The following is a 70,510-nucleotide window of genomic DNA, read 5'->3' as shown; positions in this document are numbered from 1 at the left end:
TTGAGGCTCATGTCCAGGACTCCCTCGCCCTAAGGGCAGAGGCTCTGTCTCCAGAAGAGACACTAGAGAGACAATGAGGTGCTGGAGCGTGTCCAGAGAAGGGCAACAAAGCTGGTGACAGATCTGGAGCACAAGTCTTATGAGGAGCAGCTGAGGGAACTGGAGGTTTTTAGCATGGAGAAGAGGAGGCTGAGGGGAGACCTCATTGCCCTCTGCAGCTGCCAGAAAGGAGGTTGTGGTGAGGTGGGTGTTGGTCTGTTCTTCCAAGTAAGAAGCGATAGAACAAGAGGAAATGGCCTCAAGTTGCACCAGGGGAGATTTAGACTGGATATTAGGAAAACTTTTTTCACCAGAAGGGCTGTCTAGCATTGGAAGAGGCTGTCCAGGGAAGTGTTGGAGTCCCCATTCCTGGATGTGTTTAAAAGATGGATAAAAAAAGTGGTTAGTGATCTGGCTTAGTAGTGGACAGGTAAGGTTGGACTCTATGATCTCAAAAGTCTTTCCCAACCAAACAATTTTGATTCTATGATTCTAAGATGTCAAGAATGTGACAACATTCTTGAATGGAAGTGACTCTGCCTTTCCCACCACGACGTTTACTACAGAAAGGCTCAGACGTGCCACTGACATTGGAGATGTCAACAAGGCAACACTATGTATTTTTCCTTCTTGCTTGTGTGATCCAGCTGTGGCAAAGAGCACTCTAGTCCTTCACTGGATGGTCAGAATGATTTCTCCATATCTACAAGGTCATACAGGTGAAATTCATATCCTTTCCTCAAAGTTCTGGTGCATTTCCAGGCTTGTAAGAAACTAATTTCTTTTTTCTGAGATGGGATGCACACTTATCATGCATTTTTCATAAAACCTGTCTATATTCATTAATGGGTTGATATGTCCTGGTTGCTGAAAAGAGCTTGAGGGATTTGGCAAGGACTCTGAAGTCTTTGGTTCCTCCCTTAGCTTAGCAATGACTGGGAGAGGAGAGCCTGAAATGCTCTGTCTGTTGTTACCTGTACATCGGATCCTTCCTCTGTGAGATAAGAGTCCAGAAAGTCCAAAAGAGGCCAACCCTTACCTCTTATGAAAGAAGAGCCCCCTGACATAGCGGGGTTGATAACTATAATAGAATTATAGAACCATATGGGTCAAAGGGTACCTCAAAGCCCATCCAGTTCCACCTCCTGCCATGGGCAGGGACACCTCCCACTGCATCAGGGGCTCCAAGCCCCATCCAACCTGGCCTTGAACACCTCCAGGGATGGGGCAGCCACCACTGCTCTGGGCAACCTGGGCCAGGGCCTCCCCACCCTCACAGAAAAACATTTCTGCCTAAGATCTCATCTCAATCTCCCGCTTTTCAGCTGAAAAACATTTCCCCTCATCCTATCTCTGCACTCCCTGATCAAGAGCCCTTTCATGGAGCCCCTTTCAAGACTGGAGGCTGCACTATAGTCTCAGAAGACAGAGCCAGTTCATCCCAGCAAACATCTCCAGCAGAGCCTGAGCGAGTCCTCTTTCTGCTCCTGGCATTTCCATCCGTGGCTGACACGAATATCAGTGAAGGCAGGGGCTGGAATAAAAGGCTTCTGGCACAGACTGAGGAGAGCTAAGTTATTCATAAACAAAGCCCAGAGCCTCAGTCCTGCTGACTTGAATGGGAATTTTGCCTACGGCATGACTGTGGGGGTTGGATCCCAGCCTGGGAGGCAGGTACACCTTGCGACACGGTGTGGGATCATATTGGCACTTCAGTACCAGTATTTATTAATAAAAGGCAGAGTTTACAGGCTGCTTCTTGGAACGTTATTCATTCACACATGCTCAGAGATGCTCCTTGGAGATGGCAGAGGTATTAACACGCTCATTGTAGGGAGGCATGGGGGGCATTCATTTTCTTCCCATCCTTTGGCTGTTGCTGTGGCACTTGGACCAGTCTCCAGAATAAGATGCAGCAGATGGTGAGGGATGCCCATGTGACACCCACCCTCCTGTCCTCTCTGGTGACCACGGAGAAGAGGATGCTCGTCCTCCTCAGCAGCAGCACAGGGATGGGCGGCGCCTGTCCTCGTCTGCTACCGGGGAGCTGTTTGTCTCATGCTTTTGCAAGCATGAAATCCAAGGTGACAGCTTGACATGCAGCAGCAGGAGGGAATAACCTCCCTCCCTCCACTTGTCCTGTCTTCCAGGAGGCCTGAAGAGCCCTCGCAGCTGCGCCTCTGGTGCTTCTGTTCATAGAATCCTAGAATGGTTTGGGTTGGAAGGGACCTCAAAGCCCATCCAGTTCCACCCCTGCTATGGGCAGAGACACCTCCCACTGGATCAGGGGCTCCAAGCCCCATCCAACCTGGCCTTGAACACCTCCAGGGATGGGGCAGCCACCCTTGCTCTGGGCAACCTGGGCCAGGGCTTCCCCACCCTCACACCAAAACCATTTCTCCCCAAGATCTCATTTCAATCTCCCTTCTTGCAGCTGAAAACCATTTCCTGTCACTTCATGCCTTCTTTTCTCCAGGCTGAACAACCCCAACCCTCTCAGCCTGTCCTCATACAGGAGATGCTCCAGCCCTAACATCATCTCTGTAGCCTCCTCTGGCCTCACTCCAACAGCTCCATGTCCTCCCTGGTCTGAGGACTCCAGAACTGGACACAGGGCTCCAGGTTTGGTCTCACCAGAGCAGAGCAGAGGGCAGAATCCCCTCCCTTGCCCTGCTAGTCACACTTCTGATGCAGTCCAAGACTTCTCCTGGCCCTAATCAAGATACTAGCTTTCAGGATGCCTGCACCTCTCACTGTAGTCCTTGCCATGGGATGTCAAAGGGCTCACCTGGGTCCTGTCCAAAGAGATCTGTACATTCATGGCTGAAGCTCTTGCAAAACACAATCAATGCTTGTTTTTCCAATATGTTGTCTCAAAGCCTCACATCATCTTATTTTTATTTGGCAATAACTGCTTGTTCTGTCCAGAAATCAATTTTTCCAAGAAATGTCACTGAAATTCACACATCTCTGGCACAGGGCATAACAGCAATACCATGGCCAGAAGTGACCCAGCGAGTGCAGGAGGAGGACAAGGGGGAACAGTTTTCAGCTGAAAGAGGGGAGATTGAGATGAGATCTTAGGGAGAAACATTTTGCTGTGAGGGTGGGGAGGCCCTGGCCCAGGTTGCCCAGAGCAGGGGTGGCTGCCCCATCCCTGGAGGGGTTCAAGGCCAGGTTGGATGGGGCTTGGAGCCCCTGATCCAGTGGGAGGTGTCCCTGCCCATGGCAGGGGTTGGAACTAGATGGTTTTAAGGTCCATTCCAACCCAAACCATTCTACAATTCCATGATTCTTTGACACTGCATAGGAACCAATTGTGCTGTAGGTATGATGTGTGGCAGAAGAGGTCCTAGATGAGCTTTCTGAGGGCCTCTGGAGTGAGGTGATGTTGCCCACCCGGGCTGCTACTCGGACCAGACTTATAGGAGAAAGCATAAGTTTGACCAGGACAAGCAGACAGAGGACTCTGGATGGTTTTATCCAGACTGTGCACAATGCCTCTACCTCTGGCATCAGTTCCCATCCACGCTGGGTAGGAGGGAGTGGAGAAGGGCGATGGTGCTATTTATATCTTCAGGAGTGGCTGCGTTAAATGGACAAAAGAAATGTGTTGTGAAAGCTTCTCTCTTCTTCATACACTATTTAGGAAGCTCAGATTGCAAAGCATCAGCCATTTGTTCTTTATTCCCTGGTTGCTGGTGGCTTTGTTCCTGGGGAGCAGGAAGTCCAAGGTGAGCATGAGAGCTTTTATCCTCACACAGGCCTTGGTTTTTGTTCACCAGAAAGCAGGGTTTTCTATAAGTCAAACACATCTGAGTACCTGAAGTTGCATCCTTGAAAATGCAGCTCTGGAAATCCCTGGCCCATCTGGGAATCCTGACCCCATACTTTGCCCTGCTCAGGTCTTTGGGCCAGACCCTGCTCCCATCTCCACCAACACCAACCCTGTATTTCCCATGGTGAAGCCTGGCTTGAGGGTGGAGTGAGAGAGTTTGTCTGAATCTTGTGTCTCATGGATCCTGTTGTGTTAGAATCACAGAATTGTTAAAGTGGGAAAAGACCTCTCAGCTCATCCAGTCCAACCATCAGCCCAACCCCACTGTGCCTGCTAAACCCTGTCCCCAGGTGCCATGACCACAAGGTTTCTGAACCTCACCAGGGATGGAGACTCCTCCACTGCCCTGGGCAGCCTCTGCCAGGCCTTCACCATTCCATCAGTGAAGAAATTTTCCCTGATATCCAATCTAAACCTCCTCTGGCACAACCTGAGGCCATTTCCTCTCCTATCCCTTGTTGCTGCTACGTGAGAAAACGTTCTGCTTCTGTTTGCATGTATGAACCAGGAGATGAGCTGCACTGCTCTTCTCTTTTCCTGTTTTTCCCTGCTGCTCCCTAGCTAAGGTTGGAAGCCGTCTCCTTTGATGACAGGTATCCTCTTTATTTGAGGCTGCAATCTTTATTCAAGCAAGTGTTTGCTCAAAGCCATCTACACCTCAGTTTCCTTTTGCCCATGGGTTGCGGTCAGTATTGAAAAGGCCAGAAAGAAGAGACCTTCCATCTCCCTGTGCTCCATGCTGCGACTGCTCAGCGGGGCATTGATTAGCATGAATCCTCAAGTTCAAACCCATAATATCAACATCATTTCCGGAGAGCTGCCTTTTCTGGAGGTTTTGGTTTCAAAGGAATTCCTCTGCGGTCAGAAGAAATACTATAAAAACATGAGACGCTTCTGGTTTGTGATGCTTGAGTCTTGTTTGCCAGCAAACTCCTTCATTGTGAGGGCTCTAGGGAGCTGCTGGAAACATGAAAAGAAAGCAGCAGGCTCCTCTGACAGACACGGCCCCAACAACGGTGTTGGTTTTTCAGCATTTTTTTTTGTTTTTAATGCTTCTTATCAGTTTTCTAAGCACTGCACCGGGCTTCCAGCTCTGTAGTATTTTGTGCTGCAGTGCTGAGCTGGGCATTGCCTGGGATTTTCTTGCTCGCTCGCGTGCAGTAGGAGTTAAATCCTGCCTGAAATGCTGAGCTGAAAGAGTCCCAGGGGAGCACACAAGCCTTACCTCTGGCTGCTATGTGATAAGAGGGAGCTCTTTTGCTCCCAGAAGTCTTGTGTGCTCCATCACGTCCCTCTCAGAAATGCTGTCACCAGGGCTGTGAGCTGGGGCTGCTGCCGGAGCACCTTGGGGTGCCAACAAGGGGCAGATCAGATGGTGTTTAGAATCATAGAATCAGTAAGGTTGGAAAAGCCCACTCAGTTCATCCAGTCCAACCGTCAGCCCAACCCCGCCGTGCCAAATAAACCATGTCCCCAAGTGAAAACGTGTAGACATTTAGTGTCCCAGCCCAATAAAAGCTACTGTGCTCATGCAGGAAATTCTTGCATCGTTCCCTCATTCCCTTTTGCCCTGCTCTTTGCAGATACTGTTCAAATTGAGAGGGGAGGAGAGGAGGTGATGTTTCTGACCCCTGATTGTACTGCTGCCTGCAAGAAAGGCATGACTGGGACAGGCAGGTGAAGGCTGCATGCTCAGTGTGGGCTTCTGATGCTGCTTGCTTGATGCTTTCCTGAGCTGAACGGCTTCAGTCACTCCAGCCCATAGCCCCATAGCCTTTTCCATAGGGAAAATAGCCTGATCTCTCTCCTCAGCCAGGTCCATTTACTCCCTGTGTTCCTATTCATCATCTCAAAAATAAGACTCTTGCATCATCTCATACCTCCCCAGCGGGCAGTGTCTTGTGCAGGTCCTTCCACTGTCCTCATTGCTACAGACCTGAGCGGTTCCCAACACACTTTAAGGAGATCAATAATATTTACAGTGAATGATTTCCCACGTGTGGTTCGTGAAGATTAATGACACTGATGTTAACATGCTCTGTGTGAGCATTGTTGAAGGGCACCTACAGGCTGAGTTACAGAATCATGGAATCATTAAGGCTGGAAAAGACCTCTCAGCTCATCCAGTCCAACTGTCACCCAACACCACTGTGCCTGCTAAACCCTAAGTGCTACGGCCAAATGCTTTCTGAACCCCTCCAGGGATGAAGACTCCCCCACTGCCCTGGGCAGCCTCTGCCAGGGTTCACCACTCTGTAAAGAAATTTTCTCTGCTATCCAATCTAACCCTCCCCTGGTGCAACTTGAGGCCATTTCCTCTCGTTCTATCACTTCTCACTTGGGAGAGGAGCCCAGCACCCACCTCACTCCAACCTCCTTTCTTGGAGCTGCAGAGAGCGATGAGGTCTCCCCTCAGCCTCCTCTTCTGGCTAAAGAGCCCCAGGTCCCTCAGCTGCTCCTTGTAAGACTTGTGCTTCAGACCCTTCCCCAGCCTCACATCCCTTCTCTGGACACGATAAGGATAGTTTAATGGTATGAACTGCATGAAATTTCCAGCTGGCAGAACATCCCCTTGCCTGGCAGTGCACTGTGCCTTTCCCACTTTATGGTTTTGCCCAAGAGCTCTTGGTGGTGAGAACCTTGGTTGTTTCAGCCCAAACACGTGCTCCACTGCCCTGGCTGCTGTTACACTTTGGACTGTCCTATTTCTGCCCCATGCCCCTGGACCCCCAGAGCAGAGACCTCTCCTCTCCAGATATCCCCCCTGACCTGTTAGCAATCAGTGGGAGTCTGTTGTTGCATCTGCAGAGATGGTCCACATTGGTCCTCCTGAAGCTCAAGTTTTGAACCCAACTTGATCTGCTTTTTCTCTGTTTGGGTCACTCCTGCAGGAAAAACTCCTCCCTTCTCTTACAAAACCTCATCAGTGTCTTTTTCCTGTCTGCCCAAAGCTTTCGCTGCGGGGCCTCTCTTTTGTTCCTGCTTCCACCATCTGCTCTGTCCTTTTGCCATTGCATCTTCTCACCAGCAAGCCGAAAGCAGACCCAGGGCTTTTGGCTCCCAACTATCTCCCTGGCACACTCAGGGTTTCTCTTATCACAGTGCTGGTCCCACTGCTTGGGATGCAGCCCAGGACACAGGTGGTTTCTGGGCTGTGAGCACACGCTGCCAGCACATATTGAGCTTTTCTTTCCCCAGCACCCCAAGTCCTTCTCCTCAGGGCTGCTCCCAATCCCATCATCCCCCAGCCTGTGGGGGATGGCTTGTGTCTAATGTTTTCCACCAGGGGAACTTCAAACACTTTCCAGACACTCCTGATTTCACCTTGGACTTTGCTCCTGTTTTACAACCTGGACCACCAGCCATGACTCTGCAAGTCATTTTGGTGCAAAGAAGCTGGGCATGGTGAGGAGCTTCCTGGGGGAGCAGGTCTGATGCTGGACGAGCTCCGGATGAGCTTCTCCAGCAGCGCTGCCTGGGAATGGCAAACACCCCTGTCCTTCTGCCAGCTCACCTAGAACATCTTCTGACTTTCCTGAAGGATCTGGTGTCTCCTTTGCTCCTCGGGTGGATTTTCTGAGTTTCCCAGGTACCTTTATGCCAGCAGCACTGTGAGACATCCAGAGCAAAGCAGAAGGAAAATGCAGCCAAGCAGAGGCAGCAGTAGAATTCTCCCCCGGGCAGGCAGATCCTGATGCTCTCATGGAGAGGGAACAATCATAAGGAGCAAGACTGGGAGGAAAAGGAACTACACTGAGGGCTGGTGGGAAAAAAGTAGTCTTGGAGCTGCCAGCCCCCACCTCAGTTTTAATCCTCAGCAGCTGCAAAGATGAAGTTACAGGCAGAAAAGCTGGGGTCTGCGTCCAGACTGTCACAGCCAGCAGGGACGGGGGATGCATCAATGCAAAGCCAAGGCTGGCAGCACCGCAGGAACTCTCCAAGCATCCCAGAGGAAGATTTATGGCTAAATTTTACTGCATAATTCTCACACGTCAATGAAGGTTTCTATAAAATCCAGGCACAATCCTGCTGGCAGGTATTACGGGTGCAGAGTTCAAGGCACATAAAAAGCAGATGTGCGTAGCTGGGGCTGTGATGGAGAAGGGCTCTCAGCAATACTTGGTAGTTTTCCTCTGGTGACAAGAGTTCTCCCAATACATTGAAATGTCTTTATGGTGGGTTCCTGCCCAACGTGCAAGGTTGTAAAAGGAAATCACTTTAAGCTGAGAAAACCACAGACAAGCTGAGAAGTCAAGACCAATTTTGTTCGGGACCAGTGCAAAACAGATGGAAAATGAAATGCTGTTGTAGGGCTGGGCGTTTGCTTGAATGCCCATGTCCCTCTCTGGAAAGCAGGTCTCTTCCAGATGCCTCCTCAAAGGGAGGGAAGATGACCCCACCACAAGTGTTATGGTGAGGTGACTGTCTTTCAGGGACACCATTCTCAACCATGCCACAATAGTACCTTTCCATCACATGTGGTTTCATAAACAACCACACACTGCAGGACTTAGGGGAGCAGAATCCCCTTTCGGCTTAGGGGTCTGTCTGTAGTATGCCAATAAAATGGTCTTCCCTCCTCAGCAGGGCAGAGGAACAGGGACCTGCTAAGGTAGCTCTGCGCAACTTAGAGACACACTCTCCCAATGCTGTTCTCATCCAGTCTCTGCCTGGGGCTATGCTCCCCTCTTATGGTCACTATCTGCCCCTGACTTTGGTCCATTGACTTGCACGAAGGTTCTCGGAAGAAGAAAGTTAAGTGAAAACCAACCACATCCTGGGCTGCATCCCAAGCAGTGGGACCAGCAGGGTGAGGGAGGGAATTCTGCCCTCTGCTCCGCTCTGGTGAGACCAAACCTGGAGCCCTGTGTCCAGTTCTGGAGTCCTCAGCACAGGAAGGACATGGAGCTGTTGGAGCGTGTTGAGAGGAGGCCACGGAGATGATCCGAGGGCTGGAGCACCTCCCATATGAGGACAGGCTGGGAGAGTTGGGGTTGTTCAGCCTGGAGAAGAGAAGGCTGAGGGGAGAGATCAGAGCAGCTTCCAGTCCTGAAAGGGGCTCCAGAAAAGCTGGGGAGGGGCTCTGGATCAGGGATTGCAGGAACAGGATAAGGGAGAACAGTTTTGAGCTGCAAGAGGGAAGATTGAGATGAGATTCTAGAGAGAAATGTTTTGTTGTGAGGGTGGGGAGGCCCTGGCCCAGGTTGCCCAGAGCAGTGGTGGCTGCCCCATCCCTGGAGGGGTTCAAGGCCAGGTTGGATGGGGCTTGGAGCCCCTGATCCAGTGGGAGGTGTCTGTGCCTATGGCAGGGGCTGGAGCTGGATGGGCTTTGAGGTCCTGTCCAACCCAACCCATTTTATGACACAGGCAGAATTTGCTGGATTAAAAGACTGTAAGAGGTGTGCCCATCAGCTCAAAAAATGCAGCTCGTTTCCTTTTGATTACACAGACTCTTTTATTTCAATAAGATGAAGACACTTCACTCCAGGAGGAGCGAAGCTTGACAAAACCTGCAAACCAGCTGGGTTAGGTATTACCGTATCTTTGTGTTAATGTTGCATGAAGCCACGTGTATGTTGACGCCTGAGCAATAAATATGAAACTTCATGGTTCACTGCAACATAAAACTTCAAGTAAAGTGAGTGGAACAATAAGGTCCAAACAAAATGATTTGATGTTATGTGTTGGAAGCCACGTTTAACAGATCCAGAGTGGGAATGTCAGAAGACTGGCTTGGATTCTCACCCCTCTCAGTGGATTTCTGCAAGATGTTTTAATTTTCTGTGCCTTCCTTCCTCTCCAGTGGAAAACTCTTTTGCTGAAAAGCTCTTGGCAAGTTTTTCTGAGGACCAAGGAGCTGCTCAATAAATGCTTTCTCATCCACTGAGCCAATTGTATTTAATTACACAGCAGCTGCAGTGTGTGGCTGTTCCTGCATGTTAAACAGTGAGTGCGTCCCACTGCACCTTCTCATCGTAATTTGATTTTTTTCTTTTTTTTTTTCCTCTGGATAATATATAAATTCTGTGAAATTACAAAGCATTAATGAGTAAAATAATGAGACTTAACTAGGAGCCAGGATCTTCGTTGGTCCTCTGTAATGTGTCTGCAAGAGGTCTGGAGCCACCTGCAGAGGTAGGAAGGGGTATCCTGAGGACCTGGCACAAGCGATGTCCTCAGAGGAAGCTTTGGGATGATGCTTCGAGGCTGAGCACCAGCAGTGCCTCCGTGATGCACGAGTGCATCACCCTCTAGTGATGCTTGTTTGGTGGGGAAATGGTTAGATCAGAGAACAGCAAGAAAAAGAGATGAGAACAAAACAATAGAATCATAGAATGCTTTGAGATGGAAGGACACCCAGTCCAACCTCCTACAGGAGCAAGGACATCTTAAACCAGATGAGATTGCTCAGAGTCCCATCCCACCTGACCTTGAATATTTCTAGGGATGGGACCTCCTCTGGCTCCCTGAGCAACCCAGGGTGCCTCACCACCCTCATTATCAAAAATATCTTCCTTCTATCCTCTCTAAATCTCCCTTCTCTTAGTTTAAACTCATTCCCCCTTGTCCTGTCACAACAGGCCTTGCCAAAATCTCTGTCCCCAGCTGTCCAGTGGCAAAACTCTCCATAGAAATAGATAAAAGTGTTGGCCTTGGTCTTGTGAGGTGAGTCCTGGGAGATTGAAGCTGTTTATCTCTAATAAGAGAGCTTGGAAAAATGCGTTAAAATCACGGCTTAATTTCCCTGCAGACTCTGCACTGCTTGTAACTAATGATGGTTAGTTATAGGCTATAATAAGTTTTCCTTACGTAGGCAAAGTCCCATTGGGTTTCCAGGATGTTAATATAATAGAAACTAAATGATTTAGTCTCTTCCAAGCAGAAGATGATATCTCTTTTCCCCCTCTACTTATGAGACCCATCCATCCTTCCTGAAGGCTGCTGCCTGCAGTGCTGTGGGTCCCATTCCTGCTGGTGCTTCCCCCTCCTGCATGCAAGGAGCCCACAGCTGGCAACAAACCCCAAGGAAACTTCACACAAGGGAAGCGAAAGAGACTTCTGTTCCCCTTTTCACCTCTTTGGCCCACTTTGACAAGCCAGGACCTCCACTGAGCTCTTCTGCCTTGCAGCAGTTGTAAAATCATGAAATGGTTTGGGCTGGAAGAGACCTTAAAGCCCAGTTCGATCCCTGCCATGGGCAGGGACACCTCCCACTGGATCAGGGGCTCCAAGCCCCATCCAACCTGGCCTTGAACCCCTCCAGGGATGGGGCAGCCACCACTGCTCTGGGCAACCTGGGCCAGGGCCTCCCCCCCCTCACAGCAAAACATTTCTGCCTAAGATCTCATCTCAATCTCCCCTCTTGCAGCTCAAAACCATTCCCCCTTGTTCTATCTCTGTCTTCCCTGATCCAGGGCCCCTCCCCAGCTTTCCTGGAGCCCCTTTCAGCACTGGAAGCTGCTCTAAGGTCTCCCCACAGCCTTCTCTTCTCTAGGCTGAACAACCCCAACTCTCTCAGCCCTCCTGAAGACCCTCTCACATCACCCACCAGTGGGTCAAACCTGGGCTGTTCCTTTTAGTACAGGATTCTTCTCTGATTTATAGTTTGCAGGAAGTTCATTGATCCCAATTTTAATCTCCCCGTGCCTGGCAAGTAGATGTACATCATATTAATCGTAGCAGAGGGAAAAACGAGAATATTTGACATAGCTCAGGCTGCAACACTCCTTTAGTAGAACATTAGGATCATTACATCAATTAAATCACTGTATGCGTTAAACCAAAGCAGGTCTCATTTCTCCTTGCTGGCTGCACAGTGAACTGTTTTGATCAGAGTCTGTTTTTGAAACGAAAATAAGCAGCTTCAAGTTTCTTTATAGAATCCTAGAATGGTTTGGGTTGGAAGGGACCTCAAAGCCCATCCAGTCCCAACACCTGCCGTGGACAGGGACACATCCCACAGGATCAGGGGCTCCAAGCCCCCTCCAGCCTCACCTTGAACACCTCCACCTCAAACACCATCACCATTCCCTGGCTGCTCTTGGCAGCTCAGTGTTTTACTCATCTCTGTGGATATTTACATAGTGTTTATTTATACCCTCCGCCATCTAGAAAAGACAGGAGGGCACTGATGTGCTATTTAGATCAGCATCTGCATAATAAATACCATTTACTACTTACTCAGGGTGTGTGAGGTCTGTGGGGAAGCCTGGGGAGACTCCCATGTGTGGCTGCTGGGAGAAAAGGTGGAAGAAGCACCTGAATTTCTGAGACACTCTGGAAAAACTCTGCGGTGCTTTTGCAAAGCCAAGTGGCTCACTGTAGCATTTCCTGAAGGGCATTCCCAAGACTGCTGCCCTAAAACGAACCTGATTCTTACTTGTGAATCTCTCCGTCACCTGCAAGCAAGTTGGTCATGCAGCTCAATTCCCTTCCCAAAGCTCGGAGGGCACCGCTGCCTGGGGCTGATGGCAGCCTGCCCGGGAAAAGCAACTCAAGGAAGTGTCTGAAGTGGATAGAAACTAGAAATAGCTCTCCCTCAGTCCCATCCCCGGTCTTGTACCAGTACGGGTTGATTTTCCTGCTGGCAGCAGGAGCTTTCTGATGCCTGGAGGAAGTGGCAGAGTGAGTTCATAAGCGATGAAGACACGATAAGAGCCCAGGAGAGAGCACAGGCACTTGGGTCAGATGAACAGTCATAGAATCATAGAATGTCCTGTGTTGGAAGGGACCCACAAGGACCATCGAGTCCAACTCCTGGCCCTGCGCAGGACACCCCAACATTCACACTGTGGGGCTGGGGACATTAGCCAAAGGCTTCTGGATCATTGTCAGACTTGGTGCCATGACTGTTTCCCTGGGAGCTGTTCCAGGGCTTCACCACCCTCTGGGTGAAGAACCTTTTCCCAATGTCCATCCTAACCCTCTCCTGGCACATCTTCCTGCCATTCCCTCAGGTCCTATATCAAGTAACCTATCAGGTGTCTGATGTTGACTTTTACAGTCAGATATTCATACAGGGGGGTACTTTGGAAGCTACTTATTCTGTTTCCTTCCATTGCACCCATCTATATGCCTTTGTCTCCCTCTCTGCATCTGCTCCTGGCTTTACTGCTAGTTTAAAATAAAAATATAATCCATTTACAATCCTCCCTTAGGGCCATTAAGTGCTCAGCTGAGGGAGGCTGTTATCTCTGCCTGGCTGGCAGAGGATTCGCAGCTGTGTAAGGCTTTAACTCCTCTGTGGCTCCCAGACTGCTGGGGATGGGGGAAGCTGGCATGTGCCTGGCTTTGCTGCCTTTCCATGCAGCAGAGAAGCAGGTTTCATTGCACTGGATGTATCTCCTGCTATAAATCCAGGGCTGCTACAGGGAGCAGAGAACCCATCCCATGCAGGCTGGAGGTGTCTCACCCTGAGACAGTAAAGTAGGTGGCAAAACTCAAGGCTCAGAGCTGCACCTGCCCCGTGTGGCTTGGGCCAACGAGAATAACTTTGCTGGAGACAGCATACCCTGCGTTCCTGTGCTCAGGGAATGCTCTGGGGCAGGGCTGGTCCCTCTGGGGTGTGTGCAGAAATGCATCCCACAAGGTTACTGCTGCAAATTCAATATTTCTCCTGCATAGGGAAAAAAAATATAGTATTACCGTTTGCTTCAGATTGGGAAGAAATGCCAAAATTTTCCATTTTCCTGCCTATAAAAATTTTGCTAAGTACAAATACTACCCAACCAAATGTGACAAGCATTTATTTCACCATTATGTGCCCAGAAGATATCTCAATTCCTTTGGCTCAGTGTCAGTGGCAGGAGGCGCGAGTTACTGGAAGATTTTGGACCAGCTCTGAATCCATAGGTAGTGCCAGAGAAAACCAGCTGAGGCTGTGCCTGCCTGCTTGAAAAGCAAAATCCCCTCTGGCTTTCCTGGAGGGATTTCAGTCTGAAACAGGGATTTTCCCAACCTGCCTCGAGGGACACGGTGCTAAGATTGTTATTGTTTTCTTTGCCGGACAATTCCTGATCGTTATTATTTGGGTCATGCTCACCAGGTGTTAAATTATTCTGTCTCAAGTAGCTGATGGTATTTGTGACATGTCCTGGTAATTAATTGGTATTTAATTAATTACAGGATAATGGCATTCAATTAAGGGATGCTTGTGGAACACTGTCACTGGGTAATTAATGGCTTCCTGCGGCTCAAGTAAAGCCAAGGCATTTGTGGAAAATAAATAGAAGAGAAGCTGAGATGTTTATTCCCTTGGCAGGAGACAGGGTTGTGTCCCAGTCATCTCCGATTCTCCTGCAGCGTCACCAAGACAGGGGGAGCGCTCGCGGCTGCGAGCAAGAAGGAATTGTGTGACCTTGCAGCAGTAAGGCACCCACTGACACGCTTTCAGCTGGGAGCAAACCATGATGTGCGACTGCTGCCAAGGAGAACTACACCGAGAACCTGATGTTTCCAGCATCAAACAGACAGCAGGTCAATATCGGAAACAAGACCTGATTTCCTGACCCTGTGCCCAGGGTTCTGCTCAGGGAGAGTCAGGTTCTGCCCCTGGCGTGGGTAAACTTGAATTTGCTCTCATTGATGTCAAGGACCAAAGGATCTTTATTCTGGGCTGCATCCCGAGCAGTGGGACCAGCAGGGAGAGAGGGGATTCTGCCCCTCTGCTCTGCTCTGGTGAGACCAAACCTGGAGCCCTGTGTCCAGTTCTGGAGTTCTCAGCACAGGAAGGACATGGAGCTGATGGAGCGAGTCCAGAGGAGGACATGGAGATGATGTGAGGGCTGGAGCACCTCCTGTATGAGGAGAGGCTGAGAGAGATGGGGTTGTTCAGCCTGGAGAAGAGAAGGCTCTGAGGAGACCTTAGAGCAGCTTCCAGCACTGAAAGGGGCTCCAGGAAAGGTGGGGAGGGGCTCTGGATCAGGGAATGATTCTAATCTGGAATAAATGGGCCATGTGTCCTATTGACTTTGGAGGAGTACCCATTAAAAGTACAAATTTCCTGGGACATGAAGATAAATGAATACTGAATTCCCCGAATCAAACAGAACAGAATATCGTTTTGAATAAAGAAGGACAAATATTGAAGTATAAACAGGAGTGAGTCACTTTACCAGCTGTTCCTGGCTGGCTAGAAACTCTCTGTGATGTGAGTGAACCTTGTATGTGATGGCTATAAATATTTCAGACAACTCTGACCGGACTCAGAGGGTTTGAACTCCTCTGATCTCTCTACAAGGGGCCAGCCTGATGTAGGGAATCCTGCTGCTGCTGGAGAGGAGAGGACCATCCAAGAAGGAATATAACTGCATCTGTCTGTAGGATTCGTAGAATCCTAGATTGGTTTGGGTTGGAAGGGATCTTAAAGCCCATCCAGTTCCACCCCTGCCATGGGCAGGGACACCTCCCACTGGATCTGGGGCTCCAAGCCCCATCCAGCCTGGCCTTGAACCCCTCCAGGGATGGGGCAGCCACCACTGCTCTGGGCAACCTGGGCCAGGGCCTCCCCACCCTCACACCAAACCATTTCTCTCTAGAATCTCATCTCAATCTTCCCTCTTGCAGCTCAAAACTGTTCTCCCTTATCCTGTTCCTGCCCTCCCTGATCCAGAGCCCCTCCCCACCTTTCCTGGAGCCCCTTTCAGTGCTGGAAGTTGCTCTAAGGTCTCCTCAGAGCCTTCTCTTCTCCAGGCTGAACAACCCCATCTCTCTCAGCCTGTCCTCGTACAGGAGGTTCTCCACCCCTCACATCATCTCCGTGGCCTCCTCTGGCCTCACTCCAACAGCTCCATGTCCTTCCTGGGCTGAGGACTCCAGAACTGGACACAGGGCTCCAGGTTTGGTCTCACCGAAGCAGAGCAGAGGGGCAGAATCCCCTCCCTCCCTGCTGGTCCCACTGCTTTGGACGCAGCCCAGGACGTGTTTGGTTGCTGGGCTGCAAGCACACATTTCCAGCTCATGTTGAATTCCTGGTTTTCCTAGCCATCCTTCCAAACCCACACTGCTTAGCCTTTAGAAATGAGGCTATTTCTAGGCATAATGGGAGAATGATCTCTGGACACTGAAGCCCTCTTGCCTGTGGTGAAGAAAAACAACTCAATGCAACCCCTTTTAAGACAGATATATTCCAGGTTTTCTCCTGCACCACAATGAACACAGCTGAGATTTCCCAGCAGCTGAACAGCAGGCATTAATGATGCAGGAGGCCTCCTCCCCCCGCCACACACATGCATAAAGCACATCTTGGCAAGGATATTTGTGTGGCCAGTGTTATCTTATGCTTTTCATTCCTAATCCCACCAGATGCAAGAGTAAAATGTATTACAGACTAGGAAAGAATTATAATGCACAGTAATTGAGGTGATGCTGCTATAGGCACCTGTATCTTCCTTATTTACCTGTGACCCTTAACTGAGAAGTCCACGTTGGAGCATTCTGATGTTGGTTTGGGGCTCAAGCTTCTGTTTTTCCAGCACGTAGCTGGTGGAGCAATGAGGAGCTTGACCACAGCTCAGGGCAGCCGGTGTGTAGGGGTGTCTTCCCATTAATTAGCCCCCCGGTCCAGAGGGAGGTGTCCCTGCCCACAGCAGGGGTTTTGGTACTGGATGGGCTTTAGGGTCCCTTCCAACCCCAAACCATACTGTGATTCTACTGTGTGCCCACCTTGGTCCATCCTTGGGGCCCCAGAGAGGATCAAACATGGGCTGGAGCGCCCATTACCTGGGTGGATCCCCCTTCAATGTTGTTTAATGAGACGTGACATGAGAAATCACCAAAGACTGCAGTGCTTTTGTTCCTGGCAGCTTGCAATAGGTTTTCCCTAAAAAGCCCTCAGCTTTTTTTGCTCCAAGATCACACTTCCAGCTGAGAACTGCAAAACAATTAAAGGGCTGGGAAGGGAGAATAAAACTGGCCTTTCATTGTTTGATTGCTGCTGTCCTCTCTGAAGGAATTTGCTTGCTGGATCTAATTGCTTAGGCCAAGTACATAATGATGCTATTAGTAATTAATTATTCCTTACACTTTTCACTGGCTCCTTAAACATCTTGAATGTCCGTTATTTGCTGCTGTTCCTATATAACCAGTTTTTCCTTCCTAATTCCTTCTCATAGTTCAGTTTTGCTTGGGTGGAATCAGCATGATGTAGAAAATACAGAAAGCTCTTGCTGGCTGACACCTCCATCCCTACAGCAGACTTAAACCGTGACAGATCTTTTCCAAGTGCACATCAGTGGCAGCTTTCCCAAGGTATAGGTGAGGATGCTGATCTAAACAGCACAGCGGTGACCTCTTTTCCAGTGGTCTTATGCAACAGGAGAAGGATGCAAGGAAACCCCTGGGTGGAGGAAGGTCTAAGGAACTTCCACAGTGAATTTATAGCCTAGGAACCAGTCACAGGTTGAGAGCAGCCCGGCAGAGATGGATTTGGTGAATGTCCTTCTTTAAGGAGGACATTCGTTAGAGTGAATAACCTCTGGTGAATGGTGAACGCGAAGCTCAACATGACCTGGCAATGTGTGCTTGCAGCCCAGACATCAACTGTGTCCTGGGCTGCACCCCGAGCAGTGGGACCAGCAGGGAGGGAGGGGATTCTGCCCCTCTGCTCTGCTCTGGTGAGACCAAACCTGGAGCCCTGTGTCCAGTTCTGGAGTCCTCAGCACAGGAAGGACATGGAGCTGTTGGAGAAGATGATGCGAGGGCTGGAGCACCTCCCATACGAGCTTCTGCAGCTCTCTCTCTACTGAATTGCCTCCAGTGAAGCCATGGAAAGGCTCCAGATCTGATGGCCTCTGGATCAGCCCCCTCCCGTGACACTTTGGCTCTTCCAAGCTCTGTGTCTGTCTGTCTCTTGGGAACTGAAGGTCAGGAGCAGGGCATGATGTGGATTCCCTGCCTTTACGGAGCCTTTTGCTGGCTGCCAGCTCTGCCCCAGCTTATCTCATGCTGCTCCAGCTCTCCACGTTCTTGTAAACACTTCCCTAGTGTGGCTTCATCTAAAAGGAAAAAGAATGTGGATATGACCTCCCTGTCTGCTCCCTGAGGGCCCAAGCAGTTCTGTGCTTGTGGCAGAACTTCTGTGGTTTTTTTGTTGCATTCATTTTCATTTAATCTGAAAAGAAAAACCCTATTTGCCATCTGAGCAGCTGCTTCAAGATCACAGTCAGAGAACGAGGCAGTTTCTCTGTGACATGCAGGGATTCCCCTGAATCACCTCAGGAGCCAAGGCCAGAAACGAGGGGTGAAGAGTTGCTGTCAGCAGAACAGTGGAATTCTCTGACATGAAGAGAGACAAGACAAGTCCAGGGATGCAGGATGGGGTGGGGGTCATATCATGGGTCTCCCAGAGGTGACAGGGAACAGACTGGTGAGTGCGGTCACAGCTTGGGTCAGCCAAGGTCTGTACTCTGCTACTCACCTTCCTTGGTCCTCGCAAGACCCTGAAAACCACTATTTGTTGTTGCTGGGACCAAAGCTGACATTAACTATCACAGCCTCGACCAGGTCTTCTCCATTATCCAGCTGTGCATCCCCCAATTGGCTCATCCAGCACCCTTATCATATTCATGGAAATCACCAGGAATCTTTGGGACCACTTGCATCGTGATGTATTGTCCTTCCAGCAGGTATCAAGGAGGTTGAAGTCTCCCATAAGAGCAGAGTTTGCATTCAGAGGCTTCCTTGAGTTTATCACAGAATGATGGAATGGTTTGTGTCAGAAGGGACCTCAAAGCCCATCCAGTCCCACCCTTGCCATGGACAGGGACACCTCCCACTGGATCAGGGGCTCCAAGCCCCATCCAAGTTGGCCTTGAACCCCTCCAGGGATGGGGCAGCCACCACTGCTCTGGGAAACCTGGGCCACGGCCTCCCCACCCTCACAGCAAAACATTTCTCCCTAAGATCTCATCTCAATCTTCCCTCTTGCAGCTCAAAACTGTTCCCCCTCATCCTGTCTCTGCCTTCCCTGATCCAGATCCCCTCCCCAGCTTTCCTGGAGCCCCTTTTAGTACTAGAAGCTGCTCTAAGGTCTCCCCACAGCCTTCTCTTCTCCAGGCTGAACAACCCCAACTCTCTCAGTCTGTCCTCCTACAGGAGGTTCTCCAGCCCTTGGATCATCTCCGTGGCCTCCTCTGGACTCTCTCCAACAGCTCCATGTCCTTGCTGTGCTGAGGACCCCGGAACTGGACACAGGGCTCCAGGTTTGGTCTCCCCAGAGCAGAGCAGAGGGGCAGAATCCCCTCCCTCCCTGCTGGTCCCACTGCTTGGGATCCAGCGCAGGACATGGTTGGTTTCTGGGCTGTGAGCGCATGTTGCCAGCTCATGTTGAGCATCTTATCCCCCAGCACCCCAAGTCCTTCTCTTCAGGGCCACTCTCAGTCTTATTTAAAGGTTTTGCCCCATTCCTCATCTTTACAGGGTGGTCTGTAACATGCCCCCCCCACTCCAAGTCACTCTCCCACACACTGTCTGTATCCTGACCCACAGGTCCTCACCCAGAAGGTCACCCATCATGTGGAGGAGCACCACACACCTGCTCCCTTTCTCCTTTCAGGTGGGGCTCCTTGGTTATGGGGCCGATGATGGTCAGCTCAGCCATGGATTCCTGGGGCAGCATCCTCCCTCTCACCAGCTCATTTCTGGCTGGAGTCCCAAACACTGTGTTGGTCAGCATTCAAATGAAATGCAAGGTTAAGCAGTGTTCGAGTGTTTGTGTAACAAAAGGAAAACATCTACAAAGTATCAGGAACTCTCCTGAAAATAATATTTTGCTGAATCCAGTTGCAAACATTCTGGATGGAGGAGGTTTGGCAAGAATGCAGGCAGTCAGATGTACAGCTTCCTTTAATACCAGGAGAACTGAATGTCTAAACCACTTACACAGTTTTGAACAGCTACATCAAAGAGACGAGGAGGTTGGAATGAACTTTTGACACAAACTATGTTTTATTATTTGAAATGCCAGGAAAATCATTCTTATAAATGTGGGAACTTCTGGATGGTAGCTCTGGCCCTGAACATTCACCCTCCTCCTCCTTCCTTTTGCTATGCCCCTACACCTATGCTTATGCCACTTAGGATATCGCCCATTGCTCTCGATGACCATGGGAAGGAGCACTTTGTCATGGGTATTGGCCAATGAATTGGTAGTGAAGGGAGTAGAATTTAATATCTCTTCTGGAAAAGAATTTTATGGAAAAGAAACCTGATACAATGCTTTGGTTGGAAAAGACTCAACAAGAAAAGTTGCCAAGATGTCTCTGGATCCAGAAGATTTTGTTCATGACATAACAGGGCTCACAGAAGAGGAACTGAAGTCCCTAGATGATATCTTCAACAGTGTTTATAAGGCCAAATATCTAATCGCTGGTAATACTTGACGAATTCTAGTTTGGGCTAGAAGGGATCATAAAGCCCATCTAATTCCAACACCCCTGCCAAGGGCAGGGGCACTTTCTGCTGGATCAAGTTTCTCAAAGGCTCATTCGGCCTGGTCTTGAACACCTCCAAAGATGGGACTTTAAACCTCAGCTACATTGTGATGTTAAAGATGAGTTTTGAGGACAATGATATTCTTGACACCAACTATGTTTTATTATTTCAAACGCCAGGAAAATCATTCTGGTAAATGTGGGAACTCCAGCTGTTCGGTAGCTCTAGCCGAGAACATTCACCCTGTATGTCCTTCCTTTTGCTACGCCCTTACACTGATGATCATGCCACTTAGGATATCGCCCATCACTCTCGATGGCCATGGGAAGGAGCACCCCGCCATGGGTATAGGCTTGTTACCCTTTTAATTGCTGGATGAGCTTAACGTGCAACCTGCCCTCCTCATTTTGGAAGCACAGACAGCCTCTGCCACCTGCTACCCAGAGGATATTTGTGGAGACACTCAACATACCAGAGAACATCCTTCTCTGCTGTGGGGGACAAAGTCTCCTCTCACAGCTTGTATTTCTTCAGTAGCTCACTCTGCCACTGCCGCTTCTTATTGGGAAAGACAACAGGGATCTTGATCTTACGGAAGTCCTCGATGCACTTGCCCAGCTCAGATTCCAGTGCTCGCCTCTCCTCGCTCACCACGGCTGCTGCTGCAGGGCTGACCTCCACCCCGTTCTCCTTCACTGCTGTGTGGTCCGTGTTTTGCCTCTGCCCCATCTGCTTCACCTCCTCCAGTTGCTTCAGGGACTTGGAGATGTCCAGAGTCTTGGGGCGGGCTGGGCACTCCTCGGGGGCATCTGGCCATGGCAAGGAGTCAGTGGGGCTGGGATCTCTCACCTCCGACTGGGAGTCTCTGCCTGGGAGTGTGTCATCTGCGTTAGAAGCTGGGCTGGGCTCACCGTGGCTGTTTGTGCTGGAGGTTGCGAAGTCATCACCACCGCCAGAGCTGGCTGGGTCCTGCCTTATCTTGTGGCTTTGGTTTGGCTCCTCCAGGTCGCTGTGGGCTGGGGAAGGAAAGCAGAGAGCTGTGTGAGGAGCAGGAGCTTGCACAGCTCCTGGCAACAGGCTGCATCTTGAGCAAAGATGGGGTGCAACCATGTGGAGACATTTTACAGAGAAGAAGGCCTGGCTGCTGTGGGACTGATTGATACCGAGCAATTCTAACAAGGCCTTGAAACAGAGAACTGAAAGATAAACAAAGGCCAGTTCAGTGAGAAGAAAAGACAGGCTTCTGATAAAAAAAGGCCAGCTGAAAGGAGTACAAGAGCTAGTTGGGTGGGAACAAGTACCAACTGAAAGGAAAACAATGGAAGAGAACTATCAACATAGATAATTTTGGTGTAACTTGGTTTCTTAGCATGTGTGGTAGTTTAGCCGGTAATATGTTAGTAATAGCTTTATGGACAGCTACCTTTAGTCAATAATACACTGTAGATACCCTCGTGGACACCCAGTTATGTATATAAAAGGGTATATAAAGAAACAGCTAACTCAATAAAACGTCTTCGATCCATCAGATTGAAGTCCGTGTGATTAATCCCCTCACAACCACACAGAGGGGGAGGGTAGCTCGGCATGGGGCAGCTAAACCTGGGTCCCTGTGAGGTGCCTGGCTGAGAAGGCAAAGCCAAGACACCACCTTGGTGAGCTTTTCTCCAAGTCTTGGATTGGCTGAGCCCTGGGGCCAGACCCGGGTAGGTTCTGGTGGCCCTGGAAAGCTTACGGGCTTCTTGTGGTCTGAGGTTTGGTCTGCAGTGGTGCTGAGGGATGCTGAGCACGGGAACAGTCTGAACCGCAAACCTGACATGCAAGTAGGCCTGACAGAGAAGAAGAAATCACACAGCCTCCCACAGACTGCGGGCAGGGTTTGCATGTGCTTTTGTTGTTGTTGTTTCCAACAACAGTGGAAAACAAGAAGTGACTCTGCATAGGAAATAGCATTCTGCTTCAATTACTGGCTGCTGGAGAAATTCAGTCAGGGAGAAAAGTTAATGGAAACTTCAGAGCCTCCCTGCTCTCATCCTCAGGTTTGTGAAGTGCAGCACATTAGGGCCATGGAGATGATGCAAGGGCTGGAGAACCTCCTGTACAAGGACAGACTGAGAGAGTTGTTCAGTCTGGGGTAGAGAAGGCTGCAGGGAGACCTTAGAGCAGCTTCCAGTGCTGAAAGGGGCTCCAGGAAAGCTGGGGAGGGGTTCTGGATCAGGGAGTGCAGGGAGAGGATGAGGGGAATGGTTTTGAGCTGCAAAAGGGGAGATTGAGATGAGATCTTAGGGAGAAATGTTTTGGTGTGAGGGTGGGGAGGCCCTGGCCCAGGCTGCCCAGAGCAGTGGTGGCTGCCCCATCCCTGGAGGTGTTCAAGGCCAGGTTGGATGGGGCTTGGAGCCCCTGATCCAGTGGGAGGTGTCCCTGCCCATGGCAGGGGTGGGACTGGATGGGCTTTGAGGTCTGTACTTGCTGGAGTTTGAGTCCTGATCAAAATTATAGATCTACAATAGGGAAAGCAGCATGGCCTTGGAGAAACTGTCCTGGTGAGACTCCTGAAAAAACTTCCATGTTTCTTTTCTGCCTGGGTTTGTTCTTCTCCTTTCCTTATTCCTTAAGGCAAGCTTCCCCATCAGAGCTGATGGATGTCCTCAGAGGTGACTCTGTAAGCAGATCACTGCATGGGAACTCTGCACAGGGGCACAGACGTGGGGAGCACCCCAGATCAGCTGAGGCTGCTTTCAGGATGGTCCCACCAAAACCCCATGGGAACCACTGCCCTGTTCCACAAAACCAGAGCGCTCTGAAAACAGAGCAGAGCTTTTTCTCTGAAATATCTCAATTCCTGACCTGCTGGGACTTTTTTTAAGCACATCTGCTGGCACAGCCAGAAAGCAGGATATAAAGTATTTCTATTCTAAATTCCTCATCCTACACTTTGCCCCGCGTGGAAGCAGAAAATGTCAAGGTGGATTTTCTTTTTCCTTTAAAACTTTTTGCAAGGACAGAGTTTGGGGTTTTTTTTCCCTGTCTTTCTTCCTCTTCCTTTTTCATTTTGACATTTATTTGAACAGCTCCAGCACTGAAATTACTCGAGGTGGAAAGCCGAAATGTCATCCGTCACTGAGCAGAGACCTTGAAGGCTGGATTTGCTTTGGCAAATCTCGCCAGGAAGTTACAAGGATGTATCTTCGCCCCAAATTCTTTGAGTGATGGAATAAAGTCTCTAAGTTCTTATGCTGCTTTAATCATCTTATCTGTGAGCCTCACGATGGGGTTTGTGAATCGCGGAGCTGAGGCACAGGGAGCATAAGCTGATGCGCCCAAATACATACCAGAAGCCTGTGGCTTATCTGGAGACTGAATTCAAATCTCATCAGTTCTTCTCTAGCATCTTAGCTCCTACACCATCCAGTGGCTGCAGCTAGCTTGGTATAGCAATTTCACATCCCATTATTGCCATCTGAGGCATAAAGAAGTGAAATAACTTGTGAAGGTCACCAGGCTGAGAACAAAACCCCAGTCTCCTGGGTACTGCTCCTACACACTCTCCATACCAGAACACGCTGATTTCTTTTGCATGGGCTGGCAAGGGTGGCTGCCAGGCTACAAACCTGCAGCCTCCACACTGTTAGAATCATAGAATCATTTGGTTGGAAAGGATCTTTGAGATGAAGTCCAACCGTACCAATGCACTACTAAATCATATCCCTAAGCACCTTGTCTCCCATCTTTTAAATCTCCACAGGGATGGGGACTCAATCACCTCCCTTTCAGTAAAGGAATCTATCCCAATAACCAATGTAACCCTCCCCTGGTGCAACTTGAGGCCATTTCCTCTTGTCCTACGAGTTGTTACTTGGGAGAAGAGCCCGGCACCCACCTCGTTCCAACCTCCTTTCTGGGAGCTTTAGAGAGCGATGAGGTCTCCCCTCAGCCTCCTCTTCTCCAGATTAAACAGCCCCAGGCCCCTCACTGCTCCCCGAACCCCTGTTCTGCAGCCCCTTCCCCAGCTCTGTTCCCTTCTCCGGACGTGCTCCAGCTCATCAAGGTCTTTCCTGCACAGAGGGGCCCAAAGCTGAACCTGGGATCTGAGGTGCAGCCTCACCAGCACCAAGTCCAGGGGGATGATCCCTTCCCTGCTCCTGCTGGCCACTCCATGGCTGAGCCAAGCCAGGTGCTGTTGGCCTTGGTCACCTGGACCACTGCTGGCTCACGTTCAGCCACTGTCAAACCAGCACCCCGAGGTCATTTTCCTCTGATCAGCTTTCCAGACGCTCTTCCCCAAGCCCGGAGCTTCTTGGGGTTTTTGTGGCCCAAGTGCTGGACTCAGCACTTGGTCTTGTTGAACTTTATCCCATTGCTTGCAGCCCACAGATCCAGCCTGTCCAGGTCCCTCTGCAGAGGCTGAACCATAGATCCAGCCTGAGCTGATCCCTCTTCAGAGCCTGGGCCATGGATTCAGCCTGTCCAGATCCCTCTGCAGAGCCTCCCTACCCTCAAGCAGATCAACACTTCAGCCCAGCTTAGTGCCATCTGCAAACTTACTAAGAGTGCACTCGATTCCTTCATCCAGATCATTGATGAAGATTTTAAAGAGAACTGGCTCCAACACTGAGCCCTGGGAACGCCACTTGCAACATCTCTGCTCTTGCTGTGTTCCCACTGGATCTGGGACTGCCTGAGACACATGATGGGCTGCTGAGCTTGGGAAGAGCAGCACAACAGTGTAGAGGAACATTGAAAAAGCCCTCGCTAGAGTATAGGTTTGCTAAGGCATTCTTTCTTTGCTTTTAAACTGCTGATAATGTGTTCTTCAGTCCTTTCCTCTGTCTCTCCAGTGCAGTTGCTTTTGTCAGCGCACAGCTTGGTCCAGATGTTTTGCAGGTACCAGCGGTGTAATTCTGCTAATTGAGATATGATGAGGTACCATAGGCCACCTCTGGGTCGTCAGGGGACTTAGCATAAAGGAGCTTGTCAGATTTAATGACTTATCTTTGGAAAGTCATTAATCGCCCATAACAATTTACTTAGCTTTGTTCTATCTCATTCACCAAGGGCATGTTAGCTCAGCCTGTTCTCGTTCGTTCTCACTCTAACAGCTGTAGCAATGATATTGCACTCATTGAGAAATGCAGCCCTCAGCAGGTTTTTATTTTCTCCCCATACGGTGCTGGAACACACGATTCCTCCTGGCCAAGCATCACAGCACAAGTTCACCTGCCCAGGCACATGTGTTTCCAAATAGCAAAGGACTGGAAGGAAGCCCAAAGTCCTGTGGATTTGCAGAAGTTTTCTGAGGAAAGTCAGTTCCACGCTGGAATGTGCAGGATCCAGCATCAGGAGGATGCCAAGGGGTGGATGTTCACCTTGGCCACTCTTCTACACTGACACCAGTAGATATCCCATGACTGGTACAAAATGCTTAGGTTGAGGGATCCGTGCTTAACCCTGTTCTGGTTTGAGCTGAAGTAGAACCAGCTGTCTCACTTAAGCCCAGTCTCATCTGAGTAAGTTCACTTTCTGAAAGTTACCTGCACATTTTTCAGACCGTGTTTCTCTCTAGAAAAGCCCAGTTGGCTTTCCCTGCGATAGCAGTGGGGGAACGTCGGCCCCCAGGGATGCCAAACTGGCTCAGCCCATCGGGCACAGCACGGGTGGCATCAGCTGTGCCTAAGGACCTCTCAGACAAAACGCACACCCTGGAGAGCAGACGGAGAGCTCGATGGAATCTGGAGAGAGGGAGGAAAACTTTTGCTGGAGTTTTGTCATAGTTTCCCATTTCTCAGACCTGGGAGCACTGGGTGGGGAACAGTTCTGGGTTGAGCTGAAGCAGAAGCAGTTTCTCGCTTCAGCTCAGCCTCATCTGAGTAACTTCACTCTCTGAAAGGGAACTGTGCGTATTTCAGATGCTGTTTCTGTCTAGAAGGGGTAACTTGGGGCACGGGGGTGCAGAGAGGCCTTTGCTTACACTTATTCTGACAGAAACCAAGGCCACCCTGGGGCTGGGGGAGCCGTGAGGGAAAGGGGTGGAGAAGGGCAGCACCTGCAGAGAGGTGACCCCAACCTGACCACAGAGGCCTCCACCCCATGTAAATTATACTGGAGATAAAACTGAGGGATTGTGAGGGTCTTGCTCTCTTCTTTGATGGCCAGCATCCAATATGGACCTCATCTCTCTGTTTGCCCTGATCCTGGATCCGTGTGTTTCTGAATCCAGTTCCTGAGCCCAGATCCCTCCCAGCTGGACCCTTCCCCATGTCTGCTCTGCAGCATCACAGGTCATGCAGTCATCGAGGGATGGGGGTGAAATTTCATATATTTGTATATATTTTATTATTTCTTCCTCATCTCCTCCTCCTCCTCCTCCTCCTCTTCCTCATTTCATGGAAGTTGTTCTAGTTCTGATTTGCAACACACAAGTCTTCTCTCATTTTCCTATCCTCTTTCCCTAGGGGTGGAAAAGAAGGAACTGGGAGTTCAGCTGCCTGTTTTTAGCTGTCAAATGGGGCCAGGCCAGGGCTAAACCGTGGCTCACGCCTATGAGACTGGAGTCCTTCTGACCCCAGTTAAAAGGCTGGGGTGTCCTCTTAGGAGGAGCAGCTATTTTCGTTCTGCGTTCAAGTGATTTAAAGAATGTGGGGATTGCTTTGGCCAGATGTGACCTGGGCTAAACCTGACTGCACTGGACTCTGAGGCAGGCTAAGTCTTCCAGAGTATTTCCTTCCCACAGATCTTCTCTGCAGCTGTGGACAAAGAACTTCATTTTTCCTTGGGCTAAGCTTTCCTTACATTTATGTGTCTTGTTGCTGAGACCCTCTGCGGGGCAAGGCTGTGTCTGGCAATATGGTAACATCTCTCTTAGGAGGATCCTCACAGCTCTCTGAGTGCATCTCCCAGCTCCTGAGCTGGGAAAAGAGGTCTGTTACATGGACCGATTGTCTCATGGCTTTTTATTTTTCTTAGATTTCGCTTCCTATGTGACCCTTTTGTCTGCTTTAGAGCATCATTTAAAGTGAGGAGGTGATGCTTCCGAAACAGCCCCACAGTGCTGATTGAAGTCCTGCTGTGTGCAATTAGCAGTGAGCTGCTGCTTTGCCGGGGGAAGCACACACTGTCCCTGCCCCTCACTGCTTCTCTGGATAGTATTTTATTTTTTCCAGAGTTCTTGATGGGGAAATGAATTTGCCAGGAGCCCAGGGCTCAGGCTCACACTGTTCTGGGTTTGTTTCTCTCTGCCTGTGCTTCCAGCTGAAGGGGATTGGTGCAAGGTCCTGAAATGCCCATGTACAGAGCGGTTTTGTCTTGGGGTGGATTCCCAGACAAATGGGGGATCTCTACCTCAGACTGCATTGACCTCACACATGGCTTTTCCTCTCCCACCATTTGCTGCAGAGACCCGGATTTCCCCAAACTAGAAAAAGAAATTGTACTCTTCTTTTTTTGGATCAAGCAGAAGTGTTCTCTGAGCAGCCGAGCAGAATCACAGAATGGTTTGGGTTGGAAGGGACCTCAAAGCCCACCCAGTCCCACCCCTGCCATGGGCAGGGACACCTCCCACTGCATCAGGGGCTCCAAGCCCCATCCAACCTGGCCTTGAACATCTCCAGGGATGGGGCAGCCACCACTTCCCTGGGCATCAGAGGGAAAGCCCCACCATGGGTAGGAACAGAGCTTTGTGCATCTCAGACTGTTGTTATTCCATGGTTTCATTTCAACTGCTCTTTTCCTTCCACTTTTTAAATACAAAAAGAGCAACAATACATTGTTTGGGGTGAGGCAGGAATGTCTCACTTCCTTTATAAGCTTGTTAAACTCCTTAAAGTTTATGAAACTTAGGGTGTTATGGCACAAAGATGGAGAAAAGTTTCCAAACAAGAGCTGGAAGACTTTGTCCAGTTTGTTTACATGGACTTTAACAGTTAACTTCAGCCAAAGTTTTGCTTGCCTTAAAAGTGCAAAAAACCAGATTTACTCTTCATCCAAAACATTTCTCATGAACACTTACTTGAAAGCCTGAGAGTGATGGGGAGCTCAGATTGTGTCCGGAAAGCTGGTGGTGATAGAAATAGTTGTGGGTTTTATATGTGTGAGCAACTCCCCCTGGAAGTGCCTGCCTGTGTCTACCTTGAGTGAACTGATTGCTGGTGGTGACCAGGGTGTTCACAAGGGTGCACAGGGTGTATCCACAACTTATCCGTTCCCCATGCAAAGCAGCCAGTTCTGTGCAAGCTCTTAGAGACCATCAGACTCAGGCTTTGCTTCTGCCTGTATTTATACAATCATAGAATTGTTAAGATTGGAAAAGACTTCAAAGCTCATCCAGTCCAGCCATCAGCCCAACCCCAGTGTGCCTGTTAAACCACATCCCAAAGTGCAATGGCTACACAGTTTTTGAACCCTTCCAGGGATAAAGACTCCCCCACAGCCCTGGGCAGCCTCTGCCAGTGCTTCATCACTCTATCAGTGAAGAAATGTTTCCCTAATATCCAGTCTAAACCTCCCCTGGTGCAACTTGAGGCCATTCCCTCTCATCCTGTCCCTTGCTACTTGGGAGAAGAGCCCAGCACCTACCTCACTCAGACCTCCTTTATGGGAGCTGCAGAGAGCAATGAGGTCTCCCTTCAGCCTCTTCTTCTCCAGACTAAACAGCCCCAGGTCCCTCAGCTGCTGCTCTTAAGACTTGTTCTCCAGATCCTTCCCCATCTTCATTGCCATAATTGTTTACTGAAAAGTCAAGCTGAGCCTGAAAACTGGTGTCTGCTCTTCTGGTTGGCTCTAATCCCCCTTATTTTATCAAATAAAGACAGGGCTCCACATAAATAAACGTCTTTGACCCTATCTGCCTGCACCAGCAGCCTTCATGGTCCCAAGAGCCTCAGTTACATCAGTTGTGCCAGAGAAGGTTGATGTTAAATCTGCAGCACTGGTGACTGTTGGGAATGGATTAACTGCTATGGCAACCCCAGCAGGACCCAGGGGTACCAGGACCAGGACAAAAAAACAGCCTTTGGGTTTAAACTTCCCTGCTAACTCCTAAGGACCTATCTATGGACTGTGGAGCACTATATATATATATTTATCAGCACAGGCACTGGTTTTGCTTTGCATGTTCTAAAAAAGCCTGTTTAATGGCATTAATCCAGCTGGCTGGTAGCACTAGGGGCTTCTCATGCAGTCGTGCCACTGCTCTTTGCTAGGATTCAGGCCCCTGCAGCTCTGGTAATGCCTGTTAGCACCGAGCTGGCTCTCCAGGGAGGCCTGGGTCTCTCAGCAGAAGGTATCATGCTCAGCAGAAAGCACAAGCTGGGCTGTTTATCTCTGATTTGCAGATGCAGAGAGTGGCTTGAGCCCAAAACTCATTGCACGAGTGGCAGGAAACCTCACTTGACTCTCTCTTGCTGCTATTTTTAGAAACAATTCCAGCTGTAGCAACATCTCAGCAAGAAGCAGAGAACAAATCTAAACAGCAAGGTGGATCTCTTGAAAGACACAACCTTGTAGCCTAATAACCCAGATGTTTCTCTGTCATTCAAGTTGTCCTTTGCTGTCAGGAGGAAATGAGGTGGGTTCAGGAATCAGGGATTCAAGTTCGTTCCTGAGGGCTGACTGAGGGGAAGGTCCAGCTCTCAAACATGGAGAGAATCTGGTCAGTGCTATCTGCTGGTGTTGGTACTGTGGATGCTTGGTACCCTGCAGCATCCTTTGTGGCTATTAAATCCACTCCCCAATCCTCCCAGGTCTTCTGCGGGGAGGCCCTGGCCCAGGTTGCCCAGAGCAGTGGTGGCTGCCCCATCCCTGGAGGGGTTCAAGGCCAGGTTGGATGGGGCTTGGAGCCCCTGATCCAGTGGGAGGTGTCCCTGCCCATGGCAGGGGTGGAACAGGGTGGGCAAAGTCCCTTCTGACCCAAACAGCCATACTAAGCTGGGTGGAAGCGTGGATCTGCAGGAGGGTTGGGAGGCTCCAAAGGGATCTGAACAGGCTGGACCGCTGGGCTGAGACCAATGGCATGAGGTTTAACAAGGCCAAATGCCGGGTCCTGCACTTGGGGCACAACAACCCTGGGCAGCTACAGACTAGGAGAAGTCTGTCTAGAAAGCTGCTTGGAGGAGAAGGACCTGGGGGTGTTGGTTGACAGCGACTGACCATGAGCCAGCAGGGGCCCAGGTGGCCAAGAAGGCCAATGGCATCTTGGCTTGGATCAGAAACGGCGTGGCCAGCAGGTCCAAGGAGGCTCTTCTCCCTCTGTACTCGGCACTGGTGAGACCGCTCCTCGAATCCTGTGTTCAGTTCTGGGCCCCTCACCACAAGAAGGATGTTGAGGCTCTGGAGTGAGTCCAGAGAAGAGCAACGAAGCTGGTGAGGGGGCTGGAGAACAAAAGGAGCGGCTGAGAGAGCTGGGGGTGTTTATCCTGGAGAAGAGGAGTATGAGGGGAGACCTCATTGCTCTCTGCAACTACCTGAAAGGAGGTTGTAGAGAGGAGGGAGCTGGGCTCTTCTCCCAAGTGACAGGGGACAGGACAAGAGGGAATGGCCTCAAGCTCCACCAGGGGAGGTTTAGGCTGAACATCAGGAAAACATTTTTCATGGCAAGGGTCATTGGGCACTGTCAGAGGCTGCCCAGGGAGGGGGTTGAGTCACCTTCCCTGGAGGGGTTTAAGGGATGGGTGGATGAGGCACTGAGGGACATGGTTTAGTGATTGATGGGAATGGTTGGACTCAGTGATCTGGTGGGTCTTTTACAAACTGGTGATTCTACGATACCATTCCACAATTCTATGATAAAGACATTAAGAACAGCTGGGCAAGTCTATGAGTGATGGAGATGGACTCACAAACCTCACCCTTTTCACCTTCTGTGGGTAAGAAGGTCACAGCTTTGAGCAAATAAGTATTTGCTGAGGGGTTGTGAATATATACACACTCTGCGAGAATGGGTGCAGTGTGGAAAGGCCTTTATCCTGCCAGCATGTGCAGCGGAGCAGTGCAGACAGTTTGGAGTGTGCTCTGCAGGTGGGAACATATAAATGCTGTGTAATTCCCTGCCTTTTTTGCATTGAAATCCATGTGGCTGTCATGAATGACAGATGGATACCTACCTCAAACCACCTTTTGTTATATACGACTTCTATCAGCACCCACCTTTTGTTATATACGACTTCTATCAGCACCCAGGGGCTGCATGGAGGTGGAACAAACACATACAGGGGGTGTTTCTGCAGTTAATTCGAGGCCAGATGCCCTGCCGTGATCTAAATCAGCGCTTGCCACTCTCCCAACCCCTCAGAGCACATTGGCACGATATCCATCAGCAGGTTAATTGCTGTTCTGAGTTTATCCCATGATGGTTTTAATCTCTAACTTGTCCCTCTTTCCTCTTCTCCCTGCAGTTGACACAGCACAAGGTGAGGGCTGGAGGCTGCATGAAGCCTGGGGATGCTCTTTGACTGCCTCAATCACCCAGCTTCCTGCTGTCGTTTCAGATCCAGCACTGAGAAATCACTTGTGTTTCCCAAATATATCTTTTTTTTGTTCTTGTTTCAGAAGCGGGTGAGCTCTGCTGTCAGTTTTAGACCAGGTTTCCTGCTCAGTGTCAATCAGTGGAGTCCCTCCTTGCTATTCATGACCAGTGGATATTTGTCCAAGCAATCATGTCACTGGTCTTCTCCCAAGTAAAAGGTGATTAGGTAAGAGGAAACAGCCTCAAGTTGCACCAGGGGAGGTTTAGGTTGGCTATTAGGAAATATTCCTTCATGGAAAGGGTCGGGAAGCACTGGCAGAGGCTGCCCAGGGAAGTAGTGGAGTCCCAACCTCTGGAGGGATTTGAAAGAAGTGTTTATGGTTGGATGCGATGATCTTAAAGGCCTTTTCCCACATAAATGATTCTGTGATTCTGGTTAACTTTCCATCTGCACCAATCTGTCTCAGTTCTGGCACTCCTGGGGAAGGTGGAGGAAGAAGCAGCCCCCTGACATGCGTCCTGCTGCTTTCTCTGGTGCTGGTAGGTAGAAGTTTTGCTTTCCCCCAAAGCTGGGATGTCCCAGGTCCTTGCAAAGTCATAGAATCATTAAGGTCGGATAAGACCTCTAGGATCATCAAGTCCAACCATCAATACAACCCTACCATGCCTGCTAAACCATGTCCCATCTGCTTGTTTTTTGAACCTCTCCAGGAATGGAGACTCCACCACTGCCCTGGGCAGCTTCTGCCAGGGCTCCATCACTCTTTCAGTGAAGAAATTTTTCCTAATACCCAGGCTAAGCCTCCCCTGGTGCAACCTGAGTCCATTTCCTCTCATCCTATCATTTGTTACTTGGGAGAAGATCCCAGCACCTCACTCCAACCTTCTTTCCAGGGGCTGCAGAGAGCGATGAGGTCTCCACTCAGCCTCCTCTTCTTCAGACTAAATGGCCCCAGGTACCTCAGCTGATCCTCTTAAGACTTGTTCTCCAGACCCTTCACCAGCTTCGTTCCCCTTCTCTAGATGTGCTCCAGCCCCTCAATATCTTTCTGAGAACAGCATATGCATGCAATCTGCTGGAGGAGCCGCTTTGGAGCAACTGTGAAATGTGTGGAATGCCTCCTAAAGCAGAGCCAGCTGAGGCGGGGTGAATACATACAAGATGGACAGCAGTTTTATTGAACCAAGAATTTCCATGATGACTTCATTTGATCATTCTTTTTGAGTGCAGCAACTCCAGCTTTATGGCAGTGTTGGGAGTTATAACACGTTTTGTTTTGGCAAAGCAGAACAAATTCAGATGCGAGAGGTCAAATTCCAGTGACAGTGCAGAGTCAGGCTTTCTGCTGTTGTAAGCTGCTGTAATTGAAACCAATGGAACCACGGCGATTTGCATCAGCAAAACATCTGGCCCAGGGCAGGTATTTCTATGCTGCAGGAAGCAAAAGCAGCTTTCACTGGGCTCTTTTTGTCAATCCAATTGACTTGGGTAAGATCTGCTTATTTCTTGGCAGGAATTAGTCATTAATAATAATAATAATTATTATTATTCCAGTAGGAGGAGGGAAGGGATCATCCCCCTGGACTCGGCAAGGCCATGACTTGAATCCTTGGTTCAGCTTTGGATCCCTCAGTGCAAAAAAGACCTCGAGGGGCTGGAGCATGTCTGGAGAAGGGAACAAAGGTGGGGAAGGGGCTGGAACCCAGGGGTTCTGGGAGCAGCTGAGGGACCTGGGGCTGTTTAGTCTGGAGAACAGGAGGCTGAGGGGAAACCTCATCGCCCTCTGCAGTTCCCAGAGAGGAGGTCCAAGCGAGGTGGATGCTGGCCTCTTCTCCCGAGTAACAGCGGATAGGACAAGAGGAAATGGCCTCAAGTTGCAATAGGGGAGGGTTAGATTGGATATTAGGGAAACTTACTTTACTAACAGAGTGGTGAAGCACTGGAAGAGGATGCCCAGGGCAGTGGTGGCACTTTGGGACAAGGTTTAATAAGCTGATGGTTGATTCTGTGATTCTACGAATAGTGTGCATGGCAAATGCTTTCCAAGAGGTGCTACTCTGCCAAGAAGAACAGCTCCTGGCCAGCTTGAGCTGTTCTCCCAGCTCAGAGGCCACAGGGCACAACAGCAGCTGGTGAGCAGCCACCTCTGTGCCGAGCTCTTCAAGCTGGAAGAAGCCACGAGTTTTTCCAAGGGCATGGATTAGTCTTGGAAATGTCACTTGAAGCCAACCACCACTACACGCCAAATGGATATTGCAGTGTGAGTTATCACATCAGCTATTACCACTCATCTTCGTGCCCTTAAAGAAGTGCCAGGTTTCTTTCACAGCTGAAATAAACACATGGAATCATTAAGGTTGCAAAAGACCGGTAAGATCATCCAGTCCAACTGTCAGCCCAACCCCACTGTGCCTACCAAACCATGTCCCCAGGTGCCATGGCTACATGTTTTCTGAACATCTCCAGGGATGGTGACTCTACCACTGCCTTGGGCAGCCTCCGTCAGTGCTTCATCACTCTTTTGGTAATGGAATTTTCCCTAATATCCAATCTAAATCTTCCTTGATTGAGGACAATTCCTTTCACCCCACCATTTCTTACTTGGAAGAAGAGCCCAGCACCCACCTTCCTCCAACCTCATTTCCAGGAGCTGCAGGGAGTGATGAGGTCTCCCCTCAGCCTCCCTCCCTTTCTTAACCTTCCCATAGCAACTCCAAAGCTGCTTCAGCATGGATTTAAAAGAAGGGTCCATTTGCTCCTGACAGTTTCTCCTAGACTTTGAGGATTTATACTCAGGCCACCCATTTCTGTCCAGACAGGATTCGTCACCAGTCACAGAAGATCAAGTCCCTGAGGTGTGATGACAACATTCTGCCTGCACCCACAGCTTTGAAAAATACATTGTGCAAAAACCACTGTCCCTTAAACAGCCGTCCCTTAAACACCTCCAGGGAAGGTGACTCAACCCCCTCCCTGAATAGCCTGTTCCAGTGCCCAATGACCCTTTCTGTGAATTTTTTTTTCCTGATGTCCAGCCTGAACCTCCCCTGGTGGAGCTTGAGGCCATTCCCTCTCGTCCTGTCCCCTGTCACTTGGGAGAAGAGCCCAGCTCCCTCCTCTCCACAATCTCCTTTCAGGTAGTTGGAGAGAGCAATGAGGTTTCCCCTCAGCCTCCTCTTCTCCAGGCTAAACACCCCCAGCTCTCTCAGAAGAGACAGTGAGGGAATGGGATCCAGCAGGAATAGGGAGAAACCATGTTGTGGGGTTGGCAGGAACATGTACCCTTATGAAGTGCCTGTTGCTAAGTGCGTGTCCATCAAGGGTGCATATGGTGTGACTGGGAAACCAAAACCAAGACAGCAAACTGGCTTGCTTCTCACCTGGAAGTGTTTCTGCCGTGTCGGTCTTGAGATCCAGGATGGGCTCAGAAGAAGACATGGGTTTTTTCGGGCTGTGCTCTGCTTCTGAAGGCTGGGGGACAGGCAGGCTAAGCCAGGAGCTACCTAAAAAAAATCAAGAAGAACATCTTAGAAGGCAAGTGAAGCACAGGGGGTACAAGAAGAGACCAGGGTGGTGTGTGGTGGTCACACTCTACATCTGGTTGCCCACAGAGTCTAAAACACCTCCCAGAGAGCCACACTCACTGCCCAGGGTGGGTACTGATCTGGACAGCATCTGCTGTGATCCTTCTCAGTGCCTCCCAAACCTGTCCTCTGGGTGCTATTTCAGCTTTGGGCAGCACCCGTAACCACCTCCCATAGCATCCCACCATGTGCTAATATTCTTCCTCCTTCTTTGAAGCTCTTCCTCTGTTTCGTTCCTACAACTTTATATCACTGGCTTTCAAGATCTTCCTTCATTTACACTGAATTTGTATATTTGAAAATCCCAAAGGGTTTATCTTAAACTAAGTAATTTCACTGCTTGCCCCACTGACACAGCAGCCAAGTGGAGCTTCCTCTGCGGATGACTCCCAGGTCTGCCCTGCGTGCAAAACCCTTCACACACAAAGTTCTCAAAGAGCTGTCCTGCAGCACAGCTGTCTCTGCTCTTGCAGAGGGAGAAGGAGTGTTTGGCCAAGGTCATCCTGACTTGAATCATGAAATCGTTGAATCATAGACTCATGGAATGACCTGAGTTGGAAGGGACCCACAAGGACCATCGAGTCCAACTGCTGCCCCTGCACAGGACATCCCAACATTCACACCGTGTGGCTGAGGAACTTGGCCAAATAATGCTATAATATTGTCACGCTGGACACTGTGACTGCTTCCCTGGGAGCTGTTCCAGGGCTTCACCACCATCTGGAAGAAGAACCTTCTCCTTGTGTCCAACCTAACCCTCTCCTGGAATATCTACCTGCCATTCCCTTGGGTCCTAATTTGGATTTGAAGTACAACTAAAACATACTCCATCAATGCGATGGGAAGCAAGGGGTGAAATTAGGTGCCCCAGATTTCAAAAGCCAACAGCTGAGCAGCTCTCTATGGCTTGTGGTTGCTCTGGCCCTGCCTTGTAGACTCATCCTCCACCACTCAGCACTCATGGGACAGAATGCTGCATCCAGGAGAGGGCAGCAGAATCTCAGCATGCTCCATGGCTATTGACATCATCATTAGTTATGGTTTCTGGGAGTCAATTCCTGACTCTTTTCTAAGCTGTAAACATGGCCTTCCACTTCCCATAGCAATAACCTTCACCCAGAGACTCTGGTGAGGTCTTTGTGGTCACCGCCTGTCAGCACGTCTATAAAGGTTTCTAACTGATGCCCCAGAGTAGCTATTTTTGCACCCAGTGAAGCAGAAGCACCGTCTACAGTCTCAAACCGACAACTGAAGGGGGCAGTCTGAGCCAAAGTCACTGCCATGAGGCCCTTGCAGATCCTTCTCGGAGCTGCGTGGGATGGACAGGGCAGACCTCAGCCACCCAGAAGTAATGGTGACAGATGCCCTTTGTTAGCAGACCTGTCCTTTCTCTCCAGTGGTTGCTGAGGACCTCAATCACAGGCACAGGGAATTCAGCAGCCATCAAAGCTGGATGGGACAAGGGAACATGGTCTTGAATTGAGGTCCTGGCACATGAGTTTTTGAAGGAGTAAGAACTGCAATGCTGAGGCTCCATCACTGCATTCTAATGGCTCCCCAGACACCTTCCAATCACCCATCCAAACAACATCTTATCCTAGAGAAAAGGAGGCTGAGGGGAGACCTTATCGCTGTCTACAGCACCAGGAAAGGAGGTTGCAGCGAGGTGAGTGCTGGTCTCTTCTCCCAAGGAACAAGAGATGAGTGGAAATGGCCTCAAGTTGCCCAGTGGACGTTTAGATTGAGTATCAGGGAAACTTTCTTCCTTGAAAGGGTTCTCAGGCACTGGAACAGCTGTTCAACAACAGCTGTTCAAGGAGGTAGTTGAGTCCCCATCCCTGGAGATGTTCAAAAAGTGGGCAGACGAGGTGCTTAGGGATCTGGTTCAGTAGTGGGCAGGTATGGTTGGACTCAATGATCTCAAAGGTCTTTTCCAACCAAATAATTCTATGTCTCTGTGATCCAGCAGACCTTCAGCCACTGGGTTTCTGCTTCTCCTTGCTGTCATGCAGCAGATGAGAGTGGCTGTGCAAGCTAGTGCTTATTAAAGATTTAAAAGGCAAGCTGTCAGCACTGCTGCTAAGAGATGGGCTTTTCCTCTTATAGCTCTATCCGTCTCTAATACTAATAGGATTGGAAGGAGGAAGAGAAACAGCGTGCCGCCCAGCTGAGTGTGGGGGGGTGTTTCCTTGCAGAGCCTTTGCACACCTTGCAGGTTCTTTCTAGCAGTTTGCTATCTTCCAGCACCCCTCTCTGGTTCTCCAGGATTTTGGGTTAACCCTCCAAGGTCTGGTGCAGCCTGAGAGCAGAAGCACAGAGGAAAAAACACTCTCTCCCATCCTCCTGATGCCTCAGCCAAGGGAAAACAAACCCCCTGATGGCTCCCCTGTGAGCTGGCAGAGGAGTCTGTTCTCTCCATATTCTCTGCTGGAAGAACTCCATTATTCCCCATTTTGTTTAAAATTACAGCTGGGCAACGGCTGGAGTTTCCATTTTTGCAGAGACTTTTTGGGATTTGAAGCCTGGATTTGGACCAGGGTGGAACAAAACAGTTTCATCCTTCTCTGCAAAAGAAGGTGTGAAAATCCAAATCCATACGAGCATGACTTCTTGAGCTATTAGACTTCGTTTCTCAGTGATTAAAAAATATTCCCAAAGGCATTTTGACATGATGTAAACTGCTTGGATGTGTGAAGTCCTTCTAAATTTGAGCGAAACTAGATCAGTTTCAGGATAAGTTAAGGCAAAACCTATGGCATTGCAGGGAGAGCACAGAGTCAAAAAATGGTTTCATTTGGAAGGGACCTCAAAACCCATCCAGTCCCATCCCCATTCTGGGGAAAGAGCAAACTGGAATCCTTGCTTTATTCCAAACCAAGTTTTTCACTGAACAAATTGGGAAGAGTAGAATTTTGCATCTGGTTAACAAGTGCAAAGGGCTTGAATTCTCCAAAGCAAGAAGACTGCCCAAGAAGAGCACTGCCTGACTGTACAGAGTGGAAATTCTTGTCCTGTTTGCAGAATTTCTTGTCCTCTTTTGCAGAATTTCTGTCCAGTTTGGCCCAGTTTTGTGGGTACCTTGGAGTCAGACAGCACAGCAACGCGGCCTGGGGTGCTCTGTGTGCTGGTGCCCCTGGTGAAACTCACAGAGTGGAGGCTTACACCAGATTTCATGGCTTTCTCTTCTCTTTTGGCATCAGTCTGTGGAGTTAAGACCCACCAAAATCACTGCAGCTACATGAACTATTTGAGCTGAAACCAGCCATCAGCCCCACCCCACTGTACCTACTAAACCTTGTCCCCAGGTGCCATGTTTACACAGTTTTTGACCCCCTCCAGGGATGGAGACCCCACCACTGCCCTGGGCAGTCTCTGTCAGGGCTTCACCACTCTTTCTGTAATGGAATTTTCCCTAATATCCAATCTAAACCTCCCCTGGCACAACTTGAGGCCATTTCCTTTCATCCTCTTACTTGTTACTTGGGAGAAGAGAACAACACCCACCCCATTACAACCTCCTGATGAAGCAATGTTGAAGCAATTTGCAAAGAAATAAACTCAACTCACCCCAGAAAGAGACAAAACTTACAGCCTCTAAAGTCTTCCTCCCACTTCACCTTTCTTTCACTTTTTCTTTCACTCCTCAAAGACAGTTTGAGGCCAAGGTATCATTTAGAAAATCTACCAGAGTCTAATCCAGCCCTGGGTAGCCTCCCTTCCATGTTGCAGCTGCAGTTTTCCTCTTTCCATTTCATTTTTTGAGCATTAAGTTGTTTGGACAATAACTGTTTGTGGTTCTGGGCTATGGCCTTTCCCAAAAGCTGAGGAATGTGCAGAATAAGATCTCCCTGTCTGCACTGGGAGCCAAGCAGAGCCTGAGCAGTGCAAAGGGGAGGCTGTGCTTTCGAGGGAGATGCAGAGGCATTCAATCCCCCCTGTTAGCCAGCATCTCCACACATGCAGATGCTCACCAGAACATGTTATTAAACAGTCCTGCTCAAACGTGAAAGACTCATATGAGATGTGGCCGTCTGTCCTTCGTGCCTCCTTTCCTTCTAACCCAGCTCTGATCACCTTTTGAAGAGATTAAAACCCAGGATTCGGGAAGACTTCAAAGAATGCCCTGAAATGTGTTGGCTCAGCTCCACTCCAACCTCCCTCCAGCCCAATTTGTCCAACAAACCCAACTGCTCAGGCAATACCCTATGAGTGAGGTGAAGGGCCTGAAGCCCCCGATGAAGCTCCTGTGTTCAGTGAGACCAAGCACTGGGCCACCTGGGAATCACGATTAGCACAAAACCACCACTGAATCTGAAATCCCCTTGCCCAGACAAGAATCATGGACTCAAAGGATCACCAGGTTGGAAAAGACCCACCAGATCATCGAGTCCAACCATCCCCACCAATCACTAACCCATGCCCCTCAGCGCCTGGTCCACCCATCCCTTAAACCCCTCCAGAGAAGGTGACTCAACCCCCTCCCTGGGCAGCCTCTGCCAGTGCCCAATGACCCTTTCTGTGAAAAATTTTTCCCTAATGCTCAGCCTGAACCTCCCCTGGTGGAGCTTGAGGCCATTCCCTCTCGTCCTGTCCCCTGTCACTTTGGAGAAGTGCCCAGCTCCCTCCTCTCCACAACCTCCTTTCAGGTAGTTGGAGAGAGCAATGAGGTCTCACCTCAGCCTCCTCTTCTCCAGGCTAAACAAATCTAAATTCCCATCTTTCCTGGCACCTTCTCCCACCCAGGCTTGCCTGGGAACATCCCTTGTGGTGCTTTTACCTGGAAGGCTGCAGTGCCTGGACAGCTGTCTGGAGAGTTGGCCTCGCACAACAGGACCTAGAAACAAAGAAAAAGGTGTGAGTCTGGCTATCTGCTCCACCATGATGGCTTTCTGGTGTCCACCCTTTACACAGGTTACATGCACATGGCAGGGATACAAAGGAAAGGAAAAGAGCCTTCTAGTCCCATCCCATGAAAAATTATTTTGAGAGCGTTTCCCTTGGATGAGCAGCAAGAACCTAGCGAGGTTTTACAGCTCGTAACATGTGGCCTTCTATCAAAACATCTCTGGTAGGTGCCCTGCTGCACCCCTTCGAGGCATTTCCCATCTTTTGAAGTAGAAAGTAAGCTGAAACTTCCCCTTAATCCAGGACAAAAGTTCAACAAATGAAACCCACTTCACTATTTTAGTTGAAGGGAAGCCCTTGCACTAGCAGGAAGCAGCAATTTTTTTTGAAGGGTAGATTTGTATCAAAGATGTATCCTGGGCTGCATCCCAAGTGGTGAGACCATCAGGGAGGGAGGGGATTCTGCCCCTCTGCTCCGCTCTGGTGAGACCAAACCTGGAGCCCTGTGTCCAGTTCTGGAGTCCTCAGCGCGGGAAGGACATGGAGCTGATGGGGCGAGTCCAGAGGAGGCCACGGAGATGATCCAAGGGCTGGAGAACCTGCCGTATGAGGACAGGCTGAGAGAGTTGGGGTTGTTCAGCCTGGAGAAGAGAAGGCTGCAGGGAGACCTTAGAGCAACTTCCAGTGCTGAAAGGGGCTGCAGGAAAGCTGGAGAGGGGCTCTGGATCAGGGAGGGCAGGGACAGGGCAAGGTGGAATGGTTCTCTGCTGCAAGAGGGGAGATTGAGGTGAGATCTGAGGAAGAAATGTTTTAGTGTGAGGGTGGGGAGGCCGTGGCCCAGGTTGCCCAGAGCAGTGGTGGCTGCCCCATCCCTGGAGGTGTTCAAGGCCAGGTTGGATGGGGATCCCCCTGATCCATTGGGAGGTGTCCCTGCCCATGGCAGGGGTGGGACTGGATGGGCTTTGAGATCCCTTCCAACCCAAACCATTTTATGATTCCATGATCCTATAGGTGCAGAGACAAGGGAATGGGCTGGTACAACCACTCTACTGAGATGAGGAAGACTTCTGAGGCAAGCAGCTGAGTCCCCTTGGGTTTGAAGGTCTCCCTTGTTGCTCTTGAGGGTATTACAAGACTGGGAATCACAATAGCCATGTCCCTACTCAATCCTGAAAGCCTAAACTGTCCAAAGGTATAAACAACCTCTTTTCTGCTTGCAGGGGAGGAGAGGAAGGGCTGGAGGACAGCCCCAGCTGGTTTATTAATTCATTTGGGTTTGTTGCAGAAGAACAGTGGGCTGACACAAGACAGCTCTCCCTCTCTGGTTTTAGCCAGTTTCTATTGAAAACAGGTTTTCCTTAGAAACCCATTAATACAATCAGAGAGGCAGGTTAAAATGACACTTAATCTTGAAATATTGTTTGAAAGGGGGAAATTAGAATCCTTCTAAATCTGCAGAGGAAACACATTTTTCACATGCCAAAAAAAGGGGTTTTCAGCACAATTTCCTATACTTTTTGATGAATTTGCAGTTACTGTTAATTAACCCCAAACCTGTTGTTTACAGCAAATAAATGTTTCACCTGAGCATGTTTGCAAAGATCCATAAAGGAATTGTAACTGCTTCTGTGCATGGCAAAGAAATTGAAAAATTTATGGAGTGAATCATAGAATGGTTTGTGTTGGAAGAGACCTCAAAGCCCATCCAGTCTCACCCCCTGCCATGGGCAGGGACACCTCCCACTGCATCGGGGGCTCCAAGCCCCATCCAGCCTGGCCTTGAACTCCTCCAGGGATGGGGCAGCCACCTCTGCTCTGGGCAACCCCCTCAGCCTTCTCTTCTCCAGGCTGAACAACCTCAACTATCTCAGCCTGTCCTCATACAGGAGGTTCTCCGGCCCTCACATCATCTCCGTGGCCTCCTCTGGCCTCGCTCCAACAGCTCCATGTCCTTCCTGTGCTGAGGACTCCAGAACTGGACGCAGGGCTCCAGGTTTGGTCTCACCAGAGCGGAGCAGAGGGGCAGAATCCCCTCCCTCCCTGTTGGTCCCATGGCTTGGGATGTAGCCCAGGACACGGTTGGTTTCTGGGCTGGGAGCACAGTGTCTCATATTTAATAATAATTAAAGGCAGAATTAAAACCTACCCATGTGATTCTAATACACAGAGAAAAGAAATCCGTTCGTCTCATGTTAAGTCAATAAAATAGGGAATAATGGAGAGCAGTTAATACATTTTCCTGAGTGCTTTTTGATAAAGGCCATCAAAGAGGCTTTTAAGGAAACTCAATAGCCAAAGGGGGATATTCTATCGTCCACAGTGGATTAAAAGCTTATTAAGACAGAGAAAAGGAGAAATGGAATCAAGAGTTCATTCTCAACATATAAATAATCCAATAACAGGACATCCCCGAGAGTCCATCATAGGATGAAAGGCTTTCATTATGATGCAAGGGGTAAAGGGTGAACAGTTAAGTGGAAAGATTTTTCAGGGAATAGAAATAATATCGTCTGGCTGAGGCTGCAAGGGACCTGGGGAAGGGGAGGTAATGAGGAGTCCGTCAGCAGGCTCGATGAAATGGCAAGCAGGGAAAAGCCATGTGCATTAGAAAATGCCACCTGAACTTTGCATCCACTTTGGTGGATTTAAAAAAAAAAAATCAGTCTGAGTGACTCAGGAGAGAGGAAAAAGAGATGAGATCCCAGTGTAATGATGAGTAAAGGAAGAAACGCTGACTCAGCAGTCTGAGATGGACCAGTTAACTGCTTTGGGCTGGGGGGTAAAAATTACAGAAAACATAGAACCAGAGAATAGCAGAATGGTTTAGTCAGAAGGGACCTTAAAGCCCATCCAGTCCCACCCCCTGGATCAGGGGCTCCAAACTTCATCCAAACCATCCTTGAAGCCCTCCAGGGTTGGGGCAGCCACCACTGCTCTGGGCAACCTGGGCCAGGGCCTCCCTACCCTCACACCAAAACATTTCTTCCTAAGATCTCATCTCACTCTCCCCTCTTGCAGCTGAAAACAGTTCCCTCTCATCCTATCCCTGCATTCTTTGATAAGATGAGCACAACAATTCCGTTTAGGGAAAAGAATCGTGCTCTAAGTTTAGTCCTGGCCACTTCTCCTTCGGGTAGACAGGATCAAAGTCTGCCCCAAGTTGTTCAGTAACACTGTGAAAGGAATCCAGGGAGTTTTCCGATGAAAAGTGTTGGATCAGGATAGTCCAGGCTAAAGAGGGGAGGACTATGGAGAAACCTGATGGGAGCACTGCCATCATCATAAAAACATGGACTTTTTATGGAAAGCTCCCTTTAAGGAAGTCAGCTTCCCCAAACCAGTTTAGATAAGATTGAACATGATAAGAGACACAAATCACAGTGTTGCAGGGCATTGGACATTGCCCACAAGCTGAGGGTAAAGAGAAATTCTCCCAGAGTGAAATTAATGCAAACTAGAGCAAGGGTTTCTTCCACCTTGATCTGAAATCCCTCTGCCAGGCACTGTCAAAGGGAGGACACGGAGCCGGATACGCACCCTGCCTGCTCCTCCTTGATAAATCCTCTCCTTCTGCTCTTGTTCTCTAATGTAATAGTTTGCATTTTCAGTCTGCCCATGGATCATTTGTAGATGGGCCAGGTCACTTAATCCCCATTGGTTTATTCATTATTAGAAAGCTTTTTCCTTTAACATCATTCAGGGCTGATTTGATTACGGAATTGGTCCAGCGCTGAGTTCATGTTTCTGAGAAAAGAGTGATAATTAGATGATGGCCACGCAGCCCGGCAGGAGACGTCCGGGGAAAAGAAAGGGCAGGCGATGAATGGAAAGGCTCCAGCATCAACACAGCCGTGGGGTCCAGCTTCTCCTCTGCTCATCCTCAGAGGCTCCGGCTCTGCACCGCATCTTTAGCAGGATCAAGGCTGGGATGGTTTTTACCCCTGTCATTTGTGGAAGAATTAATCAGAAAATGGCAGCCCACCAGGCTTTAAGTTTGGAGCTAAAGCGCTTTAAATCGGTGTCACTGAGCTCCCATCCAGTGATTATTTAAATAATGGCTTGATTTTTTCATTTCATTTGATTCTAGTCTTCAGAAGAAATTAAAAAAAAAAAAAAGGCCCTGGATTTTGTTTCAGATCAGATGTTAAAATGCCATGAAACATAAACCACAGCTTTGCTGGATTACATCACCTTGCCAGCTCTGCAGGTAGTGGAGGGCAAGCACTGTCCTGCACACAGGGGAAAACCAATCTGAGAAACACATGCAGGACGGCCAGGAGAAGAGACAAGGGAGGAACCCAAGCCTGTTGCTCTCTCTTCCCTGCTAAAACTCAGATCAAGGCTGATTTCAGTCCTCTGACAGGTGGAGAGCAAAAGGATCCTGCTGGCCATAGTGGGGTAGCTTCAGGTGGCCTGGGTTTGGTGGCCCTACAGTAATCCATGGCTTCTCCTTGGAAATAAGAGTCTAAGCAGAGAAAACCAACAGTATTTTCTGAGGATATGAAGGAGAAGGTGGCTCAAAAGTGGGACTCCTCCTTTACTGCTCTTTCCCACTGCATCACACAATGGCTCAGTGGATGTCAGTGGGGCAGCAGAAGATAGAATCATGGAATCATTGAGATTGGAAAAGACCTCTCAACTCATCCAGTCCAACCATCAGCCCAACCCGACCATGCCTGCTAAGCCATGTCCCAAAGTGCCACAGCTACACGGTTTTTGAACCCCTCCAGGGATGAAGACTCCACCACTGCCCTGGGCAGCCTCTGCGAGGGCTTCACCACTCTGTCAGTAATGGAATTTTCCCTAATATCCAATCTGAACCTTCTCTGGCACAACTCAAGGCCATTTCCTCTTGTCTAAGATGCTAAGTGGAGGGGATGCACCACAATCATGTGCCATTCAGCGCTTGCAGATCAGGCCGAGGGTCTTGGGGGTTGGAAAGCCATGACAATCTGTCACTCCATGGAGAGGTCACAAGTAAAGACAAACCCATAAACTCCTGAGTTGACTGAGAGCCTGATTTAGGTGCTTTCAGTTGCCTGTGAGAATACTCTGCCCTGGGTTTATTACATCGCAAGGCTTTAGAATGTAGGTGCTGCACACATGCACCCCCACCAGCTCATTTCCTGCAGGAAGCCAAAAAGAGCTCAGATAGGGCTGTGGGTGGAGGTGTGGGCTAATGAGAAGACCTCAAGGCAGCAGCAGCAGAGGATTGTGCAGGTAGGCACTGGTAGAGAAGATACTGTAAACCAGCAAAATTGCAGATAAGGCTGAGAGATAGGGAAGTGAGAGCAGCATCCTCCCATCAGACACATGCACAGGGTTCCAAGGTGGTTGAACCCTGCAGGGTGGTGGATGCGGGTGAAGAACAGCCCTGTGTATACCTACCACTGCTGGGGCTGCTGAGAAAGCAAGGGTTTAAACTGCTGCACCTATTACTCTTCCTCTCTCAGCTTACGCATGGAAGGATATTTATTCTAGGAAATGGCTGGATTGAGTGGCATCACTTGTTAAAATATTGGTGATCATAGAATCACCAGGTTGGAAAAGACCCACAGGATCATGGAGTCCAACCATTCCTATCAAACACTAAACCATGTCCCTCAGCACCTTGCCCACTTGTCCATTAAACACCTCCAGGGAAGGTGACTTGTTTCTTGCCTTGGGGCACAAAGATCTTGCCCCTACTTTTGTAGTCACTGATTTCAGGGGCTTATGCAGGCAGTGGGAGTGAGTGGAAGTATTAATCTTCCCTTTCCCAGCTCATAGACACAGGATCCTAGGGGGCCACCTCTGATGGATGTTTGTCTAACCTTAAATCAACCAGGAAGGATATAATGGTCTTTCTGCAGTGACCTGCCTCACTGGTGCTGCATGTTACTACTATAGCTGATAGGAAGCATTCAGGGATATCCAACCCATCTCTCCAGGTTTTCTATTCTCATCCTTTCTCCAGTGACTTTACACCATCCATTTCATAATAAAACTTTGCCAGAAGATGGGCTGTTTTCACATCTTTCACTTCCCAGATTAAAGAAATGACAGTTATTTAAGACTTCCTAATAAACCATGGTTACTGAGCCTCATCGTATTATAAAATCAGAAAATAGTTTGGGTTGGAAGAAACCTCAAAGCCCATCCAGTCCCACCCCCTGCCATGGGCAAGGACACCTCCCACCGGATCAGGGGCTCCATCCAACCTGGCCTTGAACGCTTCCAGGGATGGGGCAGCCACCACTGCTCTGGGCAGCCTGGGTCAGAGCCTCCCCACCCTCATCATGAAGAATTTCTTCCTAATCTAAATCTTCCCCCTTCCAATTTAAAGCCATTCCCCCAAGTCCTGTCCCTGCACTCCCTGATCAAGAGCCCCTCCCCAGCTTTCCTGAAGCTCCTTTCAAGACTAGAAGCTGCTCTAAGGTTTCCTCACAGTCTTCTCTTCGCCAGGCTGAACAAGCCCAACTCTCTCAGCCCATCCTCTTAGCAGATGTTCTCCAGCCCCTAAATTGCCTTCATGGCCTCCTCCAGACACATTCCAGCAGATCCATGTCCTTCCCGTGCTAAGGATTCCAGAACTGGATGCAGGGCTTCAAGGGGGAAGCCTCACCAGAGCAGAGTAGAGGAGGAGAATCACCTCCCTTGACCTGCTTGCCACACTTCTTTTTCTTCTTTGCGCCTCTCCTCAGGATTTCCCCCAGTTCATCAACATCTTAGCCCATGAGCCAAAAGCAAGCAGGGCGTTCCGGTCCCAGCATCAGGCTGTGAAGAACCACATATCTCCCACAATCGCTATCTGACACACATTTCTCTGCAAAGGCCCCCAGCTTTTTGAACTTCAGTGCTGGCAAACCCTCCCAGCTCAGAGCCACCCGTGCACAGGTGACGTCTCTTCCATCAGCAGAGCTGGTAATGAAAATATCGACTCCAGCTGTGCTGCAGAGAGGCTGCTGCAGTGCCCTCTGTGTTTGCCTGCTCTGAGAGTGAACTGGCATTAACTGCTTCAAGAGCAATTTAATAGCTGGCTGTGCCTTAATTTCCACTGAATTCATCTAAGCAATTGCTTAGTAGAAGATCAATGTGTTGTCCTATCTGACCGTGGGAATTTCTTGCTGCCTGCCCAGCCCAGTTGGCTGTAGCAGGGACTATTCCATGCAGGCACCCTCATAACAGCAGGAAGACTGCCAGGGTGAAGTGGTGAGATGTGAGAAATCAAGGACATTTGCGTGAAAGGCTTCAGAGCTGGGGGCACACTTTTGGGTTCATGATTCATGGGGTTTCATTGGGTTCTATCATTCATGGTATCATAGAGTCATAGAATCACCAGGTTGGAAGAGATCATCGAGTCCAGCCATTCCCATCAATCCCTAAACCATGTCCCTCAGCGCCTCGTCCACCCGTCCCTTAAACCCCTCCAGGGAAGGTGACTCAACCCCCTCCCTGGGCAGCCTCTGCCAGTGCCCAATGACCCTTTCCGTGAAAATTTTTTTCTGGATGTCCAGCCTGAACCTCCCCTGGTGGAGCTTGAGGCCATTCCCTCTCGTCCTGTCCCTTGTCACTTGGGAGAAGAGCCCAGCTCCCTCCTCTCCACAACCTCCTTTCAGGTAGTTGTAGAGAGCAATGAGGTCTCCCCTCAGCCTCCTCTTCTCCAGGCTAAACACCCCCAGCTCTCTCAGCCGCTCCTCTTCTTCTCCAGCCCCCTCAGCAGCTTCATTGCTCTTCTCTGGACTCACTCCAGAGCCTCAACATCCTTATTGTGGTGAGGGGCCCAGAACTGAACACAGGATTCGAGGAGCGGTCTCGCCAGTGACAAGTACAGAGGGAGAAGAACCTCCCTGGACCTGCTGGTCACGCCGTTTCTGATACAAGCCAAGATGCCATTGGCCTTCTTGGCCACCTGGGCCACTGCTGGCTCGTGTTCATGGTATCATGCCCTCAGCACCACGGTGTGAATGTCAGGGTTGTCCTGTGCAGGGGCAGGAGCTGGATTGATGATCCTTGTGGGTTGGGTCCCTTCCAACTCAGAACATGCTATGATTGTGTGTACCCCTTTGGGTTTTTATTCAGCTATTTGCTGCGTGTCCTCTTTGACCTCAGCAGTTTCTCAGCTCAGTGCTGGGATGCCTTGACTGAAATGCTCTCTCAGGCTGAGAGAGCTGGGGTTGTTCAGCCTGGAGAAGAGAAGGTTGTGGGGAGACCTTAGAGCAGCTTCCAGTGCTGAAAGGGGCTCCAGGAAAGCTGGGGAGGGGCTTTTTACAAGGGCCTGGAGTGACACGATGTGGGGGAATGGTTTTAAATTGGAGGGGGGAAGATTTTGACGTGACATGTGGGACCATCCTGACACAGACATGGTGTTTCTGTTAATGAAAACACCTACCCAACACCACAGAGAGAGGCTGAGGATGCTCTTTGCTGCACTGTGTTGCTCTTACCTAGACCAAGCCAGAGTCTAACAGGTCTCTGGCGAACAGGGAGTGAGGGGGTATTGTCAAGCACCTTTATTTTGCAGGAGATTTGTGTTGACAGTCTCCTGTCTCTGCTGCAGCTTAGGGTGGCTGGACAAAAAGCCACTGGCTCTATCTTTACTAATAAAACCCACCCAAACTGGACAGCACGTCATACACTTCACCAGTGGCCGACAGCTCTAAAATATCTCTGCTAGACAGTTTTGTGGGCATCTGCACAGCTCCCAGCCAGTGGGGTTTGATTTGTATGTACAGCCCAGCACCGCTCCAGGCTGCAGGGGCTGCGATGAGGAGACTGGCAGCAACTTTGCCCTGGGAAGCCAGTCCCCTCTCGGGGTGATTTTGTGTTTAATGTATAAATTTAGGTCTTCTTTGGCCTCTTGTGTAATTCAGTTTGACTGGCAGCAGGCTGGCCAGGCGTTGTGAACTATCCATGCCGTGCGATGGGAAACCCCCTGGGCAGATGGCAGGTCTGCAGCAGCTGTCGCATCCCATCCCATCCCATCCCATCCCATCCCATCCCATCCCATCCTCCTCTTTGATAGGAAGGAAGGAACTGGCAACACTACAGCTCTGCAAGCTTGTTTCATAGAATCATAGAATCACCAGGTTGGAAGAGACCAACTGGATCATCGAGTCCAACCATTCCCAGCAATCACTAAACCATGTCCCTCAGCGCCTCGTCCACCCGTCCCTTAAACCCCTCCAGGGAAGGTGACTCAAACCCCTCCCTGGGCAGCCTCTGACAGTGCCCAATGACACTTTCTGTGAAAAATTTTTTTCTAATGTCCAGCCTAAACTTCCCCTGGCAGAGCTTGAGGCCATTCCCTCTTGTCCTGTGCCCTGTCACTTTGGAGAAGAGCCCAGCTCCCTCCTCTCCACAACCTCCTTTCAGGTAGTTGGAGAGAGCAATGAGGTCTCCCCTCAGCCTCCTCTTCTCCAGGCTAAACACCCCCAGCTCTCTCAGCCGCTCCTCGTAAGGCCTGTTTCCTAAGTGAGGTGAGCACTGTGACTCTCAAAAGGCAAGTGAGGAAGCTCATGTGCTGGGGACACCAGGGACTCTTCTCCACATGGATTGGAGTATCCAGGGAACATCACTGGCTCTCATTCCTGCTTGCAATGTGGCTGTGCCTCTCTGATTTCCCACTATCCTGCTGCCCAAGCCTTTGGACATGTGATGGGAGCACATGGCAGAGGGACAGGGTGGGAAGATGGTCCCTGCCCATGGAGGGAGAACAGGAAAGCATCTTCCCCAAGAGAAAGATGGGCTCCTGGGGAGAGAAAGGGTTCCTGAGAGGCTCCAGGTCAGGAGAGGTCTGACCTTAAGGTGTGCAGGGGTTTGGGCTGCCACAGGTAAGGAAGTTGCCCCTGCTCCACTCTGGATACTCACCTCAAAGGATACTGCCAGCCCCGGATCTCCAAGACACTGCGAAGACTGACCTTCCCTTATGAGTACCGGGGTTGGTGATGGGCATGGAGGAAACCCAGGGTACTCCTGTTCTCCTTACAACAAGAAGAACTTAAGAAATCCATGAGGATTCACGAATCACAGATAGTTCGCGTCATAGAATCATGGAATGGTTTGGGTTGGAAGGGACCTCAAATCCCATCCAGTTCCGCCCCCTGCCATGGGCAGGGACACCTCCCACTGGATCAGGGGCTCCAAGCCCCATCCAACCTGGCCTTGAACACCTCCAGGGATGGGGCAGCCACAAGCTCTGAACCCCAGCACCCAAATCCTCATGGCATTCAGCATAGCAGAGTGGAGCCCATCAAGGATCCAGCCCTGGGTGCTGCACAGGGCTACACCAGGGGGTCCCAAACCTCCCTGCCCAGATCTCAGCTCAGAAGCATTCACACCAGCCCCAGACATACCGAGATTAGAGGTGCAGGCTTAGTCTCAAATCTAAAATAATTCGTTCTGGGTGATTTATTGGTTTTCTTTTGTCCCTGCTGTGTTTTCACAGTTTGCTCCCCCTCCAGCGAGGCTCACATTCAGCCGGGTGCGAGGTCCCTGCGTCCCCCTCAGTGGGGATGAGCCTCACAAACTTGTTTCACAAGTGGCTCACCCGCTGACCCAGGGTCTCCAGATTACCAAGGGCTGAGCTAAGGCTGAAATCTCCCAGACAAGCGGCTTTCTCAGGAAGTGCTGGCCTGGAAAATGCAGCCTGAGAGAAAATAAACTCCTCCAAGCCACAGAAAAATCCTCAAGCCTGCAATTTCTTCGTTGCTGTCTGGAAAGGGCTGGGATTGTCTTTTCCAAAAGGTTAAAACACAGGGTACGGATGTTATTTTAGAGAACGGCTGAGCCTCTTCAAACCTCCTGACAAATGACTACGTCCCCGAGTGCTGTTTGTGCAGATGCAGGGCCAGGCTGGGCTCCAGGCCACGTCCTCCCCCCGCGGGGTTGGCTTTGGAAAAATTACGCACAGGGGGAGTGGAAAAGAGGCTGTTTTGCAGGTGGTGCTGAGTTGTTCCAGATATGGAGCACAAATGCAATTGCAAATGAATAGAATTCCCAACTCCTCCCTCCCCACAAAGGCTGGGGGTTAGTGGTGGGGGGCAGAAGTGCAGGAGTCATGGAATGGTTTGGGTTGGAAGGGACCTCAAAGCCCATCCAGTTCCAACCCCTGCCACGGGCAGGGACACCTCCCACTGGATCAGGGGCTCCAAGCCCCATCCAACCTGGCCTTGAACCCCTCCAGGGATGGGGCAGCCACCACTGCTCTGGGCAACCTGGGCCAGGGCCTCCTCACCCTCAAAGCAAAACATTTCTTCTTCGAATTTTGTCTCAATCTTCCCTCTTTCAGCTTAAAGTCATCATTGGTGGCTGTGACTGGACGTGCCACATCAGCCACAGACCTGAGGATGCAACTGGTGGATACCAGCCCCGCCTGCCAAAAAGAGAGGGAGGTCAACTGTGGAGTCTCCCTAGTAATGTGCAGTGAGTAATTGCTAATGGCTCGGCCTCGTGAGAAACAGCTTTCAAAGTAAATAATTGCCTCCTCCAGGTGCTAAGGCAGGATGAGGAGACCTCACGGTTTGACAGTCATTCAGCAACCATATGCACAAAGCATCACTGCTCTGCTCGCTGCTCTGTCTCGTTCAGCAGCTGACAAAGGCGTCCATCGGGTCATTAACTCAAATTTCCCAATCAGTTTTGATACCAGAAGGACCATTTATTATTCTCATGCAGGAAACTTTGCACACAGGTGGCACACCATTATTTTATCGTGGGTAATCAGGAGAAACCATGAGAGAGCTTTGCTCTCTTGGTTTGGTGCACGGAGTGTGTGTTTGCTTAACGTCCCTCTTCCAACACCAAGTCACTTCTCCGTTGTGTCACAGAATCACAGAATGTCCTGAGTTGGAGGGGACCCACAAGGACAATCGAGTCCAACTCCTGTCCCTGCACAGGACACCCCAACATTCGCACCGCAGCCAAATGCTTCTGCAGTGTTTTCAGGCTTGGTGCCGTGACTGCTTCCCTGGGAGCTGTTCCAGGGCTCCACCACCCTCCGGGGGAAAAACCTTTTCCTAATGTCCAACTTAAGTGCCTTCCCCGGCACAGCCGGGTCCAGCTGGTGGTACATAAGCCAAAAGCAGAGCTCCTAGGAGAGTGGTGAACGCCGAGCAGAGAAGATTCATGGCCTTATTGCCCTGCTTCTGCCTCTCACGGGGGTGAGTATCAGTGGGGGGTACCTTGACTCTACAAATTAGGTTGCAGAGTCCTTTGGGAGTCTGTGGAGAGACCTGACGTCCCTGTGTTAGATGTCTAAGTGTCATCTCCAGGCAGGTGTCTGACCCTCTAGCACTGGTTGCTTCTCTTGCTGGACAACCACTACCAGCACGATGGTGCTGGGGACAATTAGCTCAGGGTTTCAGATCCAGCTTGAAGATGCTGACGTTAGAGCAGTTCAACCTCTGATTATTTGAACCACCAGCTCCAGGCAAGTGAATAATAACTTGTTGGCAATGGGTCTGCTTTGAATCATAGAATCATAAAATCACAGAATCATAGAATCATGGAATCATGGAATAGTTTGGGTTGGAAGGAATCTTAAAGACCATCTAGTTCCAACTGTCCTACCATAGGCAGGGACATCACAGAAGATCAGGCTGCCCAAGGCCCATCCAACCTGTCCTTGAACACCTCCAGGGATGGGGTAGCCACAGCTTCCCTGGGAAACCTGTTCCAGTGCCTCACCACTCTCACGGAGAAGAAATTCCTCCGTACATCTAGCCTAAATCTTCTCCTCTCCTCACCTGTAACCAGCCTCCCTAGTGATGCTGGCCTGGCATCAATAGTCCCCTTCCTGATGGAGCACTTGATGTATTGAGAAGGGGGTGACCAATCTCCTGAGGGATGCTATCTCCTGCTGCTTTCCCACCTCTCCAGGCCATCTGCTGACTTGCAAGGAGGTGGTCCGTGCTTTGGCATCGCAGGTCCAGAGCTTAGGCTGAGCACATGTTACGCTGCAGCTGTTCTGAGCTCCCTCCAAGTTTTCCATCCAAGTTCTTGATAATTATCTGAGAGTACATGGAGCTGCTGATCCTATCATTGGTGGGGTGTACATCTGCACAGAAGGTCACAGTGACCACTGCTAGCTGGGGGATGGCTCTAATCTCGGCCATGAGTACATGGGGAAGCCTCCTCTGCCCTTGGAGGACTGGGGAGCAACACATCTTTCCTCTAGGAAACCTGCAGCCCCTTCTTGGTGGCTGGAACAAAAAAGGGAAGGGAAGGGACGGGAAGGGACGGGAAGGGAAGGGAAGGGAAGGGAAGGGAAGGGAAGGGAAGGGAAGGGAAGGGAAGGGAAGGGAAGGGAAGGGAAGGGAAGGGAAGGGAAGGGAAGGGAAGGGAAGGGAAGGGAAGGGAAGGGAAGGGAAGGGAAGGGAAGGGAAGGGAAGGGAAGGGAAGGGAAGGGAAGGGAAGGGAAGGGAAGGGAAGGGAAGGGAAGGGAAGGGGCAATCATAGCTGATAGCAAGTAGTTAAAAGCTTTTCAGTTCACAGAGATGTCCGCTATTCCTGCATTTCCACCTGTTTTCCTTAAATTATTCCCACCCTGCCTGGGGTGGGAATTCTGGACTCCACAACTGACTGATTAACCTGTGACACAGGATAGCAGATGTTAGTTAGAAGTTGAATGTGCTCATGTGCCAAAGAAGCCTTATGGAGACGTAGAATCATAGAACTATAAAGGTGGGAAAAGACCTCTCAGCTCATCCAGTCCAACCCCACTGTGCCTGCTAAACCACGTCCCCAGGTGCCACTTCTACACAGTATTTGAACCCCTCCAGGTATGGAGACTCCACCACTGTCCTGGGCAGCCTCTACCAGTGCTTTACCACTCTTTTGGTAAAGACATTTGCCCGACTATCCAATCTAAACCTCCTCTTAGAATCATAGAATCATAGAATAACCAGGTTGGAAGAGACCCACCAGATCATCGAGTCCAACCATTCCCATCAATCACTAAACCATTCCCCTTAGCACCTCGTCCACCCCTGCCTTAAACACCTCCAGGGAAGGTGACTCTTGCACAACTTGAGGCCATTTCCTCTGATCCTATCACTTGTTACTTGGGAGAAAACATCAGCACCTACTTCACTTCAACCTCCTTTCAGGTAGTTGCAGTGAGCAACAAGGTCTCCCCTCATCATCCTTTTCCCCAGGTTCCCTGTGGGAACTCCTGAAGAAGCTTCAAAGCAGAAGATTCAGTGACTGTGGGGAGCATGGCCAGAAAGAGCAGGACAGGTGCAGATCATCCCTCACGGGCAGTGGCAGATGCTAGTGTGGGGAGGGGAGGATGCCCAGCCATAAAACTGCTCTCCCCAAGGAGGAACCACTGGGGTGTCTTCCAAGAAAGCTGAAAACAAGGGAAGGTTTTCCAGCTCCTGCCAGCTCTCTGCTTGCTGGGAGATGGGTTGGTTTGCCCTTCATTGACATGACGCTGATGGGTGACCTCAGCTCCTGCAGAGGGAGGGAGAGAGAACTGCTTATGGTGAAGGTCCCTGCTCCCACAGCCTCACCACTCCTGGCAAATACAAATAGAACCCGTCATAAGGAAACCTCTTTTCTTTCCAGAGCCTTCAAAAGCACAGTTTGCTAGAAGGTGGAGTTAACACCACCACTAAACTGAGGGGAGGGGTGGAAGGGACACGAGCATGGAGGCATTTGGCATGAAGCAACAAGCCCTTATCATGACCCTGATGAGCTCAGGGGCGTGTTCAGCTTTCCAGCCTGCCGAGAAGCACTTTCCTGGCCTGTTTTGCAGCGTGACTTCTAGAAGACTGGGAATCCTTCCAAGCTAGGACCTGGGGGCCTCAATTCCCCTGGAGCAAACTGATTGTTAAAAGGCTGCAGCGTGGGGCATCTTGGTGATTTTTTGGTTCTCCTGCTGCTTTGTGTTAAATCCTCTCCAGGGATGCAAAGAAATAATTGTTTGGGAACACCTATCGGGAAACATTGGCTACACCCCCAGTTTCTTCAGGTTTAGAATTGAAGTGACCAAAGTCAAATGAGATGTTTCCGCTGACACAGAGGAGAAGCTGGAAACCCAGCTGTGTTGTACGGGAATTTAAAAAATGCAAGTTTGACAGAGGAAAAAAAAACAAAAAGAAGTTACAAATGCCAGGGCAGCTCTGCCTCTCCGCCTGCTCCAAAGTCATCGTGTAGGAGCGCTTGGATTGCAGGGGAAGATTCTCCAAGGATCCTGACAAGGTGCAGCCCTGCTTTCCAGGGTGCCAGCCCTGCTGCCGCAATGCATGAACGGCAGAAGCAAACCAGATGCCGTGTGGCCAGAGGCAGCCAGTGGAGACACCCAGTCCCTGGGGATCCTTCAGGACAGGCAGCGTCCAAGGCAGCGGGACGGGGAGCAGAGCTGAGCAGAGGGAAGTGTTGGTGATGAGAGGGTTGCAAAACAGTTTCCTGTTTACTTCTCTCTTACTTTTTTTCTCTGTTAACGACAGGCTCTACCTACCAAGCTGTTGCTTTCACCAGTGATCATAGAATCATAGAATCACCAGGTTGGAAAAGACTTCTGAGGTCATTGAGTCCAACTACACCTATCTGCCATTAAACTGTATCCTTAAGTACCTCATCTACCTGTCTTTTAAACACCTCCAGGGATGGTGACTCCACACCTCCCTAGGCAGCTGTTCCAGGGCCTGACTACCGTTTTGGCGAAAATTTTTTTCCCAATGTCCAGTCTGAACCTCCCCTGGTGGAGCTTGAGGCCATTCCCTCTCGTCCTGTCCCCTGTCACTTGGGAGAAGAGCCCAGCTCCCTCCTCTCCACGACCTCCTTTCAGGTAGTTATAGAGAGCAATGAGGTCTCCCCTCAGCCTCCTCTTCTCCAGGCTAAACACCCCCAGCTCTCTCAGCCGCTCCTTGTAATCCTTGTTCTCCAGCCCCTTCACCAGCTTTGTTGCTCTTCTCTGGACTCGCTCCAGAGCCTCAACATCCTTCTTGTGGTGAGGGGCCCAGAACTGAACACAGGATTCAAGGTGCGGCTTCACCAATGATGAGTCTGGGGGCAGAATAACCTCCCTGGACCTGCTGGCCATGCTGTTTCTGATGCAGTGGAAAACCCTAGAATCATAGATCCATGTCCTGAGTTGGAAGGTACCCACAAGGATCATCGAGTCCAGCTCCTGTCCCTGCACAGAACACCCCAACGTTCACACCATGGGGCTGAGGGTGTCCCTGTCCCCCCACTCCTCTTCCCCCGAGGACCCCACTGCCTGCACGTGCCCATTCTCAGCATCCCTTCACTGCCTGCTTGCAGCTGGAAAAGACCATCCCTCTGGGTCCTTAATGATATTTAATCCTCTGAGTTGATTAAAATAGTACATGAAACAGAAGTCTGGGGCATAATGGGAATAATAGATGTGGGCAGGGCATAATTGCATGGTGAGTGGGACTTTACTGAATGAGCTGTAATCTGTTGTTCTGCTGTAAAGGGGAAGGATTAGAGCATTATTCTTTTTTTTGGTCGAAAGTCTCAGCTCTGAGGAAGTGATCCCCAGCTGGGGCAAAGCAGCACAGCTTCGTGGGTTTCTTATTTATACTGTGGGGACTGGAAGCTATTTTAAACCAGGCTGGCTTACAGGAGGGAAGTGATCTCTGTTTTCTTGGTAGCTTCAGACCCCTAAGTGGAGAGCAGATATGGGCAGGCTGTGCCCTGCGTTGTCATAGAATCATGGACTGGTTTGGGTCGGGAGGTACCTCAAAGCCCATCCAGTCCCACCCCTGCCATGGGCAGGGACACCTCCCACTGGATCAGGGGCTCCAAGCCCCATCCAGCCTGGCCTTGAACCCCTCCAGGGATGGGGCAGCCACCCCTGCTCTGGGCAACCTGGGCCAGGGCCTCCCCACCCTCACACCAAAACATTTCTCCCTAAGATCTCATCTCAGTCACCCCTCTTGCAGCTGAGAACCATTCCACCTTGCCCTGTCCCTGCCCTCCCTGATCCAGAGCCCCTCCCCAGCTCTCCTGGAGCCCCTTTCAGCACTGGAAGTTGCTCTAAGGTCTCCCCACAGCCTTCTCTTCTCCAGGCTGAACAACCCCAACTCTCTCAGCCTGTCCTGGTACAGGAGGTTCTCCAGCGCTTGCATCATCTCCCTGGCCTCCTATCAGATTCATGTCAGAATACTTATCATCAAAGGCAACTTGGCTCCTTCCTACCCCACTAAGGCTGAATTTGGAATGAATGAACCTAATAAAAGCAAAGAGACAGAGCACTCTGTGGGGTGTAGGTCAGCACTACTGCACAGACAGATTCTTGCACTGGACGAGACCTTTTGTGATGGCTCAGAGGAAGGGAAGTGCTGGGATACCCATTTCATTGTCCCCGGCAGAGCTTGGGTTTGCAGAGGCAAGGACCAAAAAAGGACTGGTTTGCCTTACGCTGCAGGATGGAGAAACTGAGGCAGGGTGAGGCTGCAGCAAAGCAGGGCAGGGAGGAACCTGGGGCCTGGCTCCATCCCTGCAGCATCCCTGTTCCACGTCAGAATGAGACCCCAGCACTCACCATGCCGCTGCCTCTCCCAGCGCTGAAGGGGACCATTGCCACCTCATCATGGTCCCTAAATCACAGGAGAAGGAGAGCCTGGTGTATCCAGCAATGCACAGACCCACCTGGCTGCACCGGGATGTGCAAAGGGAATCCTTGCTCTTTTCCACTGCTGCTGTAGCTTTTTCCTCTGCAATAAGCCCCATGGATCACTGAAGAGCTGTCAGAAGCCCAGCTCTGGGCTCATTAGACTCTGTTTCTTTGGGCCATGGAAGCCTTCAGCTTCTCTGGCTAAATGTGTCTTCTGATCTGGTGCTGATGAACTGTCTGGCCAACCTGATGCACAAGCCCAGGTTAAGAAATCTTGAGATATTTTTCTTACCAGTTTCCTGTTTCCCTTTTTTTTTTGTTTTTGAGCCTTAAGCGTTTATGACTTTGTTTGGTTTTTGGTCCTGAGCCCTCTCTGCCTCAGCAAAAGGCCCCGAACTAAAACCCAAATACACTCGAAAGCTGAACTTCTCATGAAACCACAGCTTCCAGCCAAGCCAGGAGGTTGGAGGCAGCCACACAAGCAGACGTCCCCGAGCATGGCCCCAAAGGTGGGCAGTGCTCTCTCTCTAGAGTGTGCATGGACTCTGGGGTCAGTGGGGCAGGATTCCACCTTTGTCCCCGCACAGAGGTGTCCAGAGCTGTGAGAAAGCAGCATCCCCCTTCCCTGCAGGAGGCTGAGCTGCACCCAGGCACTCTTCTCCCTTTAGAGAATCGTGGCAGTGCCACCTCTGTCTTGTGCCCGTCTCTCAGGGAGAACTTTGCAGGTGTAGCCACCTCTCTCCAGGGGCCTTGGGAGCTGGAGAAATGAGGGTGCAGGCTGTGCAGATGGAGGGGAAAGTGAGCTGTGAGGGAACTTTTGGAGAGGCGTGGGTTGCCTTGCCCTCAGTGCCCAGGCATGGGATGCAGTAAAGGGAAGGGGGTGGTGGTCCCTACTAGTTCTGGCAGGCATCTGTCCCCAGGGAAAAGGATTTTTCTCTTGCCCTGAAAGGATATAACCAGCCTTGCAGCCCCCAAGACTCCTCCTCGTTACGTGCCCAGCCCTGGTTTTGAGTGGGGATGGAGAAATTGTAAAATGCTGGGGATGGAAGAGTGGCACAGCAAGGCTTGGTGCATCAACCGCCCCCCAGCCCAAGCCCCACACCGTCCTGCTCTGGGCGTGGGCTGTAGCCAGGAGCTGCAGCTGGGGAGCGCGGAGGGGAAAGAGCAAAGCCTCGAGTCAGTTGTTTTTATTGCTTCTTTATATGGCAATGTTCCCTCGTCCTCCACTGGAAGCTCCCAGAGCTGTTCCTGCCCGTCCCTCCGTTGTGTCCCACTCTGCTGGGAGCACCGAGGTTCTGTAGCCTCCTCTGTGGAGCACGGGGCATGAGGGCCACTCTGAAAGCCCCAGATGGAGGGTCACCCCTGCCCTCAGGCTCTGGTGTCGCTCTGTGGCTACATGCCCTGGAGTTGACTCTTTGGGATGGCTCTGTGGCAAAGGGACATGCAGAAATCCCCAAGGCTGCTCTCAAGACTCCCGTGCCCTCCCACTGAGCTTTACTGTGGAATTTATGTTCCCTTTCCTTAAATAAAGAAAAAAAAACTTGGTTTTAGAAACCTAGTCATTTTTCCCAGTAATTCTACTCCACCCCCATTAGGGAGCTCTCCTTCTGTCAAAGGTACCGCTGTCTCCCTCCAGATCCAAGGGAAAGGTGAAGGTTTGCTGTAGTTTTGAGGTTGAGCCCCTGATCCAGTGGGAGGTGTCTCTGCCCATGGCAGTGGGGTGGAACGGGATGGCCTTTAAGGTCCCTACTGACCCAACCCATTCCATGATTCTCTAAAGCAGTGCTTTTGCAGGTCTCTGGCTGGTTGTCCTCTGTTAACACAGTGTGTTCATGTCTGCAAACTGCTGCACTGTGCCTCTCTGGCTCAGATGCCTCACCAAGCTCTAGGAATTGCCCTTTACCTCCCTAATCTTGGGGGTTATTTGACCACACGTCTTGGTCAAACTATGCTGGGATGAAGGAAGAGCTCGTACAGGCAAGCTGCCACCCAAGGCAGAGGTGCAACAGATGCTCTACAGGCTCAAAGCATAAATCTTAAGCATCTGAGCATCCTTGATCTTCCAGCTCTGCTCAGAACTTCAGGCTGCCTCCACAGGAAACCTGTAAATTAAACACAAATCTCATTCTGGTGGACTTCAGTGCTCCTCAGCTCCTGTGAGGGCTCAGCAGGCTGCTTGCCTGTGGAGCCTGCACAGGGCAGGGAGCCCACAAAGCCTGCTTGCTGGTGTGTTTTGCTTGTTTAAGGCTGAGCTCATGCTCTGGGCAGAGAGAGAGGGACTTGAGGTCTGCTGTGCCCCATACATATTTTCATGAGACTGGCGGTCTCCTAATGGTTGAAACACTGCCAAGCTGGAGTGAAACCAACCCACAGATTCAGGTCCTTTAAGAAAAGGGAAGGAACACACTGCGTGAGGTTACGCAAACCTTCCTCCTTAAGAAATTGAGCTAAAACCATCTAGGCACTGGGGGCAGCTTCCTCAATGCTGGAGGGACCTGCACTTTTGGAAAGGGATGAGCAGCTTAGAAACTCACCGAAAGCTGGAAAATGGAGGAGGTGAATCCTAAGGTGCTTCTGAAACTTGGCTTCCACTTGTGAAATGGTCCCAAAACCTATAGCATCCTTCTGTGTTCCTGTGGTGGGAAGGGGATGTTCTTCCTAGCCACAGTCGCTGGTGTGGGCACCAAGGTGTCAAGCTCTCGAAAAGGCCCTGGGCAGGGGACTGAGCTGCGGTGGCCTGGGCAGGCTGTGCCAGTCTTTATCCTCTTCCCATAATGGCTTTGGCATGGTTTCTCCCATCAGCCATGGGTGGGCTGGACTCAGCTGTGGCATCAGCTGGGGAGAACACGCCAAGGACCTCAGGTCTAGTGAAAGAGGATCCAACGTGCTCCTCTTCCCTGCCTTTCCGCAGAGGTGGGATGGGAGGGGAACATGACAAGGTCAGGCTCCATTTCACTTGCTCCAGCAATCAGGAGCTTCAGAACACCTCTGCCTGCTAGCCCTGATCAGCCTTTGCCAGAGCTCCTAAATTAATAAGGTTTGTACAGCTCCTCCAGTAACACCAGCCGGGTGGTTTGTGCTTTCCATACAAATGCTTTTCTTTGTGCTGCTGGCAGGAGAGGCTTTTTGTGTCCCTGATTAGAATTGCAAGAGAGGATGGCGTTTGACACTATGCACTAAAGAGGTGTGTTTAACCTCTGTAATTGCTACATGCTCCTCTGCCTCCTGCTGAACCACATCATCCAATTTCGGGCTGAGGCTAGGAAACCGCGGGGCCAGGAAAAGTTTTCTGCGCTCTGGAGCAGGCTGTGAACAGGAAGAACATTTATTTCTGATGGTAGATTTCGCCTGTTGCCCTGGGGGGTTGGAGATGAATATGCCCTTTAAGGTCACTTTAAGGATGCTGTTGGCAAAGTAGTCTCTGCATCATAGTGGATCTAGGCTGGAGAAGAGTAAGGAGGAAAAGGGAACAGACATCTGGGACACGGGGCTTGTGCTGTAGACTCAAATATGATTGCACAGGCTGCCCAGAGAAGTCATAGCTGTCCCACCCCTGGCAGTGTTCAAGGCCAGGTTGGATGGGGCTTGGAGCCCCTGATCCAGTGGGAGGTGTCCCTGCCCATGGCAGGGGTGGAACTGGATGGGCTTTGAGGTTTCTTCTGACCCAAACCATTCTGTGATTCTATGATTTAGATCAAATCTGGTTTAGTCTGTTTGCAGGAGCACGTTTCAGTCAGGTGCTGCCCAGCTCTCCCAGAGGAGGGCAGGGAGGTGGTCATTCCCAGCCATCCACCACCTAGTACTAAGCAAAACTTTTTTAACTGCAAAAGCCTTTTAAGAAAACTGCTTGCACGTCACAAAGTCACAAAATCTAACCTGCTTTAGCTCAGAACAAGCTGTCAGCACAGGTTGAACAAGATTCATTTGGCAAAGAGCTCTTGCAGCTCTCTGCCAGTGGCCGGAACAGCTCACCCAACCCAAAGCATCTTCTGGCTCGCACACCTTCCAGCAAATGCAAACGCTGACGGCATTTCCTCTCTTGCTTCTCCTGTGGCCCCAGGAAGAAGGCTTAGAGGTCTCTCCATGGCTGGCCAGAGCAGAGTAATGCTCTGCACATTGTCTCAACACCCACACCTTGCAGCCAACCGGCGTCAGCTGCTAAACTGAGCCTAAAAGCATTGTTTTGTTAAACCCCTTCCTACAGAAAACATTCAGAAGGCAGTTTCTGCACCAAGAATAGGAGATACTCATCTCTTCAACAGTTTTTCTCCATGACGAATACCCATGCTGTTAAAGGTAGCGGTTTAGGGTTTATTTTTCAGGTGAGAAGAGGTTGGTTACAGCCTCCAGCTACTTCTGCTTCTACCCTTTCTTGATCAGTAAGCTCTATCCTATTTCAACACTGTTGAGCAGCCTTGGCCTCTCAGGTCTCCCATGGCAGGACGGGATATCTAGGATGGGGGTGAGGTTATTTTATCTCCTCCCTAGCCTCTCTAATCTTCTGGACCCCACAGAACCCTGCTTATCCTCTTCCCAGTCCTCCAGTATTGACCTGATCCATCCTTCTTGTCTCCTGGCTGCTGGTGGGATGGAGAGAACTCAGCTTCTGGGCAGGGCAGGACTTTTCTTCCACCAAAAGCAGGTCCCCTGAGACAGAGTCTGAGCACAGACCTAGGGGATAAAATGTTTTCAGATGTTCTCTTGGGGTGGCAGAAGTGTCTGATGGAGACAGATGGGATTTGGCTTTTCCTTATGGGGAAAGCTGAGTTCCTGCCGTTTTTATGCAGAATGAGACGCCAAGCGAGTAACCAGCAATTTGTGGGCAGGGTGCTCGCCTGGGAAAGCACCAAGTTCATGTTCTCTCTCATTTGAATGAGGGATATTATTTTGGGATGGGTGGTTTTCTTGGGATCTCTAAATGAAAGGGTGACTTACATTGCCCCTCAGAGGGAAAACAAGCTTTGAAAGCTTAAACCCCCTCTATGAAAGCATTCCATGATTTCTGGTGACCTCAGCAGCTGCTGAGCTTTGCAGTGAGACCTGATGCCTTCCCAAAGGACACTCTCCCCAACACTGGTCTGTTCATCAAAAAGGGACATGCTGCCACATGGAAACACCCTTGGGAGGTTGTGGGCTCCTTGCGCTACCCTACAAACCATGCTCGAGGTGGTAGGTGGTCTGGGATCTTGGGATGGACCAGCTCTAGCTCAGACACTGTCCACATCTCTCATTCACGCCTGGAGGAGAAACACCTGGGGGTGTTGGTTGACAGCAACTGAATATGAGCCAGCAGTGGCCCAAGTGGCCAAGAAGGCCAATGGCATCTTGGCTTGGATCAGAAACTGCGTGGCCAGCAGGTCCAGGGAGGTTCTTCTCCCTCTGGACTCGGCACTGGTGAGACCGCTCCTCGAATCCTGTGTTCAGTTCTGGGCCCCTCACCACAAGAAGGATGTTGAGGCTCTGGAGTGAGTCCAGAGAAGAGCAACGAAGCTTGTGAAGGGGCTGGAGAACAAGAGGAGCGGCTGAGATAGCTGGGGGGGTTTAGCCTGAAGAAGAGGAGGCTGAGGGGAGACCTCATTGCTCTCTCCAACTACCTGAAAGGAGGTTGTGGAGAGGAGGGAGCTGGGCTCTTCTCCCAAGTGACAGGGGACAGGACGAAAGGGAATGGCCTCAAGCTCCACCAGGGGAGGTTCAGGCTGGACATTAGGAAAAAATTTTTTATGGGAAGGGTCATTGGGCACTGGAACAGGCTACCCAGGGAGGTGGTTGAGTCACCTTCCCTGGAGGGGTTTAAGGGACGGGTGGATGAGGTGCTGAGGGACATGGTTTAGTGATTGGTGGGGATGGTTGGACTCGATGATCCTGTGGGTCTCTTCCAACCTGGTGATTCTATGATTCTATGACTTCCTTCAGAAAAGTTGATGATTGCTCAGTGTAGGTCAGATTAAAATAAACACAAGGATCCCTCAAGGCTTTTGCAGGCAACATGACAAATCCCCCAACATACATGCAACCCACTCTTACTACGGGTGTTCGCTGCAGCCTGCGAGCCCATGGGCTGTTCCTCAGAGGTGTCAGCTGTCCTGCGTCAGAGCAAAAGTTTCTGTGGCCGAGCTGGGGGCAGCTGGCTCCTCTCCATAGCCCTGGATCTGCCGTGCACATGCACGTTCTTCCCTTCCTAAAGAGGAACAGGCTGCTGCCAGCACCTCTAGCAGGATGTGGTGCTTCAGTGCTAGGTGGGGGGCACTGATGACATCCTGTTGTGCACTGGCAGAAATCAGTGTCTGAAGAACAAAGTCATGCCACCTCCTCAGGGGAAAAAAAAAACCAAACCCACCTCCAGGTCCAACAGGCAGCAAGGAAGGAAACTGAACAAGACAATTTTTTGCTTGGACATTCTGAATGGTGGGAAATGCCGAGGGAGGATCACAACCTCAAGGACAGCTAAGAAGGTCTAGGTGTATTGAACAAGATCAACCCTAGAGACAGAACAACTTAGTCCAGCAGGCAGCTTAAGATCTGGAAACACACAGAAATGCAGGCACTTTCCGAGGAGAAGCCGGCAAAACAAATGACATCAGGAAAGCACCTTCTGCACTGTCTCCTTGAAGCCCTGGAAACTGGGAGAGCTTCCCAACTCACTTCAGCGATTCCCTGCTTTGTTTTGGTCCAGCTCAAATGACTTGCCATATAATAACCATAGATTGTCCTGAATTGGAAGGGACCTACAAGGATCATCGATTCCAACTCCTGTCCCTGCACAGGACACCCCAACATTCACACCATGGGGCTGAGGAACTTGGCCAAATGCTGCTGGAATATTGTCAGGCTGTGACTGCTTCCCTGGGAGCTGTTCCAGGGCTCCACCACCCTCTGGGGGAAAAACCATTTCTTCATGTCCAACCTCACCCATCCCTGGCACATCTCCCTGCCATCCCCTTGGGTTCTATCATTAGTGGCCAGAGAGAAGAGCTCGGTGTCTGCTCCTCCTCCTCCTCTTGTGAGGAAGCTGCAGAGCGCAATGAGGTCTCTCTTCAGTCTCCTCCTCAGCCATGATTATTCAGCGCATGAGAACCTCAAACAGATATTTTTCTGTGACACTATTTGTCTGCAAATCGTCTCTCCTAAGGATTAAATCAACCATGTTCTCCTCCCAGCTGTGGGCACCAGCCGAAGGACACTCTTTCTAGTACTATATATATGCAAAGAAAACACCTCAAATTTGTTGCATTTTTGTTGAGATAGAAGATAGATTCATGAAAACCATCAGACTCTAAAATGATTTAAAGGCGAACTCCTATGCTCTGATCGTATTTCACTCAGCGTGTTCGGTTTAACAGCCTGGATCACATAACCTGGCCGATCAAAACCACCCTAACGTTGACTTTGCCATTCTGGTCTCTCCCTTAGAAAAAAGTCCTTCCTCAAGAGAGATCAATTTTCCAGAGGGGAAAAGCAAACTTTAAACCACCAGCTTTTCTCACATGGTAGCAATTTTTTTTTCCAATCATTCCTAATTAATAATTCTGATTGGAAATCAGAAAAATCTTCAGCTAAAGAAAACCACAAGCAAACATGGAGTGTGCATCCACTCCCCTTTATTTAAAGGTTTTAATCCTGTTCTTCAGCCTCTGTCTCCACACAGAGCTCAAGTTCCATTTCCTTTCTTTAAAGCTGGTTGTCATTTCCTCTCCAAAATGCTTTCGCAATGAGGAACAGGCTCATAAAAATACCATTTTCGCCTTCCCCTTCTTCAGGAGAGAGGGGATGTCTTGCTGTAAAGTTTGTGCTCGCCCTGCATGCTAGAAGCCTGCAGTCCTCGAACTGCTTCAGAAATCAGCTGCAAACCTTCCTCCTATTGAGCCCCAGAGAGAAATGCCCCTTTGATTAGCTTCCAGCCACTGAGGTGATCGTCCAGCTCCCTGCACCAAGAGCTTCCCAGGGGCTGGATGAGAAGCAGCCAGAGGTGAAGGATCAGGGATGGATGGTGGGAGTAAGGGAGCCAAGACCCAGGAGAGAAACAGAGAGGGTACAGGCAGTCAACAAGCTGCCCACGAGCCAGCAATGTGCTCTTGTAGCCAAGAAAGCCAATAGTGTCCTGGGATGCATGGAGAAGACTGCGGCCAGCAGGGTGAGGGAGGTTCTCCTCCTCTACCCTAGAGTGGCCCCATCTGGAGTCCCATGTCCAGTTCTAGGCTCCCCAGCTCTGGAAAGAAAAGGAATGACTGGAGAGAACCCTGTGGAGGCCACAGAGATGATGAGGTGACTACAGAACCTCTCTTACGAGGAAAGGCTGAGAGACCTGTCTCTGTTCAGCCTGGAGAAGAGAAGGCTGAGAGGGGATCATAAGATATCTAAAGATACCATAAGATTATGAACATCTAAGGGCAGGCGTCAAAAGGAGGGGGCCAGACTGTGTTCAGTGGTGACTAGTGATTGGACAATGTACACCAGGCACAAACTGGAGCTTGGGAAGTTCCACCTGAAGATGAGGAAAAACTTCTTTCCTGTGTGGGTGACGAAGCACTGGAACCAGTGCCCAGGGAGGGTGTGGAGTCTCATTCTCCAGAGAGATCCAAACCAGCACTTGCAAGGACCTGCTTGAGCAAAGATGATGAAGACATCATCCAGGGCTGGTCTGCAGACAGGGTGGGTAATGCTGGACCCAACTGCTTCCATCAGCATCTCTGCAGGGCAGGGCTGCTTTGCAATTCAACCTAGCAGTGCTTGGAGTGATGGTTCAAAGAGGAGGAGGGGGGTCAGAGCAAGGCAAGAAGTTTGTCCTCCCTCCTTCTCCTCATCATTTGAGGCCATACCCTAAAGCACCTTGCTCACTGCCCACCTGCCAGGGCTGTTGCCCTGCTCCAGCAACACCCCTGGGTGCACAGAGCAACAACCAGCGCTACCGCCTTTGCACCTTGACACACAAAGACGGAGGCGAGTGGGTTTGGTTCCTTTATTACACATCGCCCAGGGGTGGTAAAGCAGCAGCAGCCACCCCCAGGCCCAAAAGCAGGCCCTGGAGCGCTGTGATTGGAGAGACCTTTGCAAGAGGGTGCCAAAACAGCAAAGATTTTCCTGTTGGGCAAAGATTCCCTTTAATCTGTGGAGCCATGGCTGTTGCTCAGCCCGACTGCTGCTCACTGGAGCGACCCAGCCTCATCCCTCTGAAGCCACCACCGTGATCGTACCCCGGGGGAAAGACGAAGGGACTTTTTTTTCTGACAGCCCTCCAGCTACTTTGAGAAATGTATAAGCATTTTACACCCTACAGCGTGTAAAGACTTCCCCGCTCCCTCCCTCCCTCCCCACCTCCCACCACGTATGCATAAACAGAGCATCTGTCTATCTGCCCTCTCCCACCCCCCCTGAAAAGACCCCAGCGCATCCCGCAGCAGCAGCAATGCTCGAATCAGAACTGGAAACACAGAGCGAGTCTTTATCCAACCTTCCCAAGCACTGGCAGTCTAAACGCTAAGCTGCTTACAAGGGCTAATGGCAACATATCCATGCTGGGAGGCTTCATCTTTCCACCCCCACCACAGCCCTCCCACCCTCCTCTCTGCTCCCCACCTTTTTCCATGTCCTTAAATGAGTATTTTCTCACTCAAACCCTTTGGCAGATCAAATACAGAGTATGCAGCGTGTTCCCGGGAAGCTGCAAGGTGTACAGGGTGCGAGAGCCAAGTTCAGTGTCCAACACGGACAAGCTCATCCAGCTGCAGGGATCCCAGCCCAGAACACAGTGTTTTCCCCCCAACTCCAACACAAAACACGTGCACGACAGTGTCCAAGTCCACACATCCAGGGAGGGTTGGGAGCTACAGGCGGCTACCGTAGAAGTCGGAGAGAGGGAAGAAGGTTGCTGGTCAGCAGCTGCTACAAGGAAGAGCCGAACAGGTTCGACGTGGAGGATGGAGAGGGGAACAAAATACAAGAACAAACTCAAAAGGAGGCAAAGGGAGACGCTGGGATTCGGGGGTTGGATGTCTACCTTCTAGGCAACAGCCAGCACAGGAGAGGAAAGGGAGAGTTGGTGTTTGGTTTGTGGGGGGTTTGTTTTGGTGTCACTCACGATAGAAAACATATTCGGTGTAAGAGGTCCAGATCCTGTCATCTGTCTGGTCATGGGCGAAGGCACAGGTGCCTGTGGAATTGCAAGCCACCATGTGGAAGCCAGCATCGGCCAGTTTATCAAAGGCTTGCTCCAGGAAGGTGAATTTGAGGTAGTACCTGGATGTGTACCTCTCCGGGGGCCTGTCTGGGTCCCGGCTCTCATTCAAGGTATCTCCAAAGACCTCCTTGGCCAGCGACGTCTTGCCACAGACCATGATCCGTGCCACCCTGCGGAACTTGGCATCCGTCTGGCTGTCCCTGCCCAGGGTGTAGGAGCCCCGGTAGCCAATGGTGATGAAACCTGCCCTGCGGACGTCAGTGCCGCTGGCACCCACACCAGTGGTGACAGAACCCCCAGGGCCACCAGGCACAGCACTGGGAAGCATGGCACTGGCAGAGGTCAGGTTGCGGGTGGCATCCGCGTTGGGGGAGAGCTCCTCCGGGTCGCTTTGGCATGGGTCATCTCCCAGCGAGTTCTGCTTGCTGAGCTTGGGGGCCAGCATCTTCACAAGCTCCGGCAGCATGAAGTATTCAGCCTCTCGCTGCAGGCGATTCCTCTCTGGGAAGTGGTCGGGCAGCACCAGCTGCTGGTCCCTCATGTAATCCAAGATGTAGCGGAAGAGGAAGCCGTCCCGATCCACGAAGAACCGTCCCTTGCTGTCACGAGCCAGGGAGCGGACATTCTTCTGGGTGAACATCTCCCAGAGAAGCGAGCCAGGCACACTGACCAGGGTGGGGTGGCGGGTGATGTAGACTTGTCCACCCACATTGAGTTCAATGATCTCAGGGAAAGGGAAGTCCTCACTGGGTTTGGCACAGCCCGCGTTGTCTGCCAGGGCCATAGTGAGCTACCGCTGCCTTCCCACCTGCAACAAAAAGCAGCAACGTGCCAACGTTAAGCCTGCCAGCAAACGCAGCTCATCACCCCACTGATGCCAAGCCAGATCGCGCTTACTTTGAGTCAGCAAGCAGTGCACGATCGGGCCCCTGGCTCTCCAGGAGTCTAGAGGTCAGCTCTCTTCCCTAATCTCTGGCTCTTGGAATAAGCAGCATTAGCTAACTCTGCCTTCCTTTCCACGCCAGAAGACGTGAAGGACATTACCCATGTTCTGAACACGTTGTCTCCACCTAAAGCCCTCCTGGCAGTCAGACCCTGGGAACGGGGCTCAGCACCTTTGCCGAAGAAGGCGAAGTGATGCTGCACTGATGTTAACAACAGGAAAGCCAGGACTGTCACACCCTGGGTGGGACTGGGGACCCGCCTGGCCCAGCATCCTGCCGGTCAGGAGGAGCTGCCGAGCGTGCCAAGGGGGGAACCGCATTACGGCAGCGTCTCCTGCCGAACCGCTGAGATGGAGGAGAGTTTATGGTCCCACACAAGGAGCACCCACAGGTCTGCTAGAAAAACAATGCTCGGTATCACCACAAAGGACAGGGTGATGTTGGCTTTTGGAGCTCCTGCTCCGTCCTTGCTCCTCGAAAGTACTTGGAGACTCCAGGCCAAGTTGAGAGCAGGTGAGAGATGACAGAGCATCTCCAGGGGTTTGGGGCCAAGACAAATACCAGAGTACTGGGACAGCCTTGGGCCAGACGCCAGGTATTTATACATTTTCCAAAGGCACGCTGATTCCTGGGCATCTCTTGACACCACAAATCAGCACTTACATAAACCTGGCTCAGCAGACTCCTGATCCAGCCTGGCCAAACTGTGCTTCCTGCAGGAATTTGGGAGATCACGGAGAGAAGGGGGCTCTGCATCGCCCCTCACCGCCTGGCAGGGGTGTCCTCAAGCTCTTTCCACTCCGCTGTGTGATGTTAGTGCTGCCCCGGGACTGCTTTAAAGTTGGCAACATCTGCTTGCACCCAGGGACCAAAAACATCAAGAATTCTTGCCCCATCCTTGTGTCCCGCCGTACAGCTTCACAGAAGCCACACAAAAGGATCTGAACCCAAATTTTAGAGAAAGTAAAGGGCAGAGATAAAACTCTGTGTGGCACTTTTCTGTGGTGGGGAGAGCCAAGCCTGCATCTCAAGAGCCTGCATCTCTTCCCAGCTCATAGGGGTGCCCGGGGAGGGGTGGTTTGGAGCAAGGAGCGACTTGGTCGTGATCGGAAAGGGACTCGGCGTGTTCTTGCTGCTTTCCAGCCTCCCAGACCTTCTCCCGCAGTAGCTTTCAGCCCTTTTTGCTGGTGAGGTGCCCCCGCGGCTGCTGCCGGGGCTCCTCCGGCAGGAGCAGAGCCAGCTCCCTCTGCCACGGCTGCTGGAGGCTGAGGAGCAGGGCTGAGGGGACACAGGGACAGGGGATGGGGACCCGCATCCTCCCCCCGGCGGAGCGGCTGGGACCCCGCACCCCCGTTACCTCCGCCGGGCGGCTCGGCTGCTCCGCTCCCCTCCGATCGCTCCCGCAGCTCCGTTCTGCTTCCCCAGCCCTGGCCCCGCTGTTTTATATCGCCGGGAGGCGGTAAGCGCCGGCCCCTGCCGGCCCCGGGACCGCCTCCCCCATCCCTTTCTCCCTCCCTCCCTCCCTCCCCGCCTCCCCCGCTGCCTGCTTGGTCCCCCCCTGCATCCTCCCCTTTCCATCCCTGCATCCTCCCCTCTCTGTCTCTGCATCCACCTCCCTCCATTCCTGTAC

The 70,510-nt window shown here is 50.6% G+C and overlaps 1 protein-coding gene across 2 annotated transcripts; it reads right to left on the bottom strand.

Moving 5' to 3' along the window:
* Positions 1 to 20,388: 20,388 nt before the first annotated feature.
* On the bottom strand, positions 20,389 to 70,294 carry LOC138726258 (BTB/POZ domain-containing protein KCTD12-like). 2 transcript variants are annotated; one of them, XM_069867859.1, is made up of 5 exons: positions 70,238 to 70,294; positions 67,838 to 68,744; positions 40,129 to 40,185; positions 35,148 to 35,270; positions 20,389 to 21,345 (listed from the first exon to the last, which is right to left on the bottom strand). In XM_069867859.1, the coding sequence occupies exons 2-5, from the start codon at positions 68,718 to 68,720 to the stop codon at positions 20,822 to 20,824; spliced, it is 1,587 nt and encodes a 528-aa protein (XP_069723960.1). In that variant the 5' UTR covers positions 68,721 to 68,744; positions 70,238 to 70,294; the 3' UTR covers positions 20,389 to 20,821. The 2 variants fall into 2 exon arrangements, with proteins under 2 accessions (XP_069723960.1, XP_069723961.1); XM_069867860.1 differs by having other exon boundaries at positions 20,390 to 21,324.
* Positions 70,295 to 70,510: the final 216 nt, after the last annotated feature.

Source organism: Phaenicophaeus curvirostris, chromosome 13 (genome assembly GCF_032191515.1).
Source record: "Phaenicophaeus curvirostris isolate KB17595 chromosome 13, BPBGC_Pcur_1.0, whole genome shotgun sequence".
NCBI classification, from domain to species: Eukaryota; Metazoa; Chordata; class Aves; order Cuculiformes; family Cuculidae; genus Phaenicophaeus; species Phaenicophaeus curvirostris.
Note: the sequence above shows the minus strand (reverse complement) of the source record. Positions and strands in the feature narration are given on the sequence as shown.

Coding starts and splice junctions, on each gene's coding strand:
- LOC138726258 (XM_069867859.1), bottom strand. CDS start 68,720: ATGGCCCTGGCAGACAACGCGGGCTGTGCCAAACCCAGTGAGGACTTC. Junction 40,186..67,837: donor CACCGAATATGTTTTCTATC/GTGAGTGACACC, acceptor CTTTGTTTCTAG/GTCCTGTTGTGCGAGGCCAA. Junction 35,271..40,128: donor CAGGCACTGCAGCCTTCCAG/GTAAAAGCACCA, acceptor GATTTTTTTTAG/GTAGCTCCTGGCTTAGCCTG.